This window comes from Leopardus geoffroyi, chromosome A3 (assembly GCF_018350155.1).
Source record: "Leopardus geoffroyi isolate Oge1 chromosome A3, O.geoffroyi_Oge1_pat1.0, whole genome shotgun sequence".
NCBI classification, from domain to species: Eukaryota; Metazoa; Chordata; class Mammalia; order Carnivora; family Felidae; genus Leopardus; species Leopardus geoffroyi.
This window is the reverse complement of record NC_059336.1, coordinates 33,978,166-34,050,254: the sequence shown is the minus strand read 5'-3', so window position 1 is coordinate 34,050,254 and position 72,089 is coordinate 33,978,166. Positions and strand designations below refer to the sequence as shown.

The window sequence follows — 72,089 nt, the reverse complement described above, 5'->3', positions numbered from 1 at the left end:
CACTTCCTCAAACCAATTTTTAAAATCTAAGTAAGGGCACTGTTTTCTTTTTTTTTTTTTTTAATTTTTTTTTTAACGTTTATTTATTTTTGAGACAGAGAGAGACAGAGCATGAACGGGGGAGGGTCAGAGAGAGGGAGACACAGAATCTGAAACAGGCTCCAGGCTCTGAGCTGTCAGCACAGAGCCTGATGCGGGACTCGAACTCACGGACCGCGAGATCATGACCCGAGCCGAAGTCGGCCGCTTAACCGACTGAGCCACCCAGGCGCCCCAGCACTGTTTTGTTTTTAATATTCATTTTTAATTGTGGTAAAATACACATAACAAAAAGTGCCCTTTTAATCATTTTGAAGTGTCTGATTCAGTGCCATTAATTACACGCTCCAAGCTGTACCACCATCACCATTATCTAAAATCAAAATTTTTCTGTCACTCCAACCAGAAACTCTACCCATTAAATAATAACACCCAACCCTCCTTCCCCAGCCCCTGGTATCCTCCAATCTACTTTCTGTCCCTGTGAATTTGTCTCTTGTCAATATTGCATAAAAATGGAATCTTACAAAATTTGTCCTTTTATGCCTGTCTTATTTCACTTAGGTTAATGTTTTTAAGGTTCATCTACATTGTACCATGTATCAGAACTTCACTCCTTCTATGGCTGAGTAATAAATGTGGATGTACACATTTGCTTATCCATTTACCTACGGATAAATGGGTTGTTTCCATGTTTTGGCTACTTCAATAATGTTTTTGTGACCATTCACATTCAAGTAACTGTTTCAGTCCCTGTTTTAAATTTTTTGGGTATATACATATGAGTGTCATTGCTGGTTCATACACACACAAAGAAAATAATTCTTAGCATTCTAATTGGATGAATATATTTTACAGAAATAAGGAAAGTGTGTACACAGTTATTTCCATGTTATCTGCAGATATATCAAAGCATTTATGAATTTCTGGGAATTATTATTGTTAAACAATTTTAATATTTTATTTTTAAGTTATTTATTTGTTTACTTATTCAATCATTTATGTTATTTTTTAAAAATGTTTATTTATTTTTGAGAGACAGAGACAGAGCATGAGCAGGGGAGGGGCATAGAAAGAGGGAGACAGAGAATCTGAACCGGGCTCCAGGCTCTGAGCTGTCAGCACAGAACCTTATGTAGGACTTGAACTCACGAATGGTGAGATCATGACCTGAGCCAATGTTGGATGTTCAACTGATTGAGTCACCCAGGCACCCAATATGTTTTTTTACTTTGAGAAAGAGAAAGGTGGGGGAGGGACAGAGAAAGGGAGAGAGAGAATACCAAGCAGGCTCCGTGCTGTCAGCACAGAGTCCTTACATGGGGCTCAAACTCACAAACCGTGAGATCATGATCTGAGCTGAAATCAATAGTCAGACACTTACCCAACTGAGCCACCCAAGCACCTCTCTATTCTTCTTTAGTAATAAATATTATTCATAGTATGATAGTAAAAAATGACTTATATCACACTTAAAACAGCTTGTGACACACCAATGATTAATGTAGTGACAAAAGGATCAACACTTGGTATGAAGTACTATCACTTAGGTCTGGCATTGCCCTCCTTGTCCTGTAATTAACTGCTTGGAAATAATGCCTAAGATAGTGGGTGATGGGTGCATAATCTTGAGAGAGATTGACATATGACCATAGTGGAAGTTCAGAGACATCTAAAAAGAAATTCAGCACAGCGACAGATAAAGTCTGGCAGAATGTAAGAGTAATACAAGATGACAGGATAGTAATATTAATGTCCCTTAATTATATCACATAGGTCATTGTCTGCTCTTCTTGTGGAAGGGAAAAAAAGCCCTACTGTCAGCACAAAATATTAGGGTGAATATGAGGTTCACCTCCAGGAACCTTAGCCACCTTCCATGTCATACCAACTCTGCCCTGGCTCATGCCCCCTTCCTGGGGTTGATAGTTACTTGTCTCACAAATGCTGGGATCTTCCTCATGGCCACCACAAAGCAGCCAGGCAGGCCCATCTGGAGTTCTGACTCCTCCAGCTACCTGAAGATTTCAATAAAATATCACACCTCAGGGCTTGAGTTATGGCTTCCCAAGAGGCAGCTAAAATAGCCAAATGATGCCACTTGGCAGCATGGCGGGTTATATTCCATTGATGCACACTTTAACCAGTGGGGAAGATATGTGTGAAGCCCAGCCTATGTATTCCCTTCTCTTTCTCCCTCCGAGGGACTGGCCTGATGCATGGATTCTCTTTTTGGCAATCCAGGATATCCCATGCCAGGTAGATACATCTGCTGATTACCATGGCTTTGTATCTCCTTGTGCCTCATGTCTCTTCTTTCCCTTACCCTTACCACTCCAGATTTTCACACACACCCCCAAATTAAGTATCATTGCTTTCAACCTGGCCTCAGGCTCTGTTTTCTAGGCAATCTGGGCTGAGATGGTTGGCATTGATATCCCCATTTTACAGATGAGGATAATATTAGTAAAACTCAAAGAAGTTGAATAACTTTGAAGTCACATAAATAGCAAGTGGCAGGCCAAATCCAGTCCAAATGCTAGGTCTGCAACATACTACATCTGCATCTAAGAAAGATTAGTTATGTCTTGCAAAGGCAGTAAAGTGACAAACACAGAACTATTATGATAATGTCCTGAAGCCTAGCCATCACTTTAGAAAGCCCAGGAAAATACAATGCTTAAACTTAAAAATGGAAATGTCATTAATACATTCAGAAAGAAAAAGTCCACTAATATATTTCTAAGGAAAAAAAAAATAGGCTGTTTTTAGGCAGAACACCAAAACCAAACACAAGGATCTGTACTGTTCTTAGCCAAAGGATTTTAATCTTGTTACACTCTCTTCCCAATCTTCTCTGTGCCAAGTATTCCATTACCAAAATTAAACTGGCAATGTTTAAGTATAGCATAAAAGCATTTTCTGTGAATGTGGACAAAATAAAAATCCAGATATATCACATTGTGCTAGTTACAAACTGCATGTGTCTCATTTATCACTTTTGTGCTTTGTGTTTAAATCATCATTTTTAATTGGTAATACGTTCATATGGACCAAAAGGATATTCAGGTTAAAATCTCCATCTACCTTTGTTCCCAGCTGTTCAACTTCCCTAAGACAGTGTAGTGTATCCTTCTGGGATGAAGAAGTTAAATTAACTGCTTGAAATCTACATAGTCCTTGACAGGGGACATGCACCCAAGGGAAGGACAGGGGACCTGGTCTAACTTCTGGCATCTGGACCTCTACCTATAAATAGACTTACTAATACGTGTAGGAGGAAGAGGCATTGTCTCAGGTTTTTAGCAGGCAGTTCCTGGCTAAGGATAACCTATGGTAAACAGAGCCCAGAGTCACCGAGGTGGGCCTCCTGGGTGAACGTCAGGTAGGATATACCTGGGTATAAAATAGAGATGTATCATAATTAAATGCTCCTACTGTGGGAGGTGATTCTGTGAACCACACATAGAGAGCATTTCTGGATGATGGGGTGTGAGCCTCCATAACTTCACAGACTTCTCTCTGCTTCATCTGAGCATTTTGATCATGTGGGCCCTCGCCATTCTTAATAAAACCTGATCCTGAGAAATATGTCTGTGATTCGTGGCAGTCTATGTGCTACCTCACCCTCTGAGAACTTATGCATATACACAATACATATTTCTATCCTAACTTTTTTTAACCAGTGTAGTATATGATACATACTGTTCTGTGACTGGATTTCTTCTATTAATTTGAAAATTCCAAAAAAGAGCAAAGCCAAAAAAAAAAAAAAAAAAAGACAAAAAGGGAGGGGATCACTTATAATACCACCAAACTCTATTTGTCGTGCAGTTTTTACATTTTCTGGGTTAAGTCAGTCTTGGGGAAAAGAATGGAGTAAACACAAGCTACATTGACAGGGTGGATAGAAACGTATTTTCATACATCACTTATGGGAGCGTAAATTGAGACCATCTCTGTGAAGCACCTTTGGGCCATGGCTGTCAAAGTCATATACACCTCTTCCCTTTTTCTTTTTAATTTTTTTTTTAAATGTTTATATTTACCTTTGAGACAGAGAGAGACAGGGCATGAGTGGGGGAAGGGTGGAGAGAGAGGGAGACACAGAATCCAAAGCAGGCTCTAGGCTTTGAACTGTCAGCACAGAGCCCAATGCAGGGCTTGGACTCATCAACTGTGAGATCATGACCTGAGCCAAAGTCGGGTCATGACTTAACCAACTGAGCCACCCAGGTGCCCCTACACCTCTTTCCTTTAAGTCAGCAATTCTGCTTCTAGGAAACCGTTCTACAGATGTACTTGCATGTGTGTAGTGTATTAAGCGTACAAGATTATTCCCTGCAACAACTGCTTAAGAAAGTAAGTTTAGAAACAACCTAAATTCTGTCAACAGAAAACTGATTAAATTTGCATAATACTGAAGCTGTAAAACAATGAGAAAGCTCTTTATATGCTGCTACAGCATTATCTACAAACCATATTAGTTACAGCCACACATTGCAACACTTTTTTATTAACAGCTAAGGAATCTCTGGTGTATATATTTTAAGGGATTTTTGTGTGTGCATGACCACACTGATATATTTTTCCAATATGGTATCATACTACACGTGCTATTTTATAACCTACCTTTTTTGTTATATTTTCTAATATGATAAACATTAATTTATGTTAAATAAACTTCAGGGATATGATATTTCCAAAGCCTTAAAAAAAACTTGTCTATTTATTTTGAGAGAGAGAGAGAGAGCAGGGGAGGAGTAGAGAGAGGGAGAGAGAGAATCCCAAGTAGGCTGTGTGCCGCTGTCAGTGTAAAGCCCAGCGTGGGGCTCAGTCCCACGAACTGTGAGATCATGACCTGAGCCCAAATCCAGAGTCAGACACTTAACTGACTGAGCCACCCAGGCGCCCCTCAAATGCTTTAATTGAAGTAACATACACATATGGGAAAGCATACAAACCACAAGTGTATATACTGCAATGAGTTCTCCTGAAATGAACAAACCCACTTCCAAACACCAGTGGCAATTTCTATCCTCACTGTCCTGACTTGTTCATGAACTCATAACCTTTTTGGAATAAAATCCCATTTTGGCAAGTGTTCTCTCTATACTATAAATTTTGCAATGTAAAGATGGCAAAGTAGCTTGCACTAGCAATATAGAGCCAGTTATGACTAATTTCTGACAGCAAATCAACTAAAACGTATTTTACGGTGGCCTTCCTACTAAAAAAAATCTGAGCTTGTGAAGGGTCTCTGATGTGATAATACATCTGAAGCTGAAACTATTTATATTAAGTTCATGGGCTGAAAGTATTCAAGTATTAAAGTTCTTTAATGAATTAAGACCACTCTTTCTGAATATCTTTTCTGTGGTTGATACCAACCTATTACCTACCAACTTTGTTATTAAATATGCTTTCAATAAGGACATATGTAAATCACTGTAAAGGTGGTAAATGATTATAGAAGACATTTAAATACTAAATCATGCTTTAAAAACCAGTAAATTTTGTGACGATTTTATTTCTTGAAAATGTAGTATTCTAGGGGCACTTGGGTGGCTCAGTTGGTTAAGCATTGTCTGACTTCAGCTCAGGTCATGGTCTCAGAGTTTGTGAGCTCGATCCCCACATAGATCCTCTGTCCCCCTCTGTCTCCCCCTCCCCCACTTACACTCTATCTCTTCCTCTCTCTAAAATAAATAAACATTTAAAAAATCTTAAAAAAAATGTAGTATTTTATAGAAAATACATAAGTGTATTATTGGAAGAAAAAAGTCAAACATAGGAAACTTTTTTTCCTAGAAGTAATAATTTTATTCACAACTGGTAAATAATAATTACCAAGTTCATACATATAAGTGCTCTTGTTAGCATGTTGTAATTGTCATTTATGAGTGGTGTGGCCTGACAGTATGTATGAGAAAGCCCATGGTGCCCATGGCCTCTCTGGGCCTCCTGATGTGAAGTCGGCCTTGTCTCCTCCAGTCTTGTTTTCTTTCCCATCCTTGAGTGAGTCTGTAACGTTATGGACTCTTGCAAAGGAAGAGAGGAGGAAGGGACCAAATCTAAGAAAGAAGGATATGTTTTTCAGGTATGTGTGTATCAAAGAAACACTTGAGAGCAACTTTGACATATGAGGAATTGAGGGGGAGGAGACCAAATCTTATTTTCATTTTTACTTTTTAAAATTGTTTCAATGTTTATTTTTGAGAGAGAGAGAGAGAGAGAGAGTAGAGGAGGGGTGAAGAGAGGGAAACACAGAATCTGAAACAGGCTCCAGCCTCTGAACTGTCAGCACAGAGACCGATCTGGGTCTCGAACTCACGAACCATGAGACCGTGACCTGAGCTGAAGTCGAACACTTAACCCACTGAGCCACCCAGGCACCCCTATTTTTAATTTTTAAAGAAACACTATGTGGCTTAAGTTTCCCTTTCACAAGACTTGAGAAATATAAACAGGATTATTTTGACATTACTTTTGGGTGTGGCATTGTGCTCTTGCTCCATACCTGAACCACATGGCTTAGCCATCCACATGAATCATGAATGCAAAAGCTGAGCTTTACTGTAAATGTAGCATTAACTAACACATCTTTGCCAATTTAATATCTAAATTCAGCATATATTTGTCACATCATTGAAGATATAGTGTATGTGAAACACTATACTATATGAATTCTTTCTCTTGGATCTTGACTGAAGGGTCTAAATTTACAAAACGTACTCTATTTCACAAATAAGATTGAAGCAGGTGCTGATGACATTACATTTCTTCACCGGGGTGCATTTATATATGTGGAAATGTTTGGGTATAATGAAAGTTTCTTTGACATTTTGGGTCTTTAGTGGGAGGCTGTTGTGTGCATTGGAGAATATTTAGTAGCACCACTGGCCTTTGACAGCTATGTACCTATAACATCTTCCCCTCCTAAGTAACAACCAGAATGTGTCCAAACACTGCCAAATGCTCGCTAGGGGACAAAGTCACCTCCATCCTCCATTGAGAACCACTATTACAGTAATTTTCTAATGAAAATCTCCACTAACAGGAGAATGCTTGTCTACTCCTTCACAATAGCCAACATGATTTTTACTTGGACCTGCCTCCTTGCAACCTAAGTGAAAAGTGGTGTGGTGTTTGTTTCACCTTCTCCTAGGAAGAATGTTTTCTGTCACTTTTCCAAATCCTGGGTTTGAGTTTGCTTCTACTTCTTAGTTCTTTTATCCAGTGGTTCCTACAGGAGAAGTATTCTATTCTATTCTATTCTATTCTATTTTATTTTATTTTATTCCAGTACACTTAACACACAGTGGTATGTTAGTTTCAGGGTTACAATATTGTGATTCAACACTTCCGTACATCACCCAGTGCTCATCATGACAAGTGCACTTCTTAATCCCCATTACCTATCTCACCCATCTCACCACTCACCTCCCCTCTGGTAATCATCAGTTTGTTCTCTATAATTAAGAGTCTGTTTCTTGGTTCATCTCTCTTTCTCTCTCTCTCTTTCCCCTTTGCTCATTTGTTTTGTTTCTTAATTCCACATATGAGTGAACTCATACAGAAGTTGTCTTTCTCTGACTGATTTATTTAGCTTAGCATTATACTCTCATCCATGTCGCTGCAAGTGGCAAGATTGCATTCTTTTTTTCTAGCTGGATAATATTCCATTGTATATATACCACATCTTCTTTGTCCATTCATCTATCGATGGACACTTGGGCTGCTGCTTCCATAGTTTGGCTATTGTAAATAATGCTGCCATAAATAGAGGGGTGCATGTATCCCTTTGAATTACCATTTCTTGTATATTTTTTAAAAGTTTATTTATTTTAAGAGAGAAGGAGAGAGGGCGTGAGTGGGGGAGGGGCAGAGAGAGGGGGAGAGAGAGAATACCAAGCAGGCTCTGCACTGTCCGCCCAGAGCCCCACTCAGGGCTTTATCTCACAAACTGTGAGATCATGACCTGAGCCCAGATGGAGCGTTGGATGCTTACCTGACTGAGCCACCCCTGTTTTTTTTTTTTGAGTAAATACTAAGTACTGCAATTACTGGATCATAGAGTAGTTCTATTTTTAACTTTTTGAGGACCCTCCACACTGTTTTCCACAGTGCCTGCACCAGTTTGCATTCTGAAGAGGACTTTTTAATCACCTTTAATGATGTGACGGAAATTCTGTCTTTTGTATGGCTCAGAATAAGATCAATCAAGGAAGTCTTATACTTTCAAACTAAACATCTGAAAATAAAATTAGTTTACTATTTCTGGTCCATTAGTATGGGAAAATCAAGTATTTGTAAGTGTTACTTAGATTTGTTTCCGTTTTTATTGGTAAGAAAAGGTAGACGCTGAAAACTTGACAATATAATGCACGTTTAATATTACAGATGTTTTCAAGTACATGTTGTCTTTTTTTTAATGTTTATTTATTTTTGAGAGAGAGACAAAGAGAGAGAGAAAGAGAGAGAACAAGCGGGGAGGGGCAGAGAGACAGGGAGACACAGACTCTGAAGCAGGCTCCAGGCTCTGAGCTGTCAGCACAAAGCCCGACATGGGGCTCAAATGCATGAACAGTGACATCATGACCTGAGCCGAAGTCGGACACTCAACGAGCTGAGCCACATAGGCGCCTCTAATCATATATTTTTTTAACTATTTTATTAGAGTTTTTAAATCCATACTTTTAGTATTTAGAATATTAAGTTAAGGAGATGCATTTCGTTAAGTGGTAGTATAGTATCATTTATCAGTGTTTGCAGTGGGGTGCTGGAGTTATCTTGTATCAGATTTTATAGAACAAATAATATGTTTTCAGAAATTTTATCAGCTGGAGGACATTAAGCTGGCGGTCTGAAATCAGCCATGGTGGCAGAACTTAGAACTCAGAAACTGGCAAACTCAACAAATCAAGGCTTCACAGCCTCAGAGATGTGGGCTGTTTAACATCTACCATCATACCTCCCGGCTTAACATAAAAGGACGTTATATAGAATCTATCCTACTACATTTATAATTTTAAAGTATTCTGTTTATTCCTCAGTAATAAATTGTTCTAGTGATTTAGGTGAAATGCAGACTCCTGTTTTAAGTTACTTTTTAGTTACATTTTCTCTGATAACACAGACTTTGACTATTTTTCCAATTTCTATCAGGAATGTATAAATTATTCCCTAGCAGTTATCCCAAAGCATTTTCTTAGGTAAAATACAAGATATTGAACTCTAGACCTGCATTATCTAATATTTTAATAATTACCTTTGTCTAATATTGGATTTTAGAATTTTATATAATGACAAAGGAAGAGGAGCTTAAAATAGGGACAGAGACAAAACATTAGGAGTATAAAATTAAGTTTATTCAGTGGTGAACAGTTGTTTCCTACCTTCACCAAAATGTAAACAAAACAAATACATTTTTTTAAAAATCATAATTTAAGTATCTGGGGAAATATTTGCTTCATATATCAAGAAATATTTGCCAAATGAGATATGTACAGTGAATTCTTGTATAGACACACAAGAGCTGACAGTTTAATTAAAATGTTTTGTTGCCTTGGAGCAGAGCAATAAACTCAAAGGACATATCTTCCTTCCAGTTTCTTCTCTACAATAAAAATAAATACTGACTTAATGTGTTAAGCACACAAATATAGTTTCTAATTTCCCAACCTTCAAATGCCAAAAGATAACAGATACTTGTTCATAATAAACGTGGTTTGAATTTTTTTTTTAAGGTTGAGAGTTGAACTTTGATGTTCTTATACTTTCATGCCGTTGTATCATTTTCTTCATCTGCCCCTCTTTATTCCTATGTCCTTTTCAGAGTAGCACTCAAGTTCATTATCTTCACTGGCGTGTTCTCAGCCTTCCTATTCTGAAAAGCTCTACACCATCTAAAACTTAGTATTTTCTGAACATTACTTAAATGTTATTGTTTAATGTGTTATCAGTCAATGCCTTGCACATTAAGAACAGAGACTCATGCCTCTCTTGCTCTCACAGAATCTAGCATAAGACCTATACACAATATATGCTCCATGAAATTTGTTGAATGAAATCTCTAGGCACAGTGATTATTAGAGATCACCAAGCATTATAGGCAAGTGTTATACTTGGATTCATTAATGTTATTTTCCCTTTTGTGTAGAGTTTGCTAGATTTGTGGCACACGACTGCTATAGAATAAACATGATGCATACCTCTTTCCCAGTTTTCATTTAATCCTACTTTAAAATTGACACAAACATGCCAGGTTCCTGAATATCCTGTAATCAGAGAATATAACTGAAAAGTGAGGAGGGTGAGGGGCACCTGTGTGGCTCAGTCCATTAAGCGTCAGACTCTTGGTTTTGGCTCAGGCCATGATCACAGTTTCTGAGTTTGAGCCCCGCATCAATGATGTGCCAATGATGGCTCAGAGCCTGCTTGGGATTCTCTCTCTCTCTCTCTCTCTCTCTCTCTCTCTTCCCCCCCCCTTCCCCTTCCCCACCCCCCCTCCCCGCTGAATCTCTAGCTCTCTCTCTCTCTCAAAAATAAAAAAATAAACATTTCTTTTTTAAGTGAGGAAGGCGAGTAGTTACAAAGGGAAAGTTTTTAGAGTCCACTGGGGAGTTTATGAAACTGGCGTGGTTTATTCTAAACACACTTGATTGAATCCAAAGAGGAATCATTGGGAATCACCAAATAAACTATATTAGTAACTATAAAATATACTTTCCTGATGAGCATTTTGCTCAAGCAACTCCTCATATTCATCTGCCATTTTCATTTCTTCTTCTTTGGCTATTTATAATCTTTTCTATTTTCCTCTTGGGTTGTATTTCTTTTTCTTAATTATTAGTAGAACTTCTTGAATTTTAGGGATATGAAACCTTTGTGTATATTTCAGATCATTTTGCCCAATTTGGCTTAATTTTATATTTACTGTGTGGCAAACTTATCAGAATCATTTTATGGCCTCAATGTTTCATGTGTTACTTAAAAAGACTTTGCCCACCAATGATTCTAGAAGTATCCTCCCAAAACTTTTTAAAGAGCATTTGTTATTTTGTGCTTTTTTCATTTGTGAATCTGAAATCTATTTTCGTGTTTAGATTATGATAGAGATGTATATATATATGTAGAGAGAGAGAGAGAGAGAGGGATGAAGAGGAAGTTTTCCTAGCACTACTGTGCATTAGTCTAATGTTTCTCACTGATTTGAAGAGCCATTTGTGGACATTATTAGTGTAACATTAATCTTCAGTTTCTAAGAACAACCACCATTCCTAGAAATTAGGCTGTCTTATGATTAGTCCTGGCCAATGGACTATGAGTCAAACTGTTATGTGCAGCTTTTGGACTGAGGAAGCCAAAAAAGCTTCTTGAAGCCTTTTACTTTTCTCTTTTTCTACTATGATCATAGAGGAGGACTCATGTTGAGATGCAAGAGCCATAAGATCGAAGCAGCTTGTATTGTGTCAACCCTGCCCAGGGTTCAGCTTCTTTAAAGAATCTCTTAGATCCGAGATGGAATTTGTGTGGCAGAGACATGAGCTTCCTGAGTTAAGCCTTTGAGATTTGGGGGACTGTTTGTTACTGCAGCCAAAGTATACCTTTTCCTAACTAATATATCACCTTATACATATATATTCGTCTATATACAGTTGTTTCTTGAATCTTTACTCTGATTCATTTGCCTATTTGCTATTACCTATTTACCTCCATTTTACTGTAACTTGATAGCATACTTTAATACCTGAAGGGGCAATATTTACATCATTGATCTTTTTCAAAATCCTGTGCCCAGGATTAACTTTTTAAGACAAATTTTTAGAATTCTGTATAAAAGATCTGTATAAAAGGTTGTTATTTGAATCATACTGCATTAGATTTACAAACTAATTTGGGAAAATTGACATTTCCATCATATAAAGTCGTCCTGTTTTTTTTCATATGTCTTGCATGTTTCTTTAGCTTCTTTTTTTCTGGTAATTTTTATTGTTCTTCAATAAGATCTTTGTCCATATTATCTTTTTATTGTCCATATTATATTTTGTTTATTTATTTATTTATTTATTTATTTATTTATTTTTAAATATTTATTTTTGAGAGAGAGAGTGTGCGTGTGAGCATGGGGGAGGGGCAGAGAGAGACTGAGACAGAATTCAAAGCAGGCTCCAGGCTCTGAGCTGTCAGCACAGAGCCTGATGTGGGACTCAAATCCACAAACTGCAAGATCATGACCTGAGCAAAAGTTGGAGGCTTAACTGACTGAGCCACCCAGGCGTCCCAATTTATTTATTTTTTAATGTTTATTTTTGAGAAAGAGAGAGCACAAGCAGGGAAAGTACAGAGAGACAGGGGGACAGAGGATCCGAAGGAGGCTCTGCATGGACAGCAGACAGCCTGATGTGGGGCTCAAACTCACAAACCATGAGATCATGACCTGAACCAAAGTCAGATGCTTAACCAACTGAGCCACCCAGGCTCCCCTTGTCCAGATTACGTTTTAAAATTAATTCTTACTGGTGTATAGGAAGAGAATTGGTTTATATATATCTCTCTTGTATGTAGCCTTCCTTAGCTCCAAGAGAATTGGTTGATTCTCTTTCCCCAAGCGGTAGTCCTGGGATTGCTATTTTGTAGAGATTTATCCTTTTTCTGAATTCATTTCTAGTCACTAACCTGGGATAATTCAATGTATTTCCATTCTTCATGGTTTCTCTTACCATCTGTTCTAGGAAGTGTCCTATTTAAATTTTCCCTCCACCTCTTGTTCCTGTAAGGCATTTAGCAAATCTGTTTGTGTAATTAAATTCTTGTACTATTATTACCTCATGGGCTAATTTTACAGCACTACATAGCTTATTTAATATTTCTATATTGGTTTAACCATCCTCAATAGGAAACTGTTGTATATTACTTACTTACCCTATTATTATAGAGTTCGTAATCTGAATATATTCTCTTTATCTCTCATTGCATTATCTTCTTGATATCAAGTCCTGAGTTGCCAATTTTAGGAAGGTCTTTGCTTGTTATTATGCATTAAAAGTTTCTAAATATATGTGCAGATATGGATTGGAATATATACTTTTATCTCACTTGGTAAATTGTTTTCTTAAATTCATTATTCAATGTGTAAAAAGAGTTCAGAGTATGAAAGATAGCTCACCTTTATGAGTATGTTTATATAAATCTTACTACATTCTTTTGAATCTTTTTGGAATAAGCCCAACAAAAATCCTGTGAAGTCCCATGAGTACTTAAATAAAACGGCATGAAAGAGTGTAGCTTCCCAATGGCTTAAAGCCATTTTTTCCAATACATTTTTTTTTGCAAATAAATACCTAATTTTTTTTGCAAATAAATACCTAATACAGCAAATAAATACCTAATACAACTTTAACAAAAGTTAAAAGGGGAGAGGTAGTTCCTATGCTGCGTTCTGGAAATATCACCCCAAAACACCCCCTCAGCTATTCTTGACCAAGTCCTAAAAGGAAGATACTGGGTTAGTCAGAACTGGGTTACATGATCCTTCAGTGATAACTCCAAGTTTTCAGGGTGACTTTTTGATAGATGAAAGATGGCCACACTTTATTTTCCTGCTTCTTGTTATGGGGTAACATCCTCTTCCCTTTAATCTGGGCTGGAGTTAAGTGGTTTGTTTAACCAATATAGTGTAGTGGACTGACATTCTCAGACTTCTGAAGTGAAGTCTTAAAAAGCAGCGCAGCTTCCAGTTAGGTCTCTGGAAACTCACTCTAGAGAAAGTATGACAGCGCTGAGACTGTCATGATGAAGGAAAGCCTAAGTAGCCACAAGGAGAGGATGTATGGATAGGAGAGATGTCTCATCTGTCCCCAGCTGTTCCAGCCATTCTGTACCAGGTACCAGATATGAGAGTGCAAAAGATTTCAAATAACTCTAGCCTTAGCTTCCAAATGTCTTTCACCATATGCAGAGACCCAAGCAAAAACAACCCAACCATGCCCATCAGCCCTCAAAATCATGAGACTTGATATTGAGGTAGTTATGGAGTAATAGCTAACCTGAATAGGTTTCTCATAATTTTCTTACAATGACAGTGTATTTCTTGCCAATGTAAAATCCATTGAAAATCCAGGGGACCTTCAGGGGCAACAGTTCTCCGTGGGGCATTTCAGCAACCTAGGCTTCTCTGGTCTTGTAGATTCCTAGACTGTGTCTTTTCTCTAAAAATTTGACAGTAGGAGCTTCCTGCTTCCACTGGAGGGTCTCACATTAGAGATTAAATGCTTCAGTCTTCAAGTGGTATATACATATCCTTTTGGCTTGCAGCCCATTAGCCAGAACTTTTACACTGCATAGGGGGTGTAGAAGCATACTCCTCTGCAGGCTGAGAAAGAGAAGGGAATTGGATAGGCATCTATCACATTCTTCCTCTCTCTCTCTCTCTCCTGCTATCGTGTCCCCTCATCACAGTCCAAAAAATTCCTTTTCTGGGTAGGAACCGTATACTTCATGTGACTATAGCTGCCCCACAGTATCACCATTCGAACTGCTCTAGTGGTAAAAGCTCTTTCTCCCAGTACCAGGGACCAAACTTCTTAAAATTGTCAGTAGGTACTTTACACATAAAAAGGATTGAGCACTGATCTAGTTCCCTATTGCTGTGTAACAAATTACCCCAACCAAATCTTGGTGGCTTAAAACAACATTTATGGGGCACCTGGCTGGCTCAGTCAGGAAAGCATGCAACTCATGATCTAGGGGGTGTGAGTTCAAGCCCCATGTTGGGCATAGAGCCAACTAAAGAAAACAAAACAAAAACAAAGAAAGAGAAAAACATGTCTTCACACTCTCTGTGGGTTAGAGGACCTAGTTAAGCTTGTCCCTCTGGCTTTGGGTCACTCATGAGGCTCAGTCATCTCAAGAGGAGAGGAAGGATCTGCTTCTAGGTCACTTACATGGTTATTCATTTGCAAGATTAAGTTCTTCCAAGCTTACTGAATCGAGGACTCAGTTCCTCATGAGATGTTGGCTGAAGGCCTCCTTTAGTCACATGGAGCTCTCCATACAGAGTCTCAGAGTGAGCAAGCCAGAGATAAAGAGATGGAAGTTCCAGTTTTTGTAAACTTGTCCCAGAAATGATATCCCATTATTTTTGTCATTTTTCTGTTTATTAGAAGTGAGTCACTAGGCCCAGCCCACACTCAAGGGAAGATAATTACACAAGGGCCTAAACACCAGGAGGTAGAGATACTGGGGCCATGTGGGAGGCTGCCTATTCCTTCACCCCTAGGAGATGGGTATTCTGCTATGTGGGACACACAAAGATAAATAAGGCAAAGCACTAAACTTTGGAGTAGTGGGGAAAGAGGGTCATAAGTGCATGTAATTATAATACAAAAGAGGGGTGTGGCCAAGTTAAATGGAAGAAAAGCTATTGGATCTGAGAAGAAATAGCAGCTAATTCTCTATGGCTATGGAGGTAAAATGTGAGCTACATGATAGAGGCTGAATAATGATTCGCTAGGCTACTAGAGAAGAGGGTTCTGAGCAGAATGAAAAGCAACAGGGCATACAAGTACATTATTATTATTATTATTATTATTATTATTATTATTATTATTTTAGAGGTCATGGATATAATGAGACAGTGGCTGTGGCATCATTACTGCTGGGTACCCCTCCCTGCTCTTCTGGGAGGTGCTAGTCATGCAAACTAGTTCTTTGGCAGGTTCTCGCTGCTGGGCCATGGACTCAGAAAGATCCACACATGATTCTGTCGAAAGACTTTGCCATCCAGAATGGGTAGGTGAGGAAGGGTGTTGAAAGAGGAGATAACTGGAGTGAAGTTACAAAAAGGGGCAGGCAGGGAGCTAACTCTTTGCCCAAAAAATGCCAGCATACCAAGGTTTTCTATGGACACAATGACTATAACTAGATTAATGTGATGTTGATTACACAGTAAATTCAGGAATGGCCAACATCCTGTGACAGAAATGTGATGCATGGGTGAGAAATGTGCAGATCTGGGGAAGGAGACAAGGACACTTGGATTTTAACTCCCTCTTCAACCCTAGAGAGAAAAGGGAAGCAGGTTGTCAACCTGACGTCAAGTCACACTCCCAAAGACTTCAGCAGATTCCTGATGTGCCTGGGGAATGGGGAATAGAGCTATGGGGCAGAGGATTGTGGGAATGGCAGCATGCAAAGTGGGCAAGACTGAAGCTGGATTGCGAAGGCTTTTGTGTACCATGAAAAGCAAATTTGACATTAATCTAGGAAAGACAGACTTAGAAGTGTTATAGTATGTTGTTGCCTCCAGATAACAAGACATAAACTTTATTAATCATACCATGTTCTAGGCATTATATTTACCCCATGTAAACCTCACAGCCACCTTATGCGGAGGTTCTATTATTACCTGCATTTAAACAGAAACCCTGTGGTAACTAGTTTTAGCCCCATGTCACATAGGTAAGAAGTGTCAAGGCTCAGATACCAATCACTGGACAGCAGTTGCCTTTACTCTGCTCCGTGAAACCCTTTTGCTCCTTTGCTCCCATACATTCCTGCTATATTTCTTCCTACTGACTTACTCTGAAAGCCAGGAAATGCAATCCTTGAATACATGTCTTATGTTAGAAAGAGAAAGAGCTTCAGCAATGAGTTTCCTTTGTGCCTCCAGATACTCTCTTTAACTTTAAATTTTGCAAGTTTTCCAGCATACACAAAAGTAGAGAAAAGCAAAAATGAACTTAGCTTCAGCACAGATTGATGTTGTATCACTTATGTTTATCCATCCTATTTCCATCCCCCAAATTTTATTTCTGGAGTATTTTTAAGTGAATTCTAGACACCAGATTGTTTCACACATAAGTATTTTACTATCTGTAACCAATAAAGACTTTTAAAAATATAGTTTATAACACCATTATCACACCCAACAAAATTAACAAAATTGTTATTTCTATTTTTTTAAATTTTTTTAAATGTTTACTTATTTTTTGAGAGAAACAGAGCGCAAGCAGGGGAGAGACAGAGAGAGGAGGAAACAGAATCTGAGCAGACTCCAGGCTCTGAGCTGTTAGCACAGAGCCTGACCCAGGGCTCGAATTCATGAACCGTGAGATCATGACCTGAGCTGAAATCAAGAGTCAGATGCTTAACCAACTGAGCCACCCAGCTGCCCCCAAAATTGTTGCTCCTTAATAGCAGATTCTATTTTTAAGACTTTTTTCTACTAATCACATATCATATACAAAAGTTTCACTGAAAAGAATGATAGAATTCCTGTGTATGAAATTTCTTTTTATAAGCAAAATATTTTCTAATGAGTTTATAGGATTGATCTGTAGGCAATAACAGTGATTCTTAGTAACATTTATTGCAAGAACATTTTCCAAATTTACAATAGATTGTAAATGTCTTATATTTTTATAAGGGCTAGCTCCACATAGAATTGAGATACTACCAATTAACACCTTATTAAAGTAAGATCTTCTCTGAAGGCAAAATTAAACCTATCTCTCCTATAAGTACTGATTGGAGATTGATCTCATATGCCCTGCAGTACTGTTAGTTTTATAGCTGTCTTTGTTGTAAGCCCAGGATAGAAATCACACTTTTTCACCATGTATTGACCACATTACTCAGTTTTATGCTTTGCACAGCTAGCAAATTTTTATAAAGCACACTTTGAAAAAGCTCAGTCACCTTCTAATTGTAACTCAGTCATACATACTCAGGGTGTGGTGATCTCAAGGTATAGATGCATCTAATGTGTATCTGCAAAGAAATTTGGAAATCTTTTAGGCTACTTTCATTTTAGATCTGATGAACTGTAGCCAAGAGCCGTGCGAGACCCATGTAATTCCAACTGCCAATAGTCTTTTATTCACTGACTCATTTTATGTTAGTACTCAAGTTTTAAAAGTTTCTTTTAAAATTTAAATTAATAAAAGATACAATTGCAGAGTCCGGTTTCATATTATCTCCAATAAGGTAGTGATACTTCAATATACACATGCAGAGAGTACTTAAATTTTCCTCTCCCTTCCAGCAAGAGGCCATGGCCAAACACCCTCCCATCTTCTCATTATAAATAGGTTTACTTTGCAGTCCATTCTTGTTATTCTCGCTGCCACTGAATAGGGGGTGAATTTTTTAATTACTGGACGCGATTCTCTTTAGAAAACCCCACGCGCGCCAACCTCAGTACTGGAGCCTGGGTGCATGAGGCGCCTGTTCTAACTTAGGCAACATTGGGTCATCTGTTTATTTTCGGGGGGGAAGGGGGGAGTGGTGTCAGAAAGAAAGGGCGGCCGTTGCCCAGGCAACCGACACCCCGGGCAACGGCAAGGGGAGGCGGGAGGGGGCGTGGCCTCGGCGGGACCAGGCGGATAAGAGGCGGCGCTGACTGCCCGCCTTCTAAGCTGGGACTGTTCTTGCGGCGGGGCGGAGGCGGGGCGGCCCGGCACCACCTCCGACTACCTGGAAAGGCCCGGGCTTGCGAGCTAGCGAGGCTCCGGGCCCATCGCTTCCTCTCGCTACGTCCCCTGCCGAGGAGGCTCGCTCCACGCGCCAACATGGCGGGCGGGCGCTGGGGCCCGCTGCTGACGGCGCTCCTGGCCGTCCGGGTCGCGGTGGCGGAGGAGGCCGGCCCCGCGCAGGCCGCGCTGCCGCAGGAGCGGAGCTGGGTGCGGCCCATGACCGCCTCCAACTGGACGCTGGTGATGGAGGGCGAGTGGATGCTGAAATTGTGAGTGTGCCCGCACGTCCCGCACGCCACACTGCCCCCCTGGGCCCCGCCCTCCCAGAGCCGCGCGGGCCGCTGTGGAGTCCGCGCGGGCCGCTGTGGAGTCCGCACCGCCCGCTGGGTTCCGCCACTGCTCGCCCCGCGGCCCTCCGCGCGGGGCCCGGCTGCTCACGTTGCGCATGCGCGCCAGGCCCTCCGCGGTGACAGCTGCGGGTGCGGAGCATCCCGCCTCTCTCCGCACCCGCCGCCCCCCTCGCCTGCTAAGCCCCCTGCCTTTGGTGGTGGGGGCGGGGGCAAGAGTTGAGGGATGGGGTGGGCAGCGTGCCAAGGGGAGTCGGGGGAAATGGAGGAAATCTGTGAGAAAATCGCGTGCTTTTGATACAGGTGTGTACGAAAAGGGCTGCCATTCAGTGAAATTAACGCGCAGTACAAATACGTAGCACGGGCTACGCAGGGTATTTGTTGAATGGATAATTACAGACCGTGAAGGGCACACCAGCTAGTGCAAAGTATTTTGGTTTTCATATTGAATTCTCCGAGATGTCATTGTGAAAAATAAAACAGGAAGATGGGGTGTTTTTGAAGTTTTAGAACAAGATTTCAAATAAATATTGATATTCCTTATCATTTTTAGAGGTAGAGATTTCTGGGTAGATAATTGTGCTAGTGTAATAAAGAAAGGGACATTAGTACATCGCCTCTTTTGAACAATAGAAGGTAAACTGTGGATAGTGTCTTTGCTTGAAGCAGATGGGAAAATACAGTTTTGAGTTAGTTAGGAACAGCCACATGGCTTAAAATTAACTTCTAGGAAGAAAGTGATCCTTTGGAAAAAGCCTTGAAGGAGACCATGGGAGGATGTTTGAACAGGCTTCAGAGACCATCACGGTGGGCTTGTGGGGAATATGAAGAACATCTGGAGAAATGATACGTTATCTCCTTAGACTGTAGTTTCAGATCATGTACATACTTGATCACTACTGTTTGGCCATTAATCTTACCTTGAGGACACAGACACACAGAATTGGGTCTTTCCTTTATTTGTTCAAGACCACATTTTGATTTTCTCAATTTCGGTTGCAGATAGATGCGTATGGAGAGAAAACCTCAGCGTGAGATCAGGGCCCAAAGTTACAAGTCCCTTAGCAGATTAGGCTGTTCAGAGAACATAGTACACATTACCCCTTCAAACATGCATTTACCTTTTGTCCACAAAGAAGGTGATAGAAAGACCTGAAAGTAAAATGCCTTTGGTGTCATAATGAACCAATGAAATGATTAAGGAAATATGTAGTCATGAAGCACTTATTAAACTACTTAATGAGTTTAGTATGAGGAGGATGAAGATGAAGAGGTCATTTTCCATTTAAGAGAGAAGCTTTTCACGTAAGCGGAGCTTTATTCAAGACTGTCATGTTTGTAATACTTGTAAGATTTTAGACTGCATTTTGTCAGCTAGTACTACAAAGAGTTCTTTTTGAAAGTAGGTGCTTATACGGTGGAGCTTTCTAGATGCCAGTTTTCTGATTAAAACTGAGTTTGTGTATGTACATGATGAAGGTCAAAACAGAAAGGCCTCAACTTCTTTATAGCTCCTTTTTGGAATAACCATCTCTCTATTTTTTTTTTTTTCTTAGTAAAAGAACTAAACAAGCTAAAGCTCAGGTGAGTGTAAGCCATGTGAAGCTTGTAAACGTGCAACAGCCAACAACTCGTATGTTTGGCTACGTCGACTGTCAAATTAAACTTTTCATAAATGTTCAAGCCCAGACATAGTAACCAATTGCTCTAAACTTGCCATGTGTATCGCATGGAATATGTTGGGCTGTGATGAAAGATGGGACTTAGAACCCAGAAGTAAGCTGTATTGTGCCTGAGATCATTTTAGAAGTTCCCTTTTCATTGGGTACACTTCAGAATAAGTCACTATGAAGGGAGGCTCTAAAGGGAAGAAGATTTAAACCATTGTATCCAACTTTTTTCTACATAACAGAACCTAAGTCCTGAAGAAATATTGTTGCTCTTATCTGTTTGTGATACCCCCTTTCCTCCCTTTCACAAAATTGAACACTTAAAAAAATAGAAAATTCATTATATTCTCAACCACTACAGGCCTACCATAAATTTCTAAGAATTCACTCAAATAGCCTTATCAGAATCTTTTTGCTGATGTATAAAACAGAAAAGCCAAATGTGTTAATACTAGCTACTGTTTCAACACTTTTTTCAAGTAAACAGATCATAATAAATGGAGATCGTGAGGGGTCTACAGATGATGCATTTAACTTTTCTAAAGAAGCAATTAGGAGACTTTCTGATAGTATGAAAAATTTGACATTACTGTGAATGACATTTATTTGTTCATTTGCTTATATCCTACTTCTCTTCTGGGATTTTTTTCTCTCATATCCCACTTCATACAAAGCTCCTATAATACAATTTTTGGTTATATTGGTATTGATAATTTCAGTTGTTTTTAAGGACCTGGCAGTGTTTTCTGCTCCTGTTATGAAATTTAATTTGTTATATTTTCTTTGTTTTAAAAACAGTCATTTTTTTTGGAAACTTGCAATTGAATTTTCAGTGTTTAAAAAGCACTTCTCTGTTAAGGGGAAATATCAGTTAAAACATATATTTGTAGTAATTCACCATTTCAATTCTGAAAACTTTTTTAAAAAAATCTGAAAAATTATCCCATTATTGTTTGCATTTTCTTTAATGCTTGTTGTATATTCAGTTTTTCTCTTCTTGTTTGCTTTCATATATTGTTTTATAATTTTATTCCCTATTTCTGCCATGTCTCTATGATTGGCTTGTTGTACTTTTCTCATCCTAACCTCTGATGAAAAGTTTGCCCTTTCTCAGGATTAGGAAAGAGTATATATAATCCTTAGAATACCTTCTGAAGTTTTCTTTCTTTCTATTTCCATTGTTTCATACTATCCTTTATTCAGTTACTTTGCAACCTTTTACTATTTTAAACTTTTTTGGTTCCCATTGTATCAGTTCTTGAGAATACCGCTTTTGTTCTTTTGGCACACAAAAATGTACATTCTATATATTTTTCTGGTGTTTCCCCCCCACCCCAAAGAAATAAGTAGATATCCAAGTAGCTTAATTTTGATCTGCCTTCTTTGAAAAAATATTTATTTTATTTTATTATATATATAGTGAGAGCACAAGCAGGGAAGAGGGGCATAGGGAGAGAAAGAGAGAATCTTTTTTTTTTTTTTTTAAATGTTTACTTATTTTTGGGAGAGAGACAGAGTGTGAGTAGGAGAGGGACAGAGAGAAAGGGAGATACAGAATCCAAAGCAGGCTCCAGGCTCTGAGCTGTCAGCACAGAGACCAGTGTGGGGCTTGAACCCACTATCCATGAGATCATGACCTGAGCGGAAGTTGGGACACTTAACCGACTGAGCCACCCAGGCGCCCCAAGAAAGAGAGAATCTTAACTGGGCTCCACACTCAGCATGGAGCCCAACTCGGGGCTCGATTCCATGACCCTGGGATCATGCATGACCTGAGCTGAAATCAAGTCAGACACTCAACCAACTGAGGCACCCAAGGGGCCCTGACCTGCCTACTTTTAAACTGATATTCAGAAGAAAAGTATATCTTTGGGTTAATTTACCTCTGTAAAGCTTATAGATCTTTATAAAATACTACCTTTTCTGACTTGATTCTAATTTAAATTAGTCACTGTGATGGAGGGAAGCCTCATTTATATCCTTAGAACCTCTAGGTATTAGTACTTTATTTCCAAAATCCTTCTTATTCCCGAAGAGAATGCCTTCAAGCAGCATCACCTTAGCTTGTCAGATAGTCATAATTTTTTGAAGTTTAATAGAGTATAGTGATGTGTAGATTGAATGTTTAAGAGATAGTCATTAAATGCTTGTTATGTTTCAGGTTTAGACTTGGGGGTCTTGGAAGATGAAAATGAATGAACGACATTCTTTGATTTCAAGGGAGTGTCAATCTACTGTGCTCTGAAGGAAATAAATAGCAGCTACAGCATTCATTTATTTAGCAAATGTTTCCTGAATGCTTTTTCTCTGTCAGGCATTCAGCAGTGGTTCTCATCAGGGCACTCTTGGCATCTTGGGTTGGACAGTTCTTTGATATGTGGGGATGGCCTGCCTGTTGCAGAACCGTTAGCATCACTGCCTCTACCCATCACATTCTAGTGTTCATGTGACATCAAAAAAATTTTAATCATCTCCATTCCCTATGCACATTCCCAAATGTCTCTGATTGAAAACCACTGCCCCGGGTACTGTTATGGGTATTTAAAAACACGAAAAAGAATAGCTCATAAGTGAACATAGAAGTATTTAATTTCAGATTGTTTCCACAAAGGGTTATCCACATTATCACCTCTATGATCATCATCATCTCAGTCACAGTAAACAGTTACATTGCTTCCATTTCATGTCCTGAATGCTGTCTTATTTCATCATCCCGGCAATCTGGTGCAGAGTTAGCATTCTCATTAACTAGGGGAGATGAAACTTGAAAAGGTTAAAGCTTTGGCCAAGGCCAGATCCTTAGGAAGTGATTGGCAAGGCCAGAACTAGAATGCAGGCCTGAGCTTTGCAGTTCCTGCTGCAAACCTAGGAGAATAGCGGGGACCTAGGGGAGGAAGGTACAAAGCCTGGCCGGTTCATGCTTAGGCTGTCAGCTGGCCAGCACTATGAAGGGTGCACCATTAAGGGAGGCCTTTTCCCTGTGGGACTCAACGACCCACCCATGGTTTTATCGTCTCTAGATTCTCCAGATGCGGAGCATTATTGCTATATGCTCATTCCTGACACTCTTCACCACCCAAACAGGTGCTCTGCCTTTTCTGCACCCCAACCACCCAGGAAAATTCTCACTTTGCCTTGTTTGTACCTAGCCTGGCCCTTATCACAACTCATAATTATATATTAATTTATATGCTTCTCTGACTCTTCCTCTAGACAATAAACTTTTCAGTAGAGAAAGAAATTTTTTCTTTTTCCTGTTTATCTCCAGAGCCTTAATAACTATCACATTCAATAAATACTTTAAACGAATAATAGACTAGTTGTTCCTTTAATCAAGAGCTTCCTCAAGTGTATCACTGAGGTAACACCTGTATATATTGTCTTAGATACTAAGGAGAGTCACTATCATCTCCCATTTGTTCATTAATGTATTAAATATTTACTGTGGTCCAGGACCTGCCAGGCTCTGTTCTGGCTCAGTATAAGCAATATACCAGTCCCTGCCTTCATTGAGTGTTTGTCTTTTTTTTTTTTTCTTCTTCATTTTTTTTTTTTTAACATTTATTCATTTTTGAGAGACAGAGTGTGAGTGGGGAGAGAGAGAGAGGGAGACACAGAATCTGAAGCAAGCTCCAGGCTCTGAACCGTCAGCACAGAGCCTGACACGGGGCTTGAACTAAAGAACTTTAAGATCATGACCTGAGATGAAGTCAATGCTTAACTCACTGAGCCACCCAGGAGCCCCCATGGATTGAATTCTGTTTTCTCTAGCACATAACATGATTTTTGTGGAGTTATCCATTTTTATTTTTTCTCTACATTTTATGATAAAATGCCCTAGAAATGATCTTCTAAAGAAATTGAATTAAATATAAGCCTTCCAACTCTTGGATTATTATGAGTTTTCCCATGTTTTCCAGATATAAGAATGATACTTGATGTAGTTAAGTCATCAGCTAAGACATTTTGATTTAGTTTCATGTATTAAGGCATAGAAAAATGACCCTAGTTTACCTCTTTCATCTTCGTTGTCACATATTCTTTTGAGCATTTTGGGCAAAATAAGTTCTAAGTGAAAATTGACTGTATCAGTCATTGTCTATCTCATCTCTGCATGGATGAGAAAAGAGAATGTACGGGGACACACTGGTGAAATTTGAGCCAAAACAGAAGAAGAAAAATTGCACATTATTGGGAGAATAAAAATGTAGTGTTAGTAAAATTTTATTTCTAGGAAATGTATTTAAGTTAACTCCTTTCTCTGGTGTGTTTCACGTACTTAATGAACTCTCACACCAAATTCAGTTGGTTCATGAAATCAAAGTAATCAAAGGCCTTCAACTACCTTACATATAACAGAAGCTAAGTATAATTTATGCATGAATTGCATAACATGGATGACGAAAACATGCTTTAGAATTTTGTTTCCCAAAGTGGTTAAAAACCTTGGATTAATATTCAAGTCTGTGTTTTAGCCGTACGGCATTTTAAATGTGTTTATGAAGCTTGCTAATTTTATATACCCCTGGCACCTGGGAAAAGCTTAAATAGATAAGATACTGTCATATAGTTTTCTGTAAAGGTTCAGTTTGACTGTAAAGGTTCTAATTCCTTTTGGAGGCTCTTAAAGAAGGATTAATTTGAATGTAAAAGACAGTTATGGCAGGTCAACCCTTTTATAGTTCTTAGAAGATTGACATTATGAGCTAGTTTTAAATAATATAAATAAAGATCGTGATCAGTCCTTTCTGATGATTTTCATCATGTGTATGTACAGAAAGATTACATTTATATACACGTACTTACACAGACACAGAGAGTGCATTAGCACATGAAAGTCATGACTTTTCTTCTTTGTATTCGTTTGGTCCCTGAAGAACCTTCCTGTAGTAGGTTCTAAATTACCATCTAAATCATCGTCCTTCAGATACAAAAGAATACTAATAATTTGAAAAGCTGAAACAACAGTGGGCCAATTCCCACACCAGAGACTCAGAGCTGCCTTATTTTTACCACCAAAGAATGCACTAAGTTAATGAATGATGTTGGTGCACTCCAACACAAATAGCTCTGATTAAATCTCAGAAATAGTGGCATTCATAGTCCCTCAGTCTCCAGTGGGTAGCAGCTACATAAAAAATGGAATATCGAAAATAACCTCAGTGGCATTTTTATATCTAGGGATCAATGTTACCCAAATCCCACTTTATATAATAGCCTGTCTAGAGACTAGGGACTGGTATCTAAAAAAAAAAAAAAAAAAAAAAAAAAAAGATGGGGGGAGCCTGGGTAGCTCAGTTGGTTGAGCATCTGACTCTTGATTTTGGCTCAGGTCATGATCTCATGGATATGAGAACAAGCCCCAGTCAGGCTTTGTGCTAGGCATGGAGGCTCCTTGAGATTCTTTCTCCCTCTTCCCCTGAAGCACCCCCCCCCCCCCGCCTCAAAAAACAAAACAAAAACTAAATGCTCCATCTGGGTTCTTACTCTGTGTGGTCTTAGGTGACCTTAAGCTAGGTCCTTTAAATCTGCATTGTCTGTTTGACAGGGAGGTTGTAAGGTTCAGATGAGCTAATGTATCATAAAAGTGTCTTGGAAACCAAACAGTGTATTACAAATGTAATTGGTATTAATAATTGTTCTTAACATGTACCTGTTTTATATAAGTCATCCAATCTCCCAACAACCTTCTAAGGTAGCTGGTGTTATTATCCCATTTTGCAGTTGAGGAAGCTGAGGCATGGAGTGAGTATTAAGCTGCCTGCCCAAAGTCACATGGTTAATTTGTGGTTGGTCTTGCTGAATCCTCTGGCAGTACTTATCTAATACACAGAAATGCCTGTCAAAGTATACTTAATAATAAAATGTCCTCTTTTTTCCTAAAGTTTACCAACTGCTTGTCCCAGTAACATCTGCCATATGACGGTTTTTTTCTAAATTTATTTATTTTTGAGAGAGAGAGGGAAAGAGAGAGAGAGAGCTTGTGTACAAAAGCAGGGGAGGAGCAGAGGGAGCAGGAAACACAGAATCTGAAGCAGGCTCCAGGCTCCAAGCTGTTAGTACAGAGCCCGACATGGAGCTCGAACTCAAGAACTGCAAGACCTGAGCTGAAGTTGGACACTTAACTAAGCCACCCAGGCACCCCTGAATGTTTTTCAAATATGTAGAAAATGACTTTTCTCAAATAAAGACTATATATATTTTTTAATTTTTTAATTTATTTATTCAGCAAATATTTATTGAGCACTTAACTGCACCAGGTATATACAATGCCCTGGAAATGTAGAGATTCACATGTTTAAAATCAGCTATGTTCAAAGATGTCAGTGGATTGTTCTTGGATCATGTCTTCTGGTCCACATGTATCTCTGGGATCTCAGGGACTAGACAGTGAGATGTAATGAGAAGATTAATGACCTTTTAGAATCATCTTGGAATTGGCTATTCTACCCCTCTAGAGAAGTATGAACAATCCTTAGGGTGAAAAATTGTGCTTAAGTCTGGTTGCATCTAGGGGCCTGGCTGGACAGAGAAATGCGTGCCTTGCTTTGGACAGTCCTTTCTCTTGCTGGGCTGGGCCTAATCTCAATACTTATCTTGAAGTAAATGCAACCCATCATGTTGACTTTTAACCCCCTGTAACCTCCTCATAATGTGAAAGATCAAAATATTGCCCACTTTCAGTTTGTTACTGTTTTTCAGGAAAGTTGGTTTGTATGCATCATTGCATTGAGTATTGCATGGCATTTACAGGCATGCTTCCCCCCAGGTTGAGATAAAAGGGTTTGTAAATGATGACCTAACAGCACCTTTGTGCCTAAATCTTATTACAGAATTTGATCATTTAACACTTTTTCCCCTTTATTTCCTTTCCTAAGACATTTTTTCCCTGTGTGTGCATGTGTGTTTGTCTTATTCTTTTTTTTTTTTTTTAAATGTTTATTTATTTTTGAGAGAGAGAGACAGAGGTGGTTAGACAGGGGCAGAGAGACAGGGAGACACAGAATCCCAAGCAGGCTCCAGGCTTTGAGCTGTCAGCACAGAGCCTGACACGGGCCTCGAACTCACGATCTGTGAGATCATGACCTGAGCCAAAGTCAGACACTTAACCGACTGTGCCACCCAGGTGTTCGTGTCTCATTCTTTGGCAGACATTCTTTCCTACCTCTCTTTCTCCCCCACCACTTTCTTCTCCTAACATAAAAATAATAGATGCCATATTTTGTAAAAATAGTTCGGGAATGGAATAAAACGGAAAATAAATCGGGGGTAAGAATCAACATTTTCACAATGCTGAGCCTGCCCATCCAGAACTTGGCTTATCTTTCCATTTAATCAAGTCTTTTAAAAAATATATTTAATCATTATGTTGTACCTGAAACTAATGTAATGTTATATGTCAGTTATACTTCAATAAGACGACAAAACCTATTAGGAAAATTTAAAAAATACACAAAAATAGGGGTAGTACAATGAACCCTCATCATCCATCATCCAGATTTATCAGTTGTATCAACATACAGCCAATCTTGGTTCATCTATATCTCCTGCCCTCTACCCCTTGGTGGAATAATTTACCTACTCTAATATTCAGCCATTGTATGTAAACAATCAGTGATATCAGGTCTTTTAAAAATACCTATTGCATTTATCCACTCAGTATTTTGACTTGAGTTGAGGATTTTTAAAGTATAATTTAAACAGATTTAAGCAGATTTTTTTAAAAAAAATTTAATGTTTATTTATTTTTGAGAGAGAGACAGAGACAGAGAACGAACAGGGAAGGGGCAGAGAGAGAGAGAGACATAGAATTTGAAGTGGGCTCCAGGCTTCAAGCTGACAGCACAGAGCCTGACATGGGGCTCGATGTCACAAACTGTGAGATCATGACCTGAGCCAAAGTTGGATGCTTAACCGACTGAGCCACCCAGGCGCCCCATTTAAGCAGATTTTTAAAATATGCCTAGTTGGTGGCATCTCAAAATATTCAGTGTCCAGTGATTTTTTTGTGAGCATTGTGAGCATTGTGTCCTATTTTGTGAGCATTGATTAATTTTATTTACTGCTTTTTCCGTCTGGGTATTATTCAGCAAAACAAAATATCTCTCCATTTGTACTAATGTATTTTTGTGACATTATTCTGTAAATATTTTTCTTTTACTTGTGTCCTATGTTAGTACTTTAAAATGGATTTCCAGCACATGTTACTGTTTGTTAACAATAGTTTATAATAAGCATAGCTCGACCAACTCTTAAAATCTTCATAAGGCATATTTGATCTCAATCTCTTCTTATTTCAAATTTTATCTTGGACAACTGTAAATTACTACAAACTTAGTGGCTTAAAACAATGGAAATTTACTCTCTCACAATTCTGGAGACCCAAATTCCAAAATCAAAATGTTGGCAAGCTGGCTTCCTCTGGAGGCGCTGTGAGACTGTCTGTTCCATGCCTCTCCTAGCTTCTTGTGGCCAGCGTGGCTTCCCTTGGCCTGTAGCTGCATAACACCCATCTCTGACTATGTTTTCACATGGCCTTCCTTCTTCTCTGTGTCACACATCCTTCTTCTTTCTCTTGTGAGAACCTATCCTAAATCCAGGATAATCACACCCCAAGATCCTTAATTTAATTATATGTATAATGACCCTTATTCCAAATAAGATCATATGCATAGGTATGGGGGCTTAGGAGTTGGATGTATCTTTTTAAGAGACACTGTTCAATCCACTATATTTCTAAACAGGAACCTTTTCTGGATTCCTATTTTAACATCTGCATATAAAATCTTGGCTGTGTTAGAGCTTTATGACCTATTTATGATGTTTTCTAGGATCATAGGAACAAAGCGAGGCCCTTAACATATTGCCAGGATGACAGCCTAACCTTCCAGTTTGCTTCCTTCCATCTTATCCTTTCCCTGATCCATTATCCAAAGAGCTGCCAGGTGACTTTTCCAAAAATGTAAATCTGATTATGATTCTCACTTTTTTAGAGTATAGGTAATGGAGCTTTGAATAAAGTCCTAACTCCTCATACATTTTTAAAGGCTGTGAATGATGCCTTCATTCTGTCCTGTCAGTACTCTGATCCTTCACACTTAACTGTTCTCTCTGCTTACATTAGAACATTCCCTGAGCCCTCTCTGGCCGTTACTCTTACTTTAGATCTTAGCATGGATGCTCCTTTCTCTGTGGGCCCTCTGAGATCACACAGCTCCTGAGTGTCCCATAGCATCCACATTCTGAGTCATGGCATGTGCCACTTGGAATGTCATTACCTCTATGTTTACCTCTTTTCATCTGTGAGTGATGCAGTCCACAAGGAGGAAGGAGGTACCACGTTTGTCTTGTTCACAGTTGTGGCCTCAATTTCTAGAATGGTGCTTAGATCATGTTTGTTGAATGAAAAAAATAATGTAAAAAACCAGAGTTCTGGTTGAAGTCCCAAGTGTTTATTTTTAATTCCTCTTTTATTTAACAAAGTGTCATTTAGCCAGCTTAGCCTATAGTTTCTACTTTCTGAGAATGCTTCAGACTGCCACATATCTTTGGAAATGATTTGCATTTGGGGGCACCCACTGGCAATACATCTTCTGTCCATCAGATCTCACATTGATGGGTCTGCAACTGGTTTGTGTAGTTTAAAGAGGCCCTTGTGAAAATTGTCTGCCATTAGTGGGGCACTCAAAATAGTTTGACCCTGAAAAATCATAAGCTATCTGGAAAGTAGTATAATTTGGGTTCGTTGTAAGAATAACTTTGAAATAAAATATCTTATGTATTATAGTAATTTGTGAAAATATTCTTAAACTTTGGCTAAGTTTTTCCGGGGGAATTGATATTCATACATTAGATTCTAGCAGGGAAATATGCTTCTGTTTATCTATATCAAGTGTCTTTGGAAAAGCTTGCTCTTGTGCTTCCCTTTAGTTAAAAACTTATTTCTCTATTTTGTTTTACAGATTTTTTTCATATGTTGATGATATTGATTAGCTATTCTTCTTTTATAGTTATGCCCCTTGGTGTCCGTCCTGCCAGCAGACTGACTCAGAATGGGAGACATTTGCAAGGAACGGTGAAACACTTCAAATCAGTGTGGGCAAAGTGGACGTCATTCAAGAGCCAGGTGCTGTACATGTTGGACATGAAATGCAAAAGCTTATTACTTTTAATTTTGATTTTTTTATTTAAATGTATTTATTTATTTTAAAATGTATTTTTGAGAGAGAGAGAGAGAGACAGAGAGACAGAGAGACAGAGCATGAGCAGGGGAAGGGCAGAGAGAGAGGGAGACACAGAATCCGAAGCAGACTCTGGGCTTGGAGCTATCAGCACAGAGCCCGACGCAGGGCTCAAACTCAGGAGCCACAAGATCATGACCTGAGGTGAAGTCGGACGCTTAACCAACTGAGCCACCAAGGTGCCACCCCTTTATTTTGAATTTTTTCAAACATATAGAAAAGATGAAAGGCTAGGATATTGAGTACCCACGAACTGACCATCTAGAATCAACAGATAACATGTTAACATATCTGGGTCTGTCTATGTATGCTGGTGTTGACATATATATATTTTATATTGTTATTAATTTGCTGAGTCATTTGAAAATCAGTTGTAGACATCATGATACTTTACCCTTCAGTACTTAAGTATATTAAAATCTTTTTCATTATTTCCCATTTTGAACCAGGGTATAATCAAGGTTCACCAATTGAATTTGGTAGCTATACTTTTTAGTCTCCCTCATTCTAGAAAATAGTCCCCCATTTTTTTTCATGACATTGATACTCTGAAGAGAACAGTCTGGGGATTTGCCTAGGTGTTTCTCTGTAGGAACATTTAATTTATTCTTATATTTTCTGCAACTTGAATTTTGGTCTAGAGACATGATTCAGGTTAGACATTTATGGCCAAGAGTACTTAATAGGTGATCCTGTGACTTTAATTGTACTCTACCAAAAGACAAATATTATCACACATATTAAGACACGTTAGTGATGTTGAGTTTGAGCACTTGTTTAAGGTAATGACATTAAACATCTCCATTGTAAAGAAAAGACCCCATTTTGTGATTAGCATATAATCTATGGGGTGATACATGGCGTTGATGATCTTACCTGAACCAAATGATGATCTTACCCGAACCAAATATTTCACAGTGTTTTCCAGAATGGTGAATTTCTAATTCTGTTGTTTCATCTACATTTATTAGCTGTTAATGATATAATTTTTCAAAAGAAAGAGAGAAATAGAAGAAACTTTTAAATTCTGAAAAGATACACACAAGTAGTATTTGTAGTTTAAAAATAACTGTGTAAGGGTTTCCTGAGTGGCTCAGTCGGTTGAGCTGCCGATTCTTGATTTTGGCTCAGGTCATCATTCCAGGGTCATGAGATCGAGCCCCAAGTCGGACTCTGCACTGTGAACAGAGCCTGCTTGAGATTCTCTCTCTCTGTCTCTGCCCCTCCTCCAATGCTTGTGCATACTCTGTCTCTCTCTTCCCTTTACAAGGGAAAAAAGAAGGTAGGCATGGAGGTGTAGCAATTACTTTTCTGAAACAACTGTGAGTGCAAAAACACAAAGTAATGAATTACCAATTACTTGGACAGGAAAACTGATGGTGTCTGTTAAGATGAATGTGTTGACAAACCCCTGGAGAGAGATTTCTGTTAAAGTCATTACTTCTCAAGCCTCCACCTTTTTAATCATTTGAATCAAATCCATTTCTGCCCATCTGCTATTTAGAGCTGGACAATTATACTTACTAGTTCATGGTTTGGGCTATTAGAATGAGTTATTCCATTTGGAAGTCATGTCATTGCAATTACACTTTTGCTGTAAGCTTGTTTTTGTCTTTTAGTAGTTTGAGTCCAGTGAAATCAGGTGTAAACCTTGCTAATTAGTGGGCAGGAGATACATTTGATGATGTGTTTCTTGGAAATGCAGCTGGCCTATTCACATTTCAGTCGTTTGGTGTACCTGCCGTGAATTCACAGCATGATTTGAGTTAAAAGAATTAAACAATTAACTTTGTGATGGATTCACAAATCTAAAGGTTAACTGAATATAGTCTTTCCATCTAAAATGTAGATTTACAGCTTCTATTTCCAGTGTGAATGGATTGAGTGCTTTTTTGATAAGGTAGAGAGAAATCTATTATAATGAAATATTTTAAAAACAAATTTATCATTGACTCATACTATTTATGTAAATGTAAATTATATATATTTGAAATATTTATCAAAGAAGAAGGAAAAAAGTCTTTGGTCCAGTATTCTTTAGGAATAGCGAAGAAACAAAGTCCAAAAAAAGGAAAAAATGATTGTTTTATGTATTAAAACAAGTTTTAAAGTATAAGTTCTAGAATTATTTTAAATAGTAAAAATTTAAAAACTGTAACTCATAAATAAAAATTATGAGACAAAATTCCACACACATGATTGAGTGGCCTAAAGAATATTTCACTTCAGATTATACTATTTTATTTTATACTTTATTAAATCTAATGCTGTTAGGGCCCCTGGGTGGCTCAGTTGGTTGAGTGTCCAACTCTTGATTTCGGCTCAGCCCAGCATCATGGAATTGAGCCTCGCTTCAGGCTCTGCAATGAGCATGGAGCCTGCTTAAGATTCTCTCTCTCTCTTTCCCTCTCTCCCTCTCTCTGTCCCTCCACCCCTCTCCCCTGCTTGTGTGCACACTCTCTCTCTCTCTCTAAATTTTTTTTTAATCTAATGCTATCAGTTAATCTTTTAAAAGGGTTTCAGAATAATGTACTTATTCAAGAAATATTTGAGTTTCTACCATGTACCAGGTCTTGTTCTAGATGGCAGTGATACAGGGGCGCCTAGATGGCTCAGTCAGTTAAGCATCTGACTTTGGTCATGATCTCACGGTTCATGAGTTTGAGCCCCATATCGGGCTCTGTGCTGACAGCTCAGAGCTCTTCACATTCTGTGTCTCCTTCTTTCTCCCTGCCCTTCCACCACTTGTGTGTTCACTCTCTTTCTCTCTCAACAATAAATAAACATTATAAAAATTAGATGACAGTGATATAGATAAATGATACAAGTAAATAAGGAATATAAAGACCTGGCTGCCCATTGAATTTACATTTTAGTGAAGGAGATAAATAGTAATGAGAGTAAAATGGAAAATAATGTCTGGTGGCAGTAAGGACTTGAAGAAAAAGAAAGCAGGATAAAAATGTAAAAAATTGTGAGAGCCACTCTTTTATATAGGATGTGCAGGGAAGGACTGTTTGACTAGATGTCTTGACAAATTGAGAAAGTGAATTTCAACAAGCCATAGAGGAGGAGCATTCCAGGCAGAGCAAATGGCATGTGCAGGCAGGGGTGTATTTGGCTTATTTGAGGAACCATATGATAGCCAGTGAGATACTCAAGATAAACAGAACTGGAGGGGTAGCTAGGGACCAGACCATGCAGGGTGTTCTTGGCCATGACAAGGAATTTAGATATTAGTATGATAGGAAGGAAGCTAATGGAAGGTTTTGTGTAGGGGAGTGACATGATATGGTTTATGTTTTGAAAGAATTACTTTGGCCGCTACATGAAAACTTGTCTGTAGGAAGTCAGAAGTGGAAACAAGAAGTTAAGAGGTTAATGTAGTAGTCCCAAGTGGAGATGATGGTGGCTCGGACAAGCAGCAGCAGTGATGAGTGATTGGAGTTGAGATACTACATTTGGCTGGAATATCCAAAAGGATTTCTTTATAGATTGGCTGTAGCATTTGATGGAAAGAAAGAAGATGGAGAAGACCAAAGGGTTGAAGTTTAAGATGTTCAATAGAAAACCAAATAGAGCTGAGCTAGAGATATACATTTGAGGATCATCACTGTATATGGTATTTAAAAGAAGGGGAAGAATTGAGATCGCCTAGGGAGGGTGTGCCAGAGAAGTGTTTTGGGGATTGGGAACCAGGGAAGTCTAACATGTAGAAGGAAAGAGCTAGTTCCAACAGAGGAAAAAGAGAAGCAGGTGAGGTAGGAAGGAGCTGGAGGAGTAGGGGGTCCTGGAAGCCAAATGAAGAGAGACGTGTCTTAGGTTTTACTGACTCATTGGCAGACCTCCAGGGCAGCTTGACCCTATTCTTGAAAGTTCTTTGGGTATTTACTTCATTTTTACAAAGTCTAACATCCTGAATACTACATTTCCCCAATTTGAACATTTTACTAGATTTCTTTTTTTCCAGAGACAGAGAGGGCACAAGTGAGCCAGGGGCAGAGCGAGAGAAGGAGAGAGAGAGAATCCCATGAGAAGGAGAATCCCATGAGAGAGAGAAAAGTGGGCCTCAGGCTCACCCGATGTGGGGCTTGAACTCAACAACTGTGAGATCATGACTTGAGCTGAAGTCAGATGCTTAACTGGCTGAACCACCCAGGCACCTCTGGATATTTCCGTATACAGATTGGTGTTTGGTCACAGATCTCCATTGGTATATACTTTCATCAGGGCTGCCTTGCCAACACTGCTAGTAACGCATAATTTAATTTCTTTTCCTTGCAAATAAAATTTAAAAAGAAGTGAAAGCAAGAATTTCTGAAGTGTTTATGCGTGCGCTTAGTCATGCCTGTAACTCTTCCAGGGGTATATCTCACAAGAGATTTTTTTTGTAGGTATTTTGAACAGAAAATAAGATTTCAGAATTATCAAGATTGGGGATTATAAACACATTGCATTTTACAGCTGAGATTTAGAAGTCAAGGAAAGGAAAGGCCTTAGATTAGATTAGATTACATTGTCTGTGTAATACTACATAGGGCAGGCGATAGATATTTCAGTTGCATGCTCTTTGGGAAAGTCAGTGTAATGAGTATGTACTTGAAACTTCTGTTCCAGGCAGATGAGCTTAGTTGTCAAGGACAGGAAAACAGTAGCTGCTCATAGAGCACCCATGGGTGATGGTTTTTCACTAGACTAGAGGTAAACCAGACTCCCACCACGGTCAAGAATAAGCATTATGTTTAAGTCACTAACAGCAAAAGCTGTTAGTTAACTGTGCTTCAGTTAATGTTCATATTTTAATTTGATAATTATAAAAATTAGTCTTTTGTATTCTATTATATTGACAACTTTATTTCCGTCTCAAAGGTAAGGTTAGTTCTTTTTTTTATTATTATTATTGCTTTCCTTCTGCTACTCTTTTGGTGATAATAACTAACATTTAGTTAAGCATTTACTTCAACCTATAATTGTTAGGCACTTATATACATTTTAGTTTCATAACAACTCTAGAGAGAACTATTTATCTCTATATTACTAAGAAACCTGAGGCTCAGAGAGGTTAAATAACATGCCCAAAGTAGCACAGCTAATAATGGTAGAACAAAAGCTGGTAGCTATCTCCATTTTTTAAATATTTAACTTAAATAATTTCTATTGTGTTTTTGCATATCAAAATATAGTTCCCTGATGTAATTTTTCTTTCTATAATCTTTTAATTCTTTTTTTCTTTAAGATAAGCTTTCGTGTTTAAGATAAGCTTGCTAATAAGAAATTAAAATTTTTCCTGAATTTTGGATTAATGCCTCTTTTATGTTGCAATAAATCTTCATTTAAAGTGGAAGTTTCCCTTAAAGTAAAAAAGACATGCAGAAATGTTGGAAGACCTTGTGACCAACCTTTATCTCCTTTAGTTAAAGGTTTAGAGTACACTTGTTTCTTTTACACTTTCTGAAGTTTGTTGCAGTGAATCATTATGCAGACTTTGAAATGAGCTGCTGATCTGTTGTTGTAATCCTTTGTTAAGATCCACACTTTACTTGTTGTTAAAGCTTGAAGTTCACAACCTCAGATGGTACTTCTCTGTTCCAGGGTGGTCATGTTTTAACTTTTCAGGTAATGAAAGGTTCCCTTGATACTTGATGGTATCAATACTAAAGGTTAGAAGACATTTTTGGAGCACTGACATGAAACCCAAAGCTTTCTGACATTGTTAACCTCTCAGAAATGTCATTTATTTGAAGTGATTATCCTTTGGTGTCAGATCTTCAAGGAGTTAGTGATGTGTCATAATCTCAGGGCCACATTAATTGTTCTTGATTTTGTTGTTGATTGTCCTGAATACAGCCTCAGTGACGGTATATATACCAGACAGCAAACTGAACTCATATCTCAGGAGCTATGATTTTATTATTAGTATCCTGCATGGGTTTTCATTTAAAGGAATACTGACAGAGAAACATAAATGAAAGTTTTGAGGTGTGACAATTTATTAATAATGATCTTTATTTTAATTTTTTAAGTGTTTATTTAATTTTGAGAGGAAGAGAGGGAGAGACAGAGAGAGCACGCACATGCACGTAGGGGGAAGGGCAGAGAGAGAGGGAGACCCAGAATTGGAAGCAGGCTTCAAGCTCTGAGATATCAGCACAGAGCGTGACACAGGGCTCAAAGCCCATGAGATCGTGACCTGATCATGACCTGAGCTGCAGCTGATGCTCAACCAACCAAGCCACCCAGGCGTCCCAAAAAGGATCTTTATTTTAAATAAGCCTTAACTGATGGTCTTATAAATTGGTACAGTAGTTCTGGAAAACAGCACAGCAATTCATATCAAGAGCCATAAAGTTCTTATACCCTTTATTCTAGGAATTTTGGGGATGAGCATCCTTCTAGCCTGAACCAGAAAAATGCAGAAAATTCTCAGAGACTATCTGTCATTATTTTCTCTATTGTGTTTTTTCATGGGCACATTTATTTGTAAAGACACGTTAACCAAAATAGTGTCTGATTTCCAAAGCACTTAACATTAAGTTAGTTTATTACATCCGATTTTATCCTAGCTTTTAATCAGAAATTTAAATATACAGCATATTAGTTTGGATGTATTTAGTACTTATTCTATGTCAAACACTGCATTCTGTTTGCTTTATAAATAAGAAATCATTTAATACTAAAAAATACTGAGATAGAAATAATGATATCCATTTATGTGAAAACTGATGGTTTAAATTTACTGCCCCAGATTAAAACTAATAAGAACCAGAAGTGGGATTTGACTTCAGGCAAGCTGGCCTGTGAATCTGGAAATACTGTTTATAAATACTGTGTAAGTTAATGTGTTTTATGAAATATTTCTTATATTTGTTTACTTTTAATTTATTGCCATGGCCAATGATGACCAAGAATGTATGAAGGATTTTAAAGAACAAGTAAAAAATATTGCCTTCAGTGATGCCTGACATTTGTTAGAAATCCTATCTATTTCTTCTGATAAAAAAAAAAAAAAAAAAAAAAAAAAAAAAAAAAACCTAAATAGAAACTTGAAGTAGTGATGGGATACTAATTTGTTTATGCATTCCATTTTAAAGGCCATGTAAATAAAGCATAATTCCCTAACACTGTAACTCCGCTTGTACAAAGTTTGGAGCAGTCAAAACAATCTGTAGCTAGGGAAGAATTGAAATATGAAACTTTGTAATAAGCAAAACATATAATAATCTTCAGGTCTTTAGGATTACCAGTACTTTTTCCTTGGCAATTTAGATTTGGAACTCTACTAAAAAAAGCCTTTTCTCCTTAATAGAGGGAGTTCCAAGCTTGTTACAGGTGAGAATGCCCTGTTGACACAGACGCTTGTTAGAGTTCTGTTACTGCCAGTACAACCTTTAAAAAAAAAGGTACAGGGATAAATGTATGAAGTTTATGTTTCTTTTTGTAACATTGACTTTTACTGCCTTCAGAGTACTGTGTTTGCTTTTGAGTGCCATAGGGAATGTTTTAGAATTGCTTGGCTTGGTATGAGAAAAAACAGAGAACCCTTCTTTGGGAAGACTCATCATTAATGAATAAATTATTTTGCTGAGTACAGATTTAGTTTATAAAGTAGGTATCGACAAATATCCCTTGTTGTTAAAAATAAACCTTCTGTGTTTCAAACTGCAAGTTATCCCAGAGATGTAACATTTGAGCCACATTATTTAAATAGGCATTTGATTTTGTCCAGACTGTCCTTCAGTGGGAAAGGCAGAAGTGGTGAGAAATGAGGAAATGCTGTCTCTGCCAGCTTACCATGCTGGCCAGCGGGGTCCTTTAGCTTTCTCTTTGCCAGAACTGGGCTTACTCTCTTGTGGTGCCCACATCAACATTATTTATTGGTGAACATTTAAAGGGCAGGGATCTGTTCTTTACTCCTAGTCTCATGCAAGTTTTTGTTGTATGCCCCTTTCCTTCATATCATGCATCTCTGTTTCTGGTCATGATTACCTGATTAAATTCTATCCCTCTTCCACTAGACTGTGGCAGAACAGTCTATGTCAAACTCTGTTCTTCCTTATCTATGTGTCTTGAGCCATTATTACAGTCCCTGAAACAAAGAAGATGCCTAGTAAATATTGGATCAGTGACGAAGGGTTTTATTTATCTTTATTTTCACATGTACCTAGGAAAGCATTTGATATGTGGTTATCGTTTTGTTAGGGTTTGCTAAGACAAATTGAAACAATCCATTAAAGTACACAGAGTTCCTTGACAGAAATTACAAATTTTATAAATGTGCAAAAATTATAATGACCTTATAATTTCATATTCTTTGTTGTTTTTAAACCTATAATTGATTTGATATCTATGATTTATATTTAATATGTACTATTTTTAATTATGTGCTATTCTATTTAATATGTGCTAAGCACTTAATATACTTACCTTAACTTCAGAACAATTCAGTCAGGCTTTCATATACCCATTTCACAAAAAGGTTAAGTAATTTATCTAAGGTCACAAAGCTAGTAACTGGAGAATTTAGTATTTAACCCAGATTGCATGACTCTAAAATCTATCCTTTCAGCCACCATACAGTTCCAAGCAATGCACAAGCCAGAAAACTTTAGTGTAACACATCAAAGATAAGCACATTGTCTGTCAGTCATCAGAAAGTGGTAGGTAAATAAAAATGGATAAAAATAAGATATCTTTAAGTAAAAAAAAAAAACCCAAAAAACAAAAAACAAACAAAAACAAAAAAACTAGTAAATGTGATTAAATAACTGGAATGATTTTAATTACATGGCTATGAAAACAAGCTCAAGGCTGCTTATTCTTACAATGTAAGTTAGGTGCTTGGGGTAGTCTTGAGTTTGACTTGTAACTTTTTTTGTTTGTGCCCCTTGTAGGTTTAAGTGGCCGCTTCTTTGTCACTACTCTCCCAGCATTTTTTCAGTAAGTTTAAATCATTTTCTGGTTAGACACTAGAAACTTTAGAAAAGATTCGAGAGCAGTAGATGTGTATCAAAAATTCTAAGTTGCCTTCCATAACCATTGCTCATTCAGCTTAAAATTTGAAGAGAGAAATACTGGTGTGTGTATTTAATGATAGCTGGAAGGAGAGAGGGATGCCCAGAGTACAGCAGGGGAAAGGCACCTAGTGTCAGGCAGGGAGTAGGACAGGGGTGGTCAAAGATGATTTCTCTGATGATATATAAGTTAGGAACTGGGCTAAGCAGACAGAGTGGAGAAAACCTTTCCAGGTACAGGAGATATGGAAAAGCCTGGAAGAAAATGAGATACCTTCTGAGGGCTGTAATTGGTTCTGGCCTATGGAGTGCATTTGGATCATCCTGGGTGATGAGGTTAGAGAGGCTCAGGTAGAGTTACAGGGAAGGGAAAGGAAGGCGGATAGATCCTGGAAATACTTAGGATGTGAGATCATTGGGACATGGTGACTAATTAGCTATAACAAAGGAAGAGCCTGTAATGGGTACCAATAAGCCATGTAGAATTTGTAAAAGCTATTGAGGAGCCGTTAGAATAAGATGAAGTTTGGAAGATAGAGGCCAGAATGGAGAAGATAGTGTGAAGTGCCTCTGTTAATTCCAAATGGAGAAGTTTAGGTGCTGGTTTGATTTCCATATCTAAAGCTCAGAAGAAGGATCTAGACTGAAGACATGTATTTGGGATTCCTCAACATTGAGGTACAGAAAAATGCAATGTATCTAGAGAGAACGTATACTGTGGAAGGAGAAATAAGTTAAGGATAGAACCTGGTGTTGACCAATATTAGAACATCTGCAAAGGAAGACAGGGAGTGAGGAACTGAACAGGAGTGGTCAGAGTAATAGGAAGAAGCCAAGAGAGCTCATGTCATAAAAGCCAACAGGAAGGAAGGGATTTTCACAAGTGGGCAGTGCCAATGAGCATAAGAGCAGTTTCTCTGGAGTCATGGAAGCAGAACCACCAATCACATGAGTAGTGAACAAGCAATACAGGAGGAGAAAATGGCAAGTGTAGACTCTTCCCTTAAGGAAGCTGGACTATGGTAAGAAAATGAGAGGAAGGCCGAGGGGCCTGGAGAATACAAGGTGTTTTGTTAATTTTGACAGGAGGGATTTGAATGACATAAATTTGTAAGTGTGGATGCAGTTTTTTAAAGCTTGATAACAATTAATGTTTTGCTGTTGTAAGAGAAAAATTGAAATCATTGATAGCGAAAATAATAAGAAACTTGGTAGATTAGACACTGCCAAGAACTTTGCTTGTGGTCCCAAATTGTGCAGTGATAAAATTACACATAGAATATATTGTGCTTGCTGTTTTGGAATTTCTCAGCTGTAACAGATTAATATAATGCACACCTTCTGATTTATGCTTACCTATAATTGTTTTCTTCATTTGAGCCAAGTTAAAATTCAAAGTAGAGTTCACATGTAAAATTAGTTGTTGTTTTGGTTTTTATTACCTATAACACTTATCACTTTAATAGATTTATTTTCTATTTGTTTTTATAATTTATAGTGCAAAGGATGGAATATTCCGCCGTTACCGTGGCCCAGGAATCTATGAAGACCTGCAGAATTATATCTTAGAGAAGAAATGGCAATCAGTTGAGCCTCTGACTGGCTGGAAATCCCCGGCTTCTCTGACGTAACTTGTTATTATTATTTTTTTTTATGACAGGGTGTTTTTATAAAACAGAGGTATCAAGTTAACAGTCCATAGGCATTCAAGGTCTACATTTTTCTTCATATTCACTTCTGATTACCCAGACTACATACTGACCATGCTTGGCCTGTGTTGTGTTTCTGGTTTTATGACCCACATATGTTTCAGCCAGTTGTTAGTATACTAGGAATTAAGTATTCAGATTCAGGTGGATTACAAAAGCCTTTCCTCTAGCTTTTGCACTAAGCCATATTAACTGTTTTGTCTTTACAAAATATGATATTGAATACCATTTACCATTCTTTCTTCTGAAGCTATCGTATCTATGTGGAAATAAAACCTATGGTGTCTTTGGCTGCCTAGCGTAACACTGCTGGAGGTAACTTTTGTTCATGATGGCAAACTGTATAATTCTTGGTGAAGTACATAATGCCAGACCATACTAAATTTTTTCCACAGTTGGTGTTAAATTTGAATGAATTGTGATAATTGCAGTTAATATTATGTTAGTTTACACAAGTATAGGGAATATTCCTGGTGAAATAGAATCAAATCATGCAATATTTCAGGAATAAATCATGAAATAGTATTTTATAAAATACCCAAGAAATACATAGCTTACTGTAAAAGCAGTTCGTCTTTGGCATTTCATTCTACAAATATCTGAGTACTGATTTTATGCCAGATGCTATTCTAGGTGCTAGATATTTAACAGGGAGCAAGACAGAGTTGGTCCCTCTGCTCTCCTTATGAAACTTTAAAGTAAGACATATTAAGAAAAACAACTAGGGATATAAAGAATCTTAGTCTGGATAAGGGCTATTAAAAACAAACCCTTACTAAGACAGGGATGAACTATGGGGGCATGGGCGTCCATTGGATGAGAGGCAGAGTAGCAGGCAGATCTGAAGGATAGAATGACCTAGCTGGGTAAAGAGCAGGGGTAGGAATATTCTCAACAATGGGTATAGCATGGCCAAAGGCCCCAATTTGGAAAGAGCTCATCGTGCTGAGGAGCAGAAACAAGGTTGAGCACAGGGAAAAGGATTAGGAGTGGTACACACCGAGAAAGAGGCAGGAGCCAGATCATATGGGTCTGGGTCTCATTTTGGACCTTGGATGTTATCAGTGCATACAATTAGAAGATGGCTCTTAGGAGGAGAGGTTGGAAAGGGCACAAATGGATGAGGGGAGACAGTTAAAGGCTGTTGCAGTGTCCAGCCAAGGGATGGTTGTAGTGCCTATCAGCGTGTCAGCAGTGGGAATTGAGAGAATGGATGGATTTAAAATAAGTTTGAGATGCAGACTTCCTTCTAGAGCTCTCAGGTTGAATGTATAGAGATGGGTCTCCATAGAGAATTGAGGAACGGAGTGTGTGGGTGGTATTTAAACCTTAGAAGGGAGGGGATCACCTAGAGAGAGGTAAAAAGAAAAGTGCTTGGGACTGAGCCAGGAGACACCCCAAAATTAAGATGAGTAGAGAAGAAGTCAGCAAAAGGAAACTGAAAATGAGTACCAATGAGGCCGGCAGACAGTTAAGGGTGTACGATTTCCTAGAAGCTAAGCAAAGAGTGCTCAAGAAAGAGGGAGTAGTCACTTGTGTCCTTTGTTACCAAGGGTAAAAGATCGAGTCCGAGACATGGATGTTTGGTAAAGCAGTGCAAAGTCATCATGGTCTTGACAAGTAGTGATAATGTAGTAGTGAGGATGGAAGCCAGATGTGATGGTTAAAGGTCTGGTGAGGAGAAGAAACGTAAGCATAGCTACTCTTTGGAGACATTTGTGAAGTCTAAGAATGTGCTTTTTAAAAGAAAAGAGGGGATAGAACATGTTTTCATGCAGAAGAAAATGATCCAGCAGAAAGGGAGAAATTACTAATGTAGGAAAAGGAGTGGCAGAAAGAACCAAGTCATTAACAAGACTAAAGTGTCCAAGACTAAAGATCCAAGACGCAAATCGAGGAATTAGACTATGGTAGGGCAGATCAACTTTCTCTGCTGTAACAGGAGGAGGTAGATCAGGTGTACACCAGGCTCAGATTTGATGGTGGGAAGATAAGAGAGGTCACACAATGGCTTCTGATTTCACAGGGACATACAAGGAGTATTTGTTAGCTAAGCATGCATGGAAAGGGGAGGGTGTGGAAGGTCTGAAGAGAGGGAAAAGACATGAGCTATCATCTCAAGTGAAGCCTAAGACAATGCAGTATTGAGTGCTTCCTGAGGTTTGTGACTGGGAAGGGGGAGCAGTCAGTCAGTCATGTGGTTTTCTCCAGAGACACGCAGCTGCCCAGGGTTGAGTTTTTGCCAGGTATGTATAATGGTGGGAGAAAGGGCCAGGGGGGTTGAATGTATTTATAGCAGAGGAATTGAAATGAAGGCTATGAAATCTAAGCTTTATGGGAATGAAAGTAAATCCAGGAGAGAGGACAACATATTGCAAAAAGTGGAGGGGCAGATCCTTATGACCTAAGCTTTGTTTTGGTTTGTTTCATCATAGTATGTATCACCAGTGGTTCTCCTTCTCTTCATTTATTAATTTGTTTTTTAGGATGTCTGGAATGGCTGGTCTATTTAGCATCTCTGGCAAGATATGGGTGAGTAATTAAATATACCTTTTGTGACTATCTTGGCAGAGAGGTTTTTAAGGAGTAAGAATGTAGCTTCTAAGCAATAGGAAAGTAAACACTTATAAGTACTTTTGTAATTCACTTTTCTCCTTACGGCACACAATTGCTCTCATGTGGAGTCCCCAGTAGAAATGTGTCTCTGTGTAGAAGGGCATAAATTGAACACGGACCTGTAACTACTGTGTCAAAGTCCTATTCTGTGTGTCAGGGATCAGCAAACTATATCTTGGGGACTGGCCACCCATTTTGATAACTTTTATTAGAACACATTAGTTTTCATTCATTGCCTGTTGTCTAGAACTACTTTCATGCTATGATGGTAGAATTGAGTAGTTGTGACAGAGACCATGTGTCCCACAAGCCTAAGATATTTACTCTGTGACAATTTAAGAAGAACTTCGAGTGTCCCTTGTATATGTGATTTTATCATTTCCCTGAGTCATTTCAGTGAGTTAGAACTGTTATTTAGGTTAAAATTTGAACAATTATATAATCTTGAATGTGTTACGTAATCTTTTACTTCCATTTATGTGTAGGATGGGCTAAATTTTGCCAAATTTAACAAACTTGCTGTGGAATTAAATATATATCCTTAAAGTATTTCAAAAAAAATCTTTAGAAGTGTGTACTTATATTTGTCTTTTCAAACTATGATTCTAAGTCATGATGTCATATTTGGAACTTAACATTCAAGAAGTTCACGACTCTTCTGTTTCTCATGCACATCAGTGTATGTTTAGGAAATTTAAGAACAACCTTTTGCATCCTAGTTTTTCAGTTATATTTTATTTTCTGCCTTGTGAGGTAGAATAGTAACTTCAGAATTTTTTAAAAACAGAAATTAAGTTTGTCACTTGGATTCAGTATTTCTTAGTTAATGTTTGTTAATTATTTTTTGGCATTTGTGTATGATATTAAATAATAACTTGGATTTTCCCTCTCACCAGATAGCATGAGTTTTATATGGTTTCCTTCTACTATTTTCTTAACACTGGTGAGAAGTTTATTTAGGATTTGAGAGTTATGAATTGCCAACTGGGAATTGAGAGTAAGGATTTTACCTTTTGCAGTATGTTGACACTGAAGGTTGTCAGAGTCGTATATTCTGATAGCCATCTAGAACGTTGTAGCCTTATAATGTCTAATTGAACAGGATACTCATAATAGATGGATTTCAGGAATCATGAGAGCAAGATCTTGGCATTGAACCTATAATAAGTGCAGGTCAAGAGATGAATTTGTTTAGTTGTTTAAGAAGAGCTTGGATGGAAGTTGGTCATCAATTTCACACATTGTAAAAGAGATGTATTTTCAAATACAGTATCTGGGAAGAAAAATGTAAAATAAGTTTATTTTCAAATACAGTATCTGGGAAGAAAAACAATTACTTTGACCTCATATAACTTGGCATTTGTGCTTTGATAAGCAAGAGTTTAGGTAAGGAGTTACAGTTATTCATTTTATCATGCAAATAATTACAATATGTGGCATTGTTGTGTCAAGGCCAGGAGTGGGTATTTTATCTTCATACACACAGTGCTCCAGCCATGGGCAAGCATGGAAAGATTCTGTGTGGATGTGTCAGACTGCAAAAAAAAAAAAAAAAAAAAAAGACGGGGGGGGCATTTTGGAGAATAGAATATGATCTGTCTCTGAATAACCAATTGAGATGTTCTTCTTAGTGATTGAGAAGTAGAGTATATATGATATTTATATACACATGTATATTTAGAATATATTTCCCAATATTTAAAAGGGGACAAAAGAAGATAGTTTTATAGAATAAACTTAAATTTGACACACAGTTACATTTTACCCTCTACAGAATCACTTTTATCTAATATTAATACCATATTTTTTTTTCTTTTTTGTCAGTATTTGCCTGGAATGTTTTCCACTTTCAACCTTTTTAATTGCTTTTTCTGTTTTGAATGAGTCTTGTAAAATGCATACAGCAACAAGTAATTCTTTTAAATGATAAATTTAGTCCATTTATGTTTATTAGCATCAGTAATGTATTTGCCCTGACTATAGATTTTGTGTGTGGGGGGGGGGGGTGTGCGCGCACGTGCACGTTGGGGGTTAACGTGACTAAAAGAACATAAATGGTAAGTCTGTAGATTATTTTGATTTCTTCGTATGTGTATTCATTACCTTAAAAATCTGTGATAGAAATCATGTATCACCCTCTGTATCAGTATCTAGGTTTTTCAAATCTCTTGGCAACTTTTGTAGTTTCTTCTTTTCTTAGAAACAAGTTTCCAGACTTGCATGAAATCTCTGGGAAGGGCTCTCACAACCTGTTTCCAGAATTGAGCCCTGGCCCTCTTATTCAAAGAGGGTATGATTTTCAGCCTGGTTCCCACCTCAGCCTTCAGGTGTAGTCTTGCCTTTTTACACCTAAAGAACCACTTACTGAGCCAGTCCTCCTAGCCGATTACCCAGCCCACTCAGCATATTTAGCCAGCACATCTCCCTTGCCCAAGATCCTTTCATCAATTGAATGTATAATTGTGGGGAACATAATCTGTTTATAACTCATGTCTAGACAATATAAAACTATAGTGCAATCATATTAACAGTGAACAAAAGAAACAGCATGTAGAGAGAGAGGGAGGGAGAGGGAGAGGGAATGGCAAGAACTAAATGAGTATAAAGTCTTTAAGGAAGAAGATCAAAACAGGGAAGAAGGAAAGACACAGAGTGGCTAATACCAGGGAGACAAGATTGTTGATGCCCACCTACAATCTCTTATCCTACTGAGATGTTGTGGCTACATAGACAGATAGAAGTCAGTGTTTCTTCAGCAACAGTCTAACCATGCATGAGTGGCTGGTTATGTATAATACTTCTATGGGGGTGTTGCAGAGCACCTGGATGGCTCAGTTGGTTAAGGCTCCAACTCTTGATATCAGCACAGGTCATAATCTCGCAGTTAGTGTGTTTGAGACTCATATCAGGCTCTGTGCTGACAGCGTGGAGCCTGCTTGGGATTTTCTCTCTCCCTCTGTATGTGCCCCTCCCCTGCTCACACTCACGTGCAAGTACTCTCTTTCATGCTTTCTCTCTCTCTCTCAAAATAAATTAAATAAGCATTAAAAAAAATACTTCTATAGGGAAGATTTTATGTTATTAAGTGGGGGAAAAGATAACAAAACAGTTTGTGTAAGGTTAAATTCATGTGGAGTTTTTATGTGTATATAGGAAAATGCTTGGAAGGAGATTAATCAAATATCAACAGTAGCTATCTTTGATACTGAAATTATGGCTAATTTTTAAAAAATCTCTTATCTTGCTCTGTATTTGTCTTTTTTTCTGTAATGAAAAGGTAAAATAAAAAGAAGAGCAGCAAATATAAGATCAGAGCCTACTTAATAATCCTTAAAGTCCTTGAGTTTCTGCTTTATTAGTGAAGCCAGCCTGCTGGGTCTGGCAATTTGGAAATAAGAACTTGTCCTCAGGATGTCAGAATTGCTTGGTGAGGAGACACCCACACAGCTGAGTTCCTATGAACTCAAGGGTTTTGTTGTGCTCTACATTTGGCTTTCTTAACTCTACACCAACCTCCCATATGTTCTTGCTTGAATAAACGCTTTAGTGAAGAAGTTCCTTGAATTGTGTTATAAGCCAGATCCTGTGAGCTTCCTGCTGTCCTCTGGAATCTGAGGGATGCTTGGTAGGTAACTTGTACAACAGTGTGGGAAAAGTGGGGGGAGGGGTGGTTGATAATCTCAAATGTTCTGTCCAGTCACTAAAATTCAGATTGTCTTTCCAATCCAGTGATGATGGTATCCACCTATGTATTTTAATTTTTATATAAACTCCTAGAAGTCACCGCCACTTTAACTATAACACTTATCCTCACATGTAGTCTTGACATTTGCCTACCTCATTAGAGTCACTGAAGCCTGGAAGATGTACAACTCAAGGAATTTCTCAAAGAATGGATAGACATTTTCTAGGTATGGAATTGGTACTGATTATATATTTTTGGTAGCAATATAAAATTTTTTTGAAGTTTTCAAAGAAATTTTATTGAACTTATAAAAAGTCACTCAACTTAATGAAAAATATTAACAAATATAAAAGATAGTACAAGGTGAGACTAATGTCATGAAAGCAATGTACAGGAGATTGAACTTGGGAAGCACTGTCGCTGAGTCTGGGGCCACAGTCAGGGTTAGGAATCCTGGAGCTGTTGTCTGTGACACATGTATGAAGAGACTTTCTAGTCTTTTGTCTTTTCATCTCTTTTCATAGTTAGCGACAGTGGTGCAGGTAGGTATTAGCTTTCTGTCTTCCAGAGAAACAACTCATTGTTCTCCACCTTGTGTGTGTATCTCTGAACCCATTAGTTTCCCCTGCTATAAACTGTTGTCACTAGAACACTTTGAGTGCTTAGCATAGAACCTGGCACGTAGTCAGTACTTGGTAACTGTTTCTTGTTAGTTGTATTCATTAATCATTTGTCATCATGATTTTACTTTTTACCTCTGACTAGTCAATAAGGAATACTTTATCTTTTTATTCATTTATGTTTTAATCCAGGCTGATAACAGGATTAAAATAGGATTGTATGCCAGTTGTACAACGTGTACGTTTGTGAACTAGGTTTAGCATTTGCATGCATTTCAGTAATTATTTGATTTGGTGAATTTTTGCTGCTTGCTGAGCTAATGTAGTATGTAACTTACTTCAGTGTTATGGCTGTTATGCAAGGATGTAGGCAGTAAGGTATGCTGCGTCTTTGGGAGGACAGTCTATGATGGAGAAGATTTAACACTCTATGAATCCCTCGCAATGAGAATTAAAGGCCATGAGTATTTAGAGTGGAAAATAATGAGAGTGTTTTTTTTTTTTCAAAGTGGGACTACTTTTTCCAAAATTTTAATTCTAGTGTAATTAACAAATAGTGCTATATTAGTTTCAAGTGTACAATATAGTGACTCAGCCATTCTATATATTACTCAGTGCTCATCATGGTAAGTGAACTCTTAATCCCCTTCACCTATTTCACCCATCCCCCACCCACCTCCCATCTGGTAACCATCAATTTGTTCTTTATGGTTAAGAACATGTTTTTTGGTTTGTGTCTTTTTTTCTTTGTTTTGTTTCTTAAATTCCACATGAGTGAAATCATATGAATTTGTCTTTGATAACTTATTTCACTTAGCATTTTACACTCTAGATCCATCCATGTTGTTGCAAATGGCAAGATTTCATTTTTTATAGCTAAGTAATATTCCATTGTACATATGTACCACATCTTTATCCACTCATCTGTTGATGAAACTCAGGTTGCTTCCATAATTTGGCTCTTATAAATAATGCTGCAAAAAACATAGGGGTACATGTATCTTTTCCAGTTGGTGTTTTCATATTCTTTGAGTAAATACCCAGTAGTGGAATTACTGGATCACATGATAGTTCTATTTTTAACTTTTTGAGGAACCTCCATACTGTTTTCCACATTGGCTGCACCAGTTTGCATTCATACCAGCAGTGCCTGAGGGTTCTTTTTCTCCACATCCACACCAACACTTAACAAGAGTATATTTTAAAGCTCTTAAAACATTTCTCTGTGTTTTAGATAGTGGCATCTCATCTCTTACTGTTTTGAGGTTTTTTTTTTTTCCTTGTGAAGTTATCTAGAACCATATTATAGTGGGATGGTGTACACCCACAAAATACCTCTCTCAATGCCTACAAGAGGCTGCAAGATTGTGAAGGTGAAGTGAACCCTTGGCCATTACTAGAGAAAGTCTTTCTGAGCTGCTCCCATGTAGGGCAGATGTTTTGCGGATTCTGATCTGTGTTTGAAAGGGATATTGGGTTTGTCCCAAATGTCCTCAGAGTATATCCACATTGATGGGATCAAAATCCAAAAGATTCTCGTGTAATTCAGGGCCAGCCCAGCTCTGAATGAGACTGTGCAACACTAGGCTGGATGGGTGCCCTTGGGCAGTATCTAACCTGACTTGCAGTGGTTCTGATCCCAGATCAGTTACAGATCTCTATAGAGAGAAGGCTCTAGCTCTGATCCATGGATGCCTTGGCCTTACTCCATTCCTTAAATCCATCTGACCACAGGGTAGAATGTTCTTCTCATTTATTCTACTGTAATGGTGTCTTCATCAGTCCTCTCAAATCTGTATCTAGCCAAAAATTAGCTCTAATTCAGTTATTTATTACAATAGTCCAGTATAAGTCATCAGGCCCATTAGAGGATATTTTTGTGCTTTTTTTTTTTAACGTTTTATTTATTTTTGAGACAGGGAGAGACGGCGCATGAACAGGAGAGGGTTAGAGAGAGGGAGACACAGAATCTGAAACAGCCTCCAGGCTCTGAGCTGTCAGCACAGAGCCTGACGCGGGGCTCGAACTCACAGACCGCGAGATCATGACCTGAGCCGAAGTCGGCTGCTTAACCGACTGAGCCACCCAGGTGCCCCTATTTTTGTGCTTTTTAAAGAAACAGTAAGATGCTTCCTTATAATGAGATATAATATTGAACAAGGATCAATATTTTCCACAAATGAAAACTGTCACTTTGGCAATTAAAGAAACAAATACAGGAATCTAAAACTGAGATCAGTTTGAATCAGTTATTACTTGAAAATATATATATATCAAAATTTCAAGTACTCAATACCACAAACCCCAACACTCTTAAGGTGTTCTAAAACTATTTGTGGACTCAGACAAAGTAAACAGATAAGGATTTATGTCTGCAATTGTGAAAACACAACTTGGTTAATGAGGCTTTAATATTAATCAACTAAAAGACCACAAGATGGCAGGGTTTCTCTAAGAGGCTCAAATAAATCCTTTAAAGAGTAAGTGAGGCTCAAATAAATCCTTTAAATGGTAAGTTGATACAAGAAAATTGAAGCAGAGCTTGCTACAATAAGAAGATATTTTGAATGCACTAAGAAATGTCTGACTTGGAATGCAATAATTCAAAGGCAAACAATTTACTTAATTCTAGAAAATAACTTAGAAAATTTCTTGAAGGTTACTTTAATCATTTATTTTCCAGAAAGGGCCTAAGGACCTAAAGTCTAGAAGGACTAATAACTGGACATTATTCATTCCAGCCATATAGACGGATATTATTTATAAAGCAAGCTCCAGAATGCGTATTTCTATGGGTCAGCACAAAGCCAGACTGACTTTCCATATCTTTTAATTCTTCGGCGCATTTCAGAGTTTAATCCTGATAGTGGCACCGAGTCATCAAGAAAAGCATAAACTATGAAAACACAGAATTTGTATGATACATTTTAGAACTTACACTGAACAGAATTTGAATAAAGCAAGCTTTTGCTATCCCAAATACCTCTTTTGCCTACTGGGCAGCACAATGTTAGATTCTTCTTTTTTTTTTTTTTTTTTTTTTTTTTAATTTGTTTAATTATTTATTTTTGAGAGAGAGACAGAGTGTGAGCAGGGGAGGGGCAGAGAGAGAGGGAGACACAGAATCTGAAGCAAACTCTAGGCTCTGAGCTGTCAGCACAGAGCCCGATGCGGGGCTTGAACTCATGAACCGTGAAATTGTGACCTGAGCTAAAGTCTGACACTTAACCAACTGAGCCACCCAGACACCCCAGATTATTTTTAATAAACAATTGCCTCGGCTGAAGATAAAATGATGACCAGTTCCATCAACAGAGCACAGATGATAGTTTTACAAATCACAAGTTGTTTGCATTTCCTATGAATAATTGAAGGATTTGCTAGTATCTTTTTTTTGTTCAATAAGTATTTATTGAACACTTTGCACATATCAGTATGTAAATTACTCGCTGGGTCTTTAGATTATCTCTTCTAATGAATGAGAAATTGGGAGAGAGGAGATCTCAGATTATTCTAGACCAATTAACTAGCTTTTTTGTTTGTTGGTTTATCATTCAGAATTAAGCCAGAATAAAATATATTATTTAATTGTATTGGCATTTATAAATGGAAAAACCAACAGGAGATACTTGAGTAATTTGGATTTTGAGAAATATTAAAATAGAAACTAGGACTCATTGTCACCCACCTCATCAGCTCTAGGCAAGTCATTCAGTTGTTACCTCTGCTTGCTTGTGGCATTTAGCTCGGGGCCATTTCATCTTGTGTCCGGTAAGTGCTTGGATTGTAGTGAATGACTGCTTTGGAGCTGGAAGGGCCTAACACAGATGATCACTAAGCCATCATGGTGAAGCATGGCTCCTACAAGCCCACATTTAAAAGGGCCTTGGCACCAAACTAGTAGGTTCATATTTGTATGACTTAGCATGTAAATAATTTCTAGCAACAATGGTATCTCTTCACTGATTTTTTAATGTATCTGACATCAAATAGGGTCTGAGGGAACAGTAAGAATGAAGGGATGTGAGCTCTACTCAAAAGACTGATGGAATCTCATTTGTTCATAATGAATTAACTGGAAAAATTTTTTCTGTGTAATATTATATTTTCAGTTTTATGGTGAATTACGAAAGTTGTTGAGGATGGGTGGGGTAGAGTAATGGTCTGATTAGAAAAAAGGAAGTATGGAGACATTTTAAATGGTTGATACTCTGTTAGTAGTAATTTAGTTTCACTTAAAAATTGACAAAGGCCCAAGAAGTTTAATTTTTTATGGATGCCATATGATGAGTAAAAATTGAGATACAGAATTATTAGGGGAGAATGACCAAAAAGAATCTATGAAATGATGAAAGGAGGGGCTAGAAAAACAATTCTGCCAGAGTTCTACCAAATCATGAACAAAGAAATAGAACTCAAAGAAGTATAACTTGAGAACAAAGGTCAAGATATGACCTTGATTATTACTCTCAGATTTTCAATGTTGTAAAATCTGACTTGTTCTTTTTTTTTTTAATTTTTTTTTTCAACGTTTATTTATTTTTGGGACAGAGAGAGACAGAGCATGAACGGGGGAGGGGCAGAGAGAGAGGGAGACACAGAATCGGAAACAGGCTCCAGGCTCCGAGCCATCAGCCCAGAGCCTGACGCGGGGCTCGAACTCACGGACCGCGAGATTGTGACCTGGCTGAAGTCGGACGCTCAACCGACTGCGCCACCCAGGCGCCCCTGACTTGTTCTTGAAGAATCATATAGATGCAGACTGGATGACCTTTGTGGGAGCTCATACATGTAGAAATAATTTGCAGACTTGAGTTATAGCTAGGGAGGGAGATTCAAACATATTTGGTAATAAGTAAAGATTTTATTTTATATTTTTCTTCTGATTACAGCATCTTCACAACTATTTCACAGTGACCCTTGGAATTCCTGCTTGGTGTTCTTATGTCTTTTTCATCATGGCCACCTTGATTTTTGGCCTTCTCATGGGTCTGGTAAGAAATAATGCCATTTCCCCCGCTTTCTGCCAAGCCACATGGATTTTATGCAAAACTAGAGAGCAGCCAAGAAAGAAAAGATGCATAAACAAATATCATTTTGTGTATAATCTAAGAAGTTAAGTAGCATTTACTTGTTTGATATTACTGTCAGTGGTAATTTGAGATATAATGGAAAATTCATTTAATTGTTATCTCCTAATCCTATCCTGAAATATCCTGAAGATGTGTGCTGCCTAGAATATAGGCGGTAATGAAAGAATTGGAGACCTTATATGAATTCATAGTCAGTTTCCAAGACAACCAAGTCAGCTGTGATTTCACACATTGCCTACTTGATTGGAACACTGTGGTGATAAGGCCAAACCTGTGAATTTGTTCCTTGAGTGAACAAGATGACTTTTTTCTTGTTCATATCCTCCAATTGAATCTCTAATCCTGACCAGCTACTTATACATAGACTCTAGTTTCCCAAGGTGGATTTTGTAAGATAAGGTAGACAAAAAACACAGTCATTATTATGGGAAAAAATAAGATGCAAAGCACATTACTATGTCTTCTTTCGGTGTAAAAAGTGGTATCTAATAGGTATCTGTGCATTTTCTTCCTAGATGTTTTAGGTAAGAATTGAAATAATAAATTTATTTATTTAGCTGTATAGACAACTGTAAGGGTTTTGGCGTGTTTTACTCTTTTATATAATTTTTTAATCTTTCTTTTTACCCACACTTGATCAATTTGAGCTTTAAGCTCTAAGATAAGTTCTTTTTTTTTTTTTTTTTTAAGTGTATTTATTTTGGAGAGAGTGCACATGTGCGCAAGCCAGGGAAGGGAGAGAGAATCTCAAGCAATCCCCAGTGTCAGCACAGAGCCTGACACAGGGCTTGAACTCATGAACTGTGAGATCATGACCTGAGCCAAAATCCAGAGTCAGATGCTTACTGAGTCTCCCAGGTGCCCCAAGATAAGTCTTTAAAACCATTGTGCTATATATTTATTGCACAGCTCCTAAATGCTATATGATAGGAATAATTGATGATTATTAAGAATTTATGTAAAAAGGACAAACATTTAGGTAGGTCTGTCCTTACACTGTATAATGCATTTCAGCTCTTTAGCAAGTTCTTTTTATTTTATTTGTTTACCTTTTTTAAATTAGCAAGTTCTTTTTAAAAAATTAGCTTAAAGTGTTAGCAGTTGCTTTTATCCATATTGATATGTAACTTGGGATGACAAAGTCAGACTCCCAAGAAGCCAAGGAGGCTTTTATTTGATTCGATTTGGCTTTGCTACAAACATGCTTATTTCAAATTATGGTATATTTGGTTTGTGACTGCTGGTGTTAGCTTCACAGGTGGGGATGGAACTCAGATATGTCATTCATTAGCTTGCATTAATCCTAGTGCTAACTACCATGTCCCTGACTGACTGGCCTTAAAGTATTTCACTTTGTATAAAGCTGAATGGATATAAATATGCTTCTCCTATCTATGGTCTAGTTCTGGATTGTTCTGGTGGTGTTTTTCAGGGCCACATGAGTGTGAGGCTTTTGTAGGGGGAGCACCATGAGATACTGGGTGGTTCTCAAGTGGAGTTATGGAGAATGTAGGTTGAGCATGAGCCTTTTGGAAGACCATTGGAAACTCTTCTCAGCATAAAGGCTTTTTGAAATTTATCTTTGAGGTCAACTTTATTCAAGAAATCAAGTCAGGCTTGTCTATGCCCTAACTTCATTTGGGAACTTAGATTCAAATAATCAGTACAGGAGGGTTATTAAGATTTGGCCTGAAGAAACAAGAGAGTTGATTCTAGACTATTCAAGTGATTAAATGATATAGAATATCATTCCTTTATAAGAAATTGGGAGAGTAACTATTTAACAAAATAGTAATAATTTCAAAGCAGTAATAAACTCAGAAATTTTCCGGTAATACATTTCCATAAAATACCAAACACATATCTCTGATTCCTTTTCTACAACTGTAATACATACCAAAAGAAGCACACAACAACTAGAATTGTTGCCTTCAGGGAGGTCTGCAGGTGTGCAGTTCTGTCTTGTATGTCACCTTTGCCATTAACTGAGGGCTGAAAGCAGAGCCCAGGCATGCAGTCACCTGAGGCTTGGTCCTGGTGACCCTGGAAGTTCTTCCCTGTATGAATTCTTATGGAGTTTAACTTCTACAGTGGCCAGGAGGGCAGGATGTTTTCCATAGAGAAGTCATTTCCTGATCAAGTCATTGTTTCCCACAAGCCTATTATGTTTTCTACTTTTTCCTAATTTTAGAAGATGAGAAGTCAAAACAAGGCTGCTGCTGGTTTAGATTTTTGTTTGTTTTCGTGATTGAGCCTCACGATGGCTGAAATGTTAATACTAAATGTTATTTTGCACATGTCAGCAAAGGGCCCAGTTTTAGAAATCAAGTATATATTTTGCATTTTAAATCAATATGGGAAAGACCCTTAAGTGTATCATCTGTATATGAAATCACTCTGGCAGTGTCATTTTCTGTCATCAGTGACTCTGCTCTGAAGGATAAAAGACAGCAAAGCTCTAGGCAAACAGAAGAGCAGTGGAAAACGCAGGCAGCGATCATATGCCTCTACTCTCCCGTCTCCATTTCACTTGGTATATGTGGTGACTGTCTAAATTTTGGTACTTGGGTAGATTATTTTTCTGTGTGTTGCTCCCCAGTGTCTAGCACAGAGCCTCCCTCAGAGGAGGGTCTCTACTATCAAGAGGCCTAGATTTCACTCTCTGTGAAAGGTGGCAAATCTGTCTCCCCTCCTCATTTAGTTGCATGGCTATCTGTATCTACCTGGGTCACAGCTGGAACGTGAAAATATAACCCTGGAAGGGAAGAGGAAGAAAAGGGCACTACTCCCCTATAGACCCTGCTTTTATTTATTTACTTTTTTGATTTATTTTTTTTTAACGTTTATTTATTTTTGAGACAGAAAGAGACAGAGCATGAACAGGGGAGGGGCAGAGAGAGAGGGAGACACAGAATCGGAAGCAGGCTCCAGGCTCTGAGCCATCAGCCCAGAGCCCGACGTGGGGCTCGAACTCACGGACCGTGAGATCGTGACCTGAGCTGAAGTCGGACGCTTAACTGACTGAGCCACCCAGGCGCCCCTAGACCCTGCTTTTAAACAGTGCCATTCTTAGTGGCTTAGGAAGTGGACCATTCCAAGGGAATAGTTCTCTAGATGAGAAAATAGATCTTGAACTGCGAGAATCTGGGAGAATAAGAGGGTTTTCCTTCCAGTTTCTGAATTAAGGCTATATGATGGAATTGTGTACTATTAGATATAAAATAGACTTTCATGATAGGTTAACCCAAATCCATCCTTTTGAGAGAGTTCCAGTGAGAAAGCAGTTAAATGACTTGTTCAGGGTCACACAGTTAATGAGAGACAAGGTTGAGGTTAGTATGCCTTAAGTCTTTTTCTAGGCCCTCTATACCTAGCCTTCTAGCTGGCCCAGGGAGCTTGTTCCTCACCAACCCACAGAGCTTTATGCATCCCACTGTCCTACCACACTGGTCTCCCCAGCCTTGCATTCAGGGCTTCCTCTGGATATAGGAGCCCCCATGGTCCAGTTTGGTGTAGCTTAGACGAACCAGGCAACTGGTACTACCCATCCACTCTGGACTATGCCCAGGGCCTTAAGTGATGCCTCCTTCAAGTGGTCATTCTTGATCCTTCCCAAACCCATAACTGGTTGTAATATCTGAATCTTTGAAATATCTGTCAAAGTGCTTTATTCATTTTTCTTATGAAATTCATGTTCCATATTGCTTTATGTTTAAACTGCCATTTTTTCTCCTTTTTTGAACTTGTCCCCACAGAAGTTAACACGATACCTTGAACCTAATGAACCAAATTTTGAGTAAAGTGGTAAATGAATATACAGATGGTGATAATCCTGAACACAAAGTAGGGTACTCATTTGATGTTTATGAAACTGAATCAAAAGAACTATGATATCAGGTTCTTTAAAATTTTAGAGCATCTTTAAAACACTAATGTATGAAGTAGTATTACTATCTTAAAGGCCAAGTCTGGGAGTCAGCTAGGTACAAGAAGGACACTGTCCTTCTAAATGGGCAGCTTCTTCCTGGTTGTATCTTTATGTTGTGTGATGCTGCATGGGAAGGTGTGAAGAATGGCTGCAGCTTATTCTGGGTCCAGCTAACTGCACCCCACACCCATAGCTTCATCACTGTGGCCCATGCCAGACAAGGCATGGAACAGGGACTGGGATGAACCTGCCCCTAAAGAGCTTGCAGTTTATCAAGGGAGAGGGATGTTTCTAGCAAGTAGAAAATGATTCATTCATATTTCATTAAGGTCGGAGATGAAGCCAAGTCAGTCACTGTCTAAAATAGGGTTTAGTTCATATCACTGATAACTTTTCTTGCAATTTATTTCTGTAGAAATTTCTTACGGTACTCTTAAGAATTCTAGACCCTGAAATAAATAGCCTTTTACTCAGGCATTGGTGAGAGGCAGCCATATACAGACTAGTTTTGTTTGTCCAGAGGGGTGTTTTTTAAAAAGGCCGCTTTAGACTTGACTGATAGTATCCATTTTCTTATACCTGTTTGATTTACCAGTTTTTGGTGGGATCTCTATAGACATTTGACTTTGTGACCCCTGTTATAAATCAATATTTTCCTACATTGTTACATTTGAAAAATTGGAAAGTCTTAATTATGCCCTTGTCCTTTTTGAGGACTTTTGACCAACTGCTAATTATTTGTCTGTAAATATCTGATTATAGATCCAAGACCTAAATTTGAGGCTCTTTGGTAATAAATGTCATATCTATTCACTGTAAAATCACTTTTTCCCTTCAGGTCTTGGTGATAATATCAGAATGTTTCTATGTACCACTTCCAAGGCATTTATCTGAGCGCACTGGTAAGTATGATAAACTCATGTGATAGAGTAGTTTTGGAATTCTGTGACGTGCCCTTTTGTGCTCAGATAGATACTGGAGTTTTCCCCGCTGACTCGTGAGGTGACCAAACCATCACTACTACCAAATTCTTTGAAATATGTTTTCTAGGTCAGAATTGAACAAAAATGATTTTTTTCTTCCCTTAAATTAGGTAATACTTCATTTTGGTCATTGTTTTTCCCCTTGAGTATATGCCCTTCATTAATTAGTTGACACCTTTTCCTTCATTCAAACTGGAATGAGGGAAGAGAACTCACATTTATTGAGTCTCAACCGTGTCTCAGTAACTATTCTAAATCCTATAAAAACAGTCTTCCCAAATCCTTGCACTGCTCCACACTGTTTGTGGGACTAAACAGCCCTGGGTTTTCACGTTTTTATTCCTAGTTTTGAGACTTTGCATGAAGACTTCTTTGAGACTTTATAATTGTTTAATTTTATGTGGAAGTTTAACTAAATAAGCTTATATTTCTTTTCAGTTCTTGAAGTTCTCAAGACTTGGAGATTTCCGTAGATAATTAGAAAATATATTATGTTCCTTAGAATTGTTAAAAATACCATAAACCCAGTTTAAAGTAACTTAGGAAAAAAAGGAAATTTTATTAACTCACATAACTGAAAAATCTAGGGATGTTCTGGTTGCAAGCTCAGCCCAAGGGATGTTAGGTTTCTGTTTCTATGTGGCTGATTCAGTGGCTGTCAACAGCCCTAACTCACACTTTATCAGTTTATCAATTCCTGTAGAAAGAGAGAAGGCTTTTCTTCTTGACTCTGGCCAAAAAACTCCTGGGAAGTCCTGTGATTGGCTTGGCTTAAGTCACATTTCTTAACTAACCACCATGACTAGTGAGTGGGTCACTGAGTAAGCCAGAAGGAACCTTTACCCTCCCTGGCTCTGTGCTCTATCAGTCAACACAGTTAGTGAACTTTCCAGAGAGGAATGGAGAAGCCCTGGATGGAGGTAGGACACCGCCAGCCAGAGATCTGTGCAGTGTGATAACATAGCTTCAGATTGGAGAAAATGGTCACGGGCCCCACCCTTTCATTTCACAGCTAACCACACTCAATTGACTGCTGAATGACCAGTTTATTCAGAGGATGTTCCCCTCTCTTCCCTCCACAGAGCAGACTCGGAGGTCAGAGGAGGCTCACAAAGCTGAACAGTTGCAGGATGCAGAGGAGGAAAAAGATGATTCAAATGAGGAAGAAAACAAGGACAGCCTTGTAGATGATGAAGAAGAGAAAGAAGACCTTGGTGATGAGGACGAAGCGGAGGAGGACGAGGAGGAGGACAGTGCTGCCGCTCGCGTGGATGAGGAGAGGAACGACGCCCAGGACCAGGGGCCCCTGAGAGAGGTCCAGGAGGATGGAGAACCTGAGCCTGAAGAAGACACGCCTGTGCAGCCCAGCCCAGCCGACACAGAGGTGGCGGAAGACACATTGAGGCAGCGCAAAAGTCAGCATGCCGATAAGGGCCCATAGGTCTAGTGACGGTGTTTCCAAGAATTCAGACCAAAGGACTGTGTCAGCTTCCCTCTGGTCTGCAGTGTAAATCAAATTCGTACTTTTTCCTGAATGAGCAAGCTTCTCTTAAAAAATGATCTCTAGTCATGTAGTCTTATGGCATTAAGCCTCATGTATATTAATGAGAGTCTTTCAGGCATGACAATCAGGAAACAGAAAGACAAACACGGTGTTAGATCTGTTTGAGCACTTAGTATGGGCACAAATTCATTTGCTTGGGGCTAGAGAGTTTTGACCCGAGAAAGCACCCTGCAGGCGCCATAAAATGAAAGCAAAGCAACATGAGCCTCCTCACAAGCAGCAGACGTCTTGTGGAAGTCTTTTGTGTGAAGTATTCGTTTTTGTCAAATGTAAGAAACATCAGCCACCGCGGTGGAGAGACACTTTTTTAGAGGTAGAAATTGAGAGGGCCCTGGATTATTATGGTAGAAAAGAGTTTGGACATCATCCCAACTCTCCGAATCTCTTTTGCTGTGATTTATTTCTTACCTTTAGTATCTCCAACCTTCCCACCACGGGCCTGCAGGCGCCCCACACGCTTCACAATACTTCCTCAGTGATAGGCCACAGACAGCGGCCGGTTGACATCAGCCGCTTTCCTTCTTGACTTAAGGGTTTACATAATCCGGAACCAAAGCCCGTGACTGCCAAGCATCTTGAATGAAATGTTATAACCTTTGGAGATTCAAAAGGAAGTAGGGGTTTTATAGGAGTGATTTTTGTTTTTGTTTTTTTGCCAAAATCTAGTAATTACTTTTTTTCAAAAAGTTCCTTTAGCAATATTCTTTTGAAGCCAGAAGTGCCCTAAGTGTTGCCAGTACAAGGTAGTCTTGTGAAGAGAACTTGAATACTTTGCTGTTTTGCTTCCATCTCAAGGGGTTCCTTGGCTCTTGAACCACTTTATTATTAACTGCAAAACCATTTCTGGTTTTCGTTCAGTGATGTGCTTTTGGTGAAAGAATTAATGAAAGTGAATATCTGGAAATGAAAGATTTGGTTTCGTTTCCTTCTTCCTTAATCTTGTAGAGAATTTTATTCCTGTAAATCTCTCAATACTCAGTCCACTAAAAGTACCCAGGGGGCCTGATTTCTTTTAAAGAATCCATCCATCTACTTCTGTCTTACCTGATTTATGTCTTAGAATAAATTCGTAAAATTAGATTCCAAGCTTATGAAAGATGTCTAAAGTTGATCCTACACCCCTTGGGTCCAGACAGAAAAACAAGTAGTATAGGTTTATGAAATTCGAAAAGTTTCTGTCATCTTTATAAAGAAATATGCAGTATACTCCTGTCTGGCTGTTTAGATAACCCTTACCTCATATTAACTTTGAACAGGGGCTCATTGGAGGAGGGGGAGGTCTGAAACTCTCTACCCTCGGGTGGATGAATGGGTCTGTTGCAAGCCTCACACAAAGGGAGTTTTTATTCTGACAGAAGCTAGTTTTTAGAGATGGTTATTTTTCATCTTTCCAACTCAGTTACCTGACAGGCTCATCCCCTAGTACGGTGAGGTTCATTAACAGTCGCCAATAGTTTTTTGCTTCAGACAGCTACAGAATCTTGAGTTTGAAGCTATCACAGAACTGAGGGACTGGGGAAACCTTGACTTTGGCTCATTTCCTGCCCCTCCTGCCATGTAAGTCTCTGATACATGCTCACCCCAAGCACCATGGTTCTGATGGTGGCAGTTATGTCTCCCTAATATTGGGAAGCTTTTCTAGATCATTCTCTTCTCTTCTCTTCTGTCACTGGATTTCTTTCTCTGAAACAAAGTTTTCAAAGATCACTAAGTTCAAGTTCAGAGGTGTGGAATAAAAAAGATTTCATTATTTGACTTTTTTGTTTAAACCTCCCCCCTTTGCCCATTCCCCTATATTAAAACTTTTTTTTTTAAGTGTAGTGTTTGACCAGAAGGGAAGGAATGAAGAAATAAAATCCACTTTGGCTTTTTATAAATGTAAGGCCAATTTCTAATTGAACCCCAAATAGTATCTAATTATAATAAGAAAAATATATGTTCTTTCTCAAAAATACTTGTAAAAAATTGGAGGAAGAGGAGAAAACAGTTTGGCAAAGAAGGTCCATTAAAAGTTGGAGCATCTGTGGCTACAGGTACCATTTTTTTTTTTAAACATCCCAGCAAAAGATGGGGTTTTTACTCAATGGACTGATAAGTACACATCTAATTTAATCTCTTCCCACTTAAGGCCTTTAGGTTTGTTTTCAGTATTTACTGGATATAAAACTAAAGGGAAAAAGTCAACCTAAAATAATTTATGATTAGATTAACACCTCAATAGGATTTTGTGGATTTTTCGTGTGGATAATATATTTAATCCAGGAGCCAAATCATGGAAACACAGTTTTGATTTTAAAAATTAAAAAATAATCATGCTTCCTTATGTTGCAATATCAGTTACTTACAGAATAGTGTTTTATATAACTCAAATCAGGAAAATTAAATAAAAGTGACTCTAGATTTTGGAATAGATGTGAAATACTTTACATGGGAGCAGTTGGAGCAGGGTGTCTTTTCGCTGATTAGAAGGAAAATTTGAAACTTCTACCTTTTTCTTAGTTTCTTTTATCATTCATCTCTTGCTAGATCTGCTAAAGCACCCCAACTTGCTTAGAGCTCTCTCATTGAAGCAATGAGTAGACAATCCCACTTCTTTCCTTCCCTTTGAAGTGTAAGCACTGAATGGGGTGACAGGCAGGACTCCTCTACTTCACAGGTCCCTGCACTGCATGGGTGCATACTTACCACCTGAACTGATGCATATGAGCCCTGTTAGCCACAGGACTCCTTAACTACAAAAAGAAATCCAAAATAATGACTGTAATAAAAAGTATACAAGCTTTAGAGAATGCCAAATTTTGACTTTTTTATGGCCCCAATCCTTGCTGATAGCTATGGCATTGCTACATGATTTGAGTTTATATAAGCCTGCAGAGTCCACAGTGCATAACACCTTTGGGGAAGGATGATAAAAAATGTCTTCTGAAGCGAGCACTTAGCATACGACTTTTTATGACCAAGTATTTAAGACTGGAGCCTGTATGCTGCTTTACAGGATGGCAAGCATTAAAGAGTCCAAAAAAAAAAAAAAAAAAAAAGTAGAAACAATAGGGTACACCTAAGATTTCAGTATAAAATGTTAAATTGGCATGAAGTGAGAGAAAGAAGGGAAAGATTGGTGCTTTCGCTAATGTGTATCAATTTATCTCTGTCCAGCTCAGTGTTGAAGTGTTATCTGCCAGTATTATAAATGTATAATTGACCCATCCCATCAAATATAACAACATTTTGAAAAGTATTCATGTAAATCTTTTGTGCCAACAGAAAACTTCCTCCTTGTTCAGTATCTTTACCTCAGTCCTACATTTTGATCCTCTTCAGAAGATTAGTTTGTCTTGAAAAACCAAACACGGAGTCATCAAGTCTGATGAACCTGGATGGGGCAGCTTTTTGAGTAGCTTTTCTGAGCCAGGAGATTTGGTTGAAAGGCCTTTGGTAGTTTCAGACCAGGACATGGCCTTCAGATGGCCTCTTGGTCAAGTTTCACGTGAACTGTGCCATTGTTTCTGTGTGCCTCAGACCATTTTAACATGTTTCCAATGTAGTGTGATTGTATTTGTTCCTAATTAGTTTCTTTGTGCAAATGCAGTTTTTACACTAAAAATACTGTTTATTTGTATTGTAATACATTCTAAATTTGTTATTTATATTTTTTGTAATAGTCGTAATTATTTAGCTCAGAGATATTTAATTATTTTTCTCTTCATCCATGTGTTCTTTGCTTCCTCAGATAGCATCTGCAGTAACTGGAAACAGTAATAGGAAGTCAAGATATAAGCCTCAAGCATTATATTGCTTGAATTACAAATCACCTTATCACAAAATTGTATAGAATCTTTGATCATATACCTTTTTGTTTTATTATAAACTTCTATTTGCAGCCAAACCTAATGATAGTGATAAGTAAAATCAAAACAGTGTATGGCTTTTCATAGAACTATTTTCACAAAAGTCATTCACCTAGGGAGTGAAAAATACTGCTTTGTTAAAAAATAATTTTCATCTGTCCATTCTGCATCCAATCTGTTTCTGCCCCTGGCCCCTTTCTTTCTGTCCTCTTTTTGACTTGGTGAAATGCAAACCATGAGCCTTTTAGCTACTTTGGAAAGTGCACAAACCAAGGACAAGTGCAAAGATCCAAGACTTCCTCTTTGTTATAGCCATTGTGTTGCCTATAGAAACTCATTTTACTCATTTGTCAGGTGTCCCTTGGCCCAGCCCTGAGGTGTGGAGGTGGCCAGGGCTGGTGAATATGGCAAAGGATGCTGCTAGTCCTTCAAGACACTGTGGACTGACCTGGTCTCCTGGGGCATTCAGAAGGCTCTGGTCTACACCTAATCCTTCTTATCATGGTAGCATTGGAAAAGCACAAAGGAGATGAGGTGACTTTTAAATGCCCTTAGGGACTGAACTATGGATATTGGATTTTTCACTTTTGAAAAAAATTTTTATTGTTTATTTATTTTTGAGAGAGAGAGAGAGAGAGTAGGGGAGGGGCAGAGACAGAGGGAGACACAGAATCTGAAGCAGGCTCCAGGCTCCAAGCCATCAGCACAGAGACCGAAGTGGGGTTTGAACCCACAAACCGTAGGATAATGACCTGAGCTGAAGTTGGACGCTTACCGACTGAGCCACCCATGCTCCCCTGGATTTTTCACTTTTGAAAGATGGTAACGGATGTGCAGTTAGAAGAAAATGATTAAACTTCCATACTGCCAAGTCATTCCTTCAGAGAAACTACCTCAGAAGGCTCTTTTGTCTATCTAGAGAAAAATATCCATTATGCAGTGTCGCAGCCTACATGAACTTGGTCATACATCCTTGGTGGGAGCAAAGCCTGCAGCTTCTGAAGGCAAAAACACCAAATCTGGAACATCTTCCACAGTATTTGGAATTCTATCTTAGAACATGTGAATTTCTCAAGATTGGTGACTGTATTAGGTCAGTCTAGACTGTGTTTACAGACTCCCAAATCTCAGAGGCTTTAAGAACAAGAGTTTTATTTCTGCTTCACTTAGGTTAGATCAGCCAACCCAGATAATAGTTGCTCCGCTTCATGTAGGTTTTTCTGGGACCCAAGAGAGGTCAGGAGAGGCTTTGCTGTCTAACATGTGGCTTCTAAGGTGGTTATGGTCATTTTCATCCAACCAGTCTAAAGGGGAAAGAGCATGGAGGAGTGTTTCTGGGAGATCTTAAAGCCAGGCTGCCAGGAGGCACATACGCATTACTTTTCTCATTCCTGTGAGAAGACTTAGTCACGGGGTCACGCCTAATCGAAAGGGAGGCTAGGATGTGTCGCTTTGCCACGTGCTTAATAAAAAATGGAGATTAGAGAGCTGGCCTCTCTGCCACAGTGATGTCATTTTCCTACCTTTGCCACCTGAGCGTCTCACAAAGAGCAAGCCCATGTGAAATGTTAGTCACATGAACGCACTGGTGGCAGGAGAGGGAAGAATGCTTGTCTTCCTTCTGGACTTTCTTATATTTGATCTTCAAGATTCCAGACTTTTCAAACTGTGAATGGTGTGTTCTTAGAGAGTTTATATTTTATTTGGGAAGATGGATATTAATAAGCAGGAAAAGAATTATAATGTGAGTTTGTGAAAAAGGAACCCAATCTAGGTGAGAGTTTAGGTGGTACATGTGACCAGGAGGGCATGATTAGGGTTGCTGATGCAGAGATAGATTTGGGACCCCTCCAACATACACACATAATCTTTACACTACACATGTGGCAAAATAGGACTAGCATTTATCTCAATGAGAGGTTCTTGGCTGAGCCATTGGGGTAGATTCTGGGCCTCCTTTTCCCTTTGTATAAGGGAGTGATAGAGAAACAGCTTGTTATTCATCTTTTCATGAGCTGTTTCTTCAACTTTGATATCTTTGATATCTAATCAGTAATTTATAAACTCCATAAATCTCCCTAAATGGAATTCTAGTTGATAGACATCTGGTTAAACGTGTTAACCTAAAAATGACACTATAGAAAGATTGATACTATCAGAATTCTTTGTGCTCTGTTGTTACTGGTGGGGCATATAATTTCTAAAATTACTTATTATAATTAGTTACTTTGGTAGAGCACATAGGATAGACCAAAAGCACATTTGTATCCCAAAGGGACAACCTGCAGGATTCACAAAATTACACAGCTGCCACTCCATGGGATTGTCTTCAAATTCTAGCTCTCTGTGCAATAAATTTTAAGCATGAGTCTCAATCTAATAGTATTAGAAGCCAGCAGGTTATGAGTTGGCCATTAGCTTTTAATTATTTTACTAACAGCAACTTTGTATAGAGTATTCTAAGACTTTTCATATCCTTGACTACTCCATAGTATGGCATCAAGTCACCCGGCCCTCCTTCAGAGCCTTGACTCTATTGATACTAAAAAAGGTAAGAATTACCTCCTAACAGAGAAAGTTGTCCCATTAAATTGCATAGAATAGGATGATTTCTTTTTTCTTCTTTTTAACACTTATGAATAGTATTGGTATTTGTTTTAAAATGACAGTTCTGCTCTCATGCTGTAGCAGAAAGATAGGCCCCCTGTTCCATGAGTACAATACAATCCTAGTGACAGGTTGAAGTAATGACCTTGAGAAACAGGCCCATCAGTACTCTAGAGCAGGGAGAACTGCTTCATTTATAATATGCAAACAGAATGGTGATTTAGGGGCAAACCCATCAAGAGAGATCTTAGTGTACAGTGTTCCGAAAAGGGTTAAATTGTTGGCCTTTAACAGGCTAATGATGTGACTCCCCAAGGAGTTTAATCTAGCATTTCCAAGACTTTTTTGACAAGCAATGTTGTGGAACAGAAATTTGAAAATCCTCCCACTTTAAAAACTCAAAGTGTTGGCAAAATATAACTCCTCTTTTTAAAGGCAGAGCTAACTGCAAAAGAAAGAATTCACAGGGACCGAAAACCATGAGGTAAATAAACGTGATGTGGTTCTGGGGCTGCCTCAGTGGGTGACGGTTGTGGTGATGGTGGTGGTGATGGTGGTGGTGGTGGAGGTAGAGATCTGTGCCCTAGGTAACCACAGAGCACGTATTTTACTGGCCACATGGGTATAGATAAAAGGTCTTGACTATAGCAAGGTCAGAAGTTGGAACTGAAATTGCAGAAACTTCCTAGCTACATCCTCAGTGAAACAAAAAAATCTGCTCACTTGCACATGGAAGCTACCATAAAGCTTCCTGTCTCAGCCTGGTCTGTGTGTTCAAAACTAGCTTCCCAGAGAAAGCGTGCATAGCCATGGGCCTAACCTTTACATATCGAAGTTTGAATTTACACTAGTTTCATTGTCCCAACAGGCCCCAAACCAAGAAATTATTTTTTTTACGTTTTTATTTTATTTTTTGAGACAGAGAGAGAGCATGAATGGGGAGGGTCAGAGAGAGAGGGAGACGCAGAATCTGAAACAGGCTCCAGGCTCTGAGCTGTCAGCAGAGAGCCCGATGCGGGGCTCGAACTCATGGACTGCGAGATCATGACCTGAGCCGAAGTCAAACACCCAACCAACTGAGCCACCCAGGCGCCCCCAAACCAAGAAATTATAATAAAAAGTCTAATGGGGGGAGGGGACATACTAGCAGAAGGAACCACAAAACTAAGTGCTCTTGAAAACACCCTCAACCTGGCATTAAGATTTCCATAGATAAAGCCCCACTTAAGATAAACTCGCAATCCAAAATTACAAAGTGCACAAGGAAACCATTAATCAGCAGAATTAGATTTGCCCTAGTCCTTGAAATAATATCAGATAAAAACTTTAAACTTTTAAAAATGATTAAAAACATAGAAGAAGGAACATAAAACACAAAAGAATAATGTCCTTTTTTTCTTCAGAACACCATATTTTAAGGTTGTTTGTGCTGCATATATCATCAGTATTTCAATCATTTTCACTAGTGTATAGTATCTCATTCTATGTGGTGTTTGCCCATGCAGAGTGTTTCCAGTTTTTGGATGGCCCTTTGAATCTTCTGATTATGAGGCATTCCCAGAACTACTTTATAATAAGCTTTGGTAGAAATACTGGAATGAATGTTAGAAATATATTCCTCAGGATTTTCCAAGATTTGTTCTTATATCACCAGAAAGCAGTGTGCATCACCCTTGCAGGGAACAGATGCTTGAGAAAATAGATGCTGGTGCAGTTCTTCCTGGGTTGAATCCCAGGTCCACCATTTGCCTGTGGTATGAACTTGAGCAAGTTACCTAACTTCTCTGTGCCTCATCTTTACAGTGGGGTAGTAAGGGATTTCCACATCTATTAATGAAGTTCTAGACAATTTTAACCAACCCTCCTAATTAAGGCAACTAGAAAACATACTCTAAAATATACATTTATATGTGTATGTTAAAATATTAATATAAATTTTAGACACACACACACACAAACACACACACATACACACACACACACACACACACAGTGCTTGAAGGCATCAGAGTTTACAAGACAGTGAAGGATTACCAGGCCAGGATCTAGGGGAGATGGAAAGGTCAGGAATGCCATGCTGGTGTGTTCTGAGCTGCTTTTCTGGGGGCATTTGGTGTTTCTAGGAGCAGGGATAGAGAGTGTGCCGTGGGGCTGAGTGTTACTTTTGACAACTTTGTCTGGTTGAGGGAACAGGGATTGGCTGAGGATGGGAGGGCCTATGAAGCTCCTTGTTTGGGTTGGGTCTCTTAAAGAACTCACACTAGGAATAAGGATGAACCAGAATTAGGCCCCACAGCTCAGCTACGATCTGCCCAGCAATGGAAAACAGGATGAGGTGACCCTGAAAGCAAGTGCAAATTCTAGGAAGAATGAATTTGGTAATGATTGAGTTCTTCTTAAGTTAACTGGTGGGTTCTGTTGCCTCTTTTACTTTGCTACAATGTAGGATACCAGGGTCTAAATAAATCCTGAGGCTTATCTAGCCTTGTCTTTGTGGGTCATTGTGTGCAACCCCCCCCCCCATAATCTAGCAATCCAAAATAAACATTGATTTCTTTATATTATTTTCATTATCTGCCTTTTTTGTCCCCAAGGCAATCCCTTCCCCAAGCCAGCATTACTCCCTCCTTTTATATTTTATATATCCCTGAAAATTTCTCTATGGTATCCCCAAAATATGGTATTAATTGCTGTCTTTCCCCCTTCCATTTTCCTCTTGCCTACTACCTCTCCATTTTTACCCTTTCTGGAGAAAGACCTTTCCTCCACCGATCCTTTCTAATACAGATAACCCATCTTGGCTTACAAGTTTCTTTCACTGCACAATTAGACCACAGAGCTCTAGGAAAGTGGAAAATACCAAAATGACATTGCCAGAAATCTCCTTGATTGGGAGAAGAGGTGGGAGGGAGGCCATGAATGCCCATGCCTATGTGCATATTAAACTTTCCATCTATTGCCCCTAACTTCTCTAGTTTATTCTGGGCAGATCAAAATCCCTGTCAGATATCTGTGACAGGAGGAACTGTCAGGTTCAGCTGCCTCTGCCAAAATTAATCATTGTCCTTTCCCAAACGTTGGAGGCAGAGAATGGGAAAACTCTCTAATGGCCAACATGTCAGATTTAGTATTTAATCCCTCCCCTCTGCCCCCGAGAATCTCCCCTCCTCTCCTCCAGTTCCCATTCCTCTTATAATGAAAGATTATTCATCTAATAGACACCTTGAGATAGAGGCTGCCACGAGAAGTTCCTCTTCTCCACAACAGAAGCAAATATTGACTATGCCCAGTACTCTAAGTTTGGCCAGGCCAAAAGGCCGAGAGTGATCCCTACTTACATGGACTTACCCATGCTGAGTTCTCTCAAATCTCCTTTCGTCATAGGATACCTACCTGCAGTGGAGCAATTTGGTGCCCAATCTGCAAGAAGATCTGTCTCTCATGGTCCCTGATTGGGCTTTGGATCCTATTTATGATCACCTGGGAAAAATTCAATAGGATGGAGTATCCTTGCTATAACTTCTAGTTTCCTAAATGTGCTCAATGCCTCTGGTGCCAGCCCCGTTAGATGATCCTGAAGGTCATTAAAATTCATTCTTTATTCTCCTCAAACTGAGGTCTGCTTCACCAGTAGTGAGAATTCGTGAGGCTCTCTCTTTGGGATTAAAACCCAGCAAACCATGGCTCGCTCACCTAGTTGCTCCAACCAGTAGATTTGCCAAGCTTCATTCCATCCCTCCTGGCAGACAGTCTGCTTTAGGAATTCTTCCAGCCACTTACTTCTTATGGGCACATCCTCTCAAAACCATTCATAACATTAATGGCAGCTGTTTTAGCTTTGACTTCATAAATCACCCCTGGTGTAGGATGTTAGATGCTAGCATCTCTTTTTTTTTGTGTGTCTGTGCATCTTTGTATCATTTTGGTGGATGATCAAATCACAACTCATAGCTTTTTATTTGGCCCTTTCTTAGCATGGTATTTCTCATAAATGTCTCCAGTTTCTGGGAGCTATTGTTCTGTTCCAATGGTTCCAAACCCTGCTTGAAGTTGACTTCCACAGCAGTAGCCAGATCCTTCTGGAATGAATCTATTCACCACCAGTGGAGCAGGGCAGCTTTCGACTGCTCCAAGCAGGATTGAAATAGGCCTTCTTTCTCTGTTGACAAAGGAATATAATTTCTTAAGAAGTTAGATAGCCATTGAAGCTGTCTTAAAGCTAATGTCCAGTTCATAATTTCACAAGGGAAGTTTTCTTTTTTAAAGACAATGTCGATTTAATTCATTATATGTGCTTCATAAATCTGATTTCCAAGTTGGAGCTATTTTTCCTTCTTCCCCTCCCAATTGGAGTTCTCATTTCGGCAAAGCATGAACCACATTGCTCTGGCTCTCTGGAGTTATTTCGAAAGCCACTCTCCAGTTCCCACTTCTTTATTTCATTGTTCCAAGAGTCTGGCCTTCATACCAAAATGCACCATTGACTCAGGTGATCATTTAAATCAAGGTGCACTTGGATCACAAAATCCAAAGACTTGGAAATTCACTCCCAAAATGTAACCTGTCTACATTTAGTGACTCTAAATGGTTCAGTTTTCTAGCCAACACAACTCAGCCCAGAAGCTGGAAACATGAATAATCCTATCTCTGGAAAAATACTAAGGAGAGTACAGTTCATTATTCATAATAGCATTTTTAAAAAGCCCACCCCATCTCTTTGTTTTGACTATCCTTTAATTCCCACCCCTCTGCTCATTCTTCATTCTCTGCCCTACAAACTTTTCCCTGAACTCTTTTTATATAAGCTCTCATTTTTCCCCCCTGTTTCCCTTTTCCTTCCATGTCTCTTTTTTTTTTTCTTATTTTCACAAATCTTATTTTTTTCTGCTCCAAATATTTTTATCTTCTATTTTCCTTTGGTCCCTCTCTTCACCTGGGTGCTTTCAATTTGTATAATAAGGTTTAGGGGGAAGGAGGAAGGCAAAGGAAGAAATAGGATATGGCTAAGCTGTTCCTCACTGGGCGGTGGTGGTTATCAAATACTCATAAATTAATATGTTGTCTCTATCACATTACAATGAATAATAAATTATAGCTGATATAATTTGTTGCCTCTATGGACCATATTCTTACCCACCACCTCCCCCCCACCCTGCTCCCCCTTTTTGCTCTCTGGGTTTGACACTTTGAGTCTTTTTCTAAAACTAGAAATAAAACAATTGTTCTTTCTTTCTTCTGCAACATTTACTTATAGCAATTTTCACATTTGAGTGAAAGATGTTCTGAGTTCCCAAGTTAGCAGAATTAATTCAGTTCGGTTCTTTTCATTTGCTCAGGGTAAATTGGGGTGTAGAAAAAGAAAAGTCTCACATTTGCTCCTCCAGCACAGGAAGAATTTTGCCTCTACCTCTCTGCTTCTCTCCCTGTTTCTGTCTTAAGCTCCCAGCAAAGAATGTGCAACTGCTAATGTTTGTGTGTTTGTTTTTCTGTATGCAATTTAATTTTATATGTAAAAACCTCTCCAGCGGGCTACATTCTTCACAGCATGACACCACTGTCAACTCAGGGAAACAGGCTCTCCATCAAAGGAAGCATCATTAATTAGTTTTCTTTCAGAAAAATAATGCCAACAGGAAATTAGAATTTATT

The 72,089-nt window shown here is 38.6% G+C and overlaps 1 protein-coding gene across 2 annotated transcripts; it reads left to right on the top strand.

Annotated features, from left to right (window-relative positions):
• The first annotated feature begins 18,368 nt into the window (after positions 1-18,368).
• On the top strand, positions 18,369-63,632 carry TMX4 (thioredoxin related transmembrane protein 4). Of its 2 annotated transcripts, XM_045445279.1 has the most exons (8): positions 18,369-18,787; positions 30,546-30,661; positions 39,668-39,713; positions 41,286-41,414; positions 43,983-44,028; positions 53,310-53,411; positions 58,277-58,340; positions 59,504-63,632. In XM_045445279.1, exons 1-8 carry the CDS (start codon positions 18,615-18,617, stop codon positions 59,860-59,862), a joined length of 1,035 nt encoding a protein of 344 aa, XP_045301235.1. In that variant the 5' UTR covers positions 18,369-18,614; the 3' UTR covers positions 59,863-63,632. The 2 variants fall into 2 exon arrangements, with proteins under 2 accessions (XP_045301235.1, XP_045301237.1); XM_045445281.1 differs by lacking the exon at positions 53,310-53,411 and having other exon boundaries at positions 18,401-18,787.
• Positions 63,633-72,089: the final 8,457 nt, after the last annotated feature.

What these genes read in the sequence shown, in the direction of transcription:
- TMX4 (XM_045445279.1), top strand. Translation starts at nt 18,615, where the DNA reads ATGGCGGGCGGGCGCTGGGGCCCGCTGCTGACGGCGCTCCTGGCCGTC. An exon ending in GGCGAGTGGATGCTGAAATT is followed by an intron (nt 18,788 to 30,545) that starts GTGAGTGTGCCC and finishes CTTCTTTTATAG; the next exon opens with TTATGCCCCTTGGTGTCCGT. An exon ending in AAATCCCCGGCTTCTCTGAC is followed by an intron (nt 41,415 to 43,982) that starts GTAACTTGTTAT and finishes TTTGTTTTTTAG; the next exon opens with GATGTCTGGAATGGCTGGTC.